At 54.8% G+C, this 70,546-nt stretch overlaps 1 protein-coding gene across 2 annotated transcripts; it reads right to left on the bottom strand.

Moving 5' to 3' along the window:
* Positions 1 to 15,022: 15,022 nt before the first annotated feature.
* tmem223 (transmembrane protein 223) lies at positions 15,023 to 68,674 on the bottom strand. Of its 2 annotated transcripts, XM_085976290.1 has the most exons (5): positions 67,278 to 68,674; positions 64,348 to 64,541; positions 32,236 to 32,443; positions 27,066 to 27,183; positions 15,023 to 15,229 (listed from the first exon to the last, which is right to left on the bottom strand). In XM_085976290.1, exons 1-5 carry the CDS (start codon positions 68,650 to 68,652, stop codon positions 15,181 to 15,183), a joined length of 1,944 nt encoding a protein of 647 aa, XP_085832416.1. In that variant the 5' UTR covers positions 68,653 to 68,674; the 3' UTR covers positions 15,023 to 15,180. The 2 variants fall into 2 exon arrangements, with proteins under 2 accessions (XP_085832416.1, XP_085832414.1); XM_085976288.1 differs by lacking the exons at positions 64,348 to 64,541; positions 67,278 to 68,674 and adding an exon at positions 44,043 to 44,213.
* Positions 68,675 to 70,546: the final 1,872 nt, after the last annotated feature.

Below are 70,546 nucleotides of genomic sequence, written 5' to 3'. Positions count from 1 at the left end.
CAGTCCCTGAGTTACCATCTCCCCCAGTGCCAGAGTTACTATCTCCCCCAGTCTCTGAGTTACCATCTCCCCCAGTCCCTGAGTTATCATCTCCCCAAGTCCCTGAGTTACCATCTCCCCCAATCTCTGAGTTACCATCTCCCCCAGTCCCTGAGTTACCATCTCCTCCAGTCCCTGAGTTACCATCTCCCCCAGTCCCTGAGTTACCATCTCTCCCAGTCCCTGAGCTACCATCTCCTCCAGTCCCTGAGTTACCATCTCCCCCAGTCCCTGAGTTACCATCTCCCCCAGTCCCTGAGTTACCATCTCCCCCAGTCCCTGAGTTACCATCTCACCCAGTCCCTGAGTTACCATCTCCCCCAGTCCCTGAGTTACCATCTCCTCCAGTCCCTGAGTTACCATCTCACCCAGTCCCTCAGTTACAATCTCCCACAGTCTCTGAGCGACCATCTCCCCCAGTCACTGAGTTACCATCTCCCCCAGTCTCTGAGCGACCATCTCCCCCAGTCCATGAGTGACCATCTCCCCCAGTCCCTGAGTTACCATCTCCCCCAGTCCATGAGTTACCATCTCCCCCAGTCCCTGAGTTACCATCTCCCCCAGTCCCTGAGTTACCATCTCCCCCAGTCCCTGAGTTACCATCTCCCCCAGTCCCCGAGTTACCATCTCCCCCAGTCCCTGAGTTACCATCTCCCACAAACCCTGAGTTACCATCTCCCCCAGTCCCTGAGTTACCATCTCCCCGAGTCTCTGAGTTACCATCTCCCCCAGTCCCGGAGTTACCATCTCACCCAGTCCCTGAGTGACCATCTCCCCCAGTCCCTGAGCGACCATCTCCCCCAGTCCCTGAGCGAACATCTCCCCCATTATCTGAGATATCATCTGCCCCAGTCCCGAAGCGACCATCTCACCCAGTCCCTGAGCGACCATCTCCCCCAGTCCCTGAGCGACCATCTCCCCCAGTCCCTGAGCGAACATCTCCCCCATTCTCTGAGATACCGGCTGCACCAGTCACTGTGTTACCATCTCCCCCAGTCCCTGAGCGACCATCTCCCCCAGTCCCTGAGCGACCATCTCACCCAGTCTCTGAGCGACCATCTCCCCCAGTCCCTGAGTTATCATCTCCCCCAGTCACTGAGTTACCACATCCCCCAGTCCCTGAGCGACCATCTCCCCCAGTCTCTGAGTTACCATCTCCCCCAGTCCCTGAGTTACCACCTCCCCCAGTCCCTGAGTTACCATCTACCCCAGTCCCTGAGTTACCATCTTCCCCAGTCCATGAGCGACCACCTCCCCTAGTCCTGAGTTACCATCTCCCTCAGTCTCTGAGTTACCATCGCCCCCAGTCGCTGAGTTACCATCTCCCCCAGTCCCTGAGTTACCATCTTCCCCAGTCCCTGAGCAACCACCTCCCCGAGTCTTGAGTTACCATCTCCCCCAGTCCCTGAGTTACCATCTCACCCAGTCCCTGAGTTACCATCTCCCCCAGTACCTGACTTACCATCTCCCCCAGTCACTGAGTTACCATCTCCCCCAGTCCCTGAGTTACCATCTCCCCCAGTACCTGAGTTACCATCTCCCCCAGTCCCTGAGTTACCATCTCCCCCAGTCCCTGATTTACCATCTCACCCAGTCCCTGAGTTACCATCTCCCCCAGTTCCTGAGTTACCATCTCCCCCAGTCACTGAGTTACCAGCTCCCCCAGACCCTGAGTTACCATCTCCCCCAGTCCCTGAGTTACCATCTCACCCAGTCCCTGAGTTACCATCTCCCCCAGTCTCTGAGTTACCATCTCCCACAATCCCTGAGTTACCATCTCCCCCAGTACCTGAGTTACCATCTCCCCCAGTCACTGAGTTACCAGCTCCCCCAGACCCTGAGTTACCATCTCCCCCAGTCCCTGAGTTACCATCTCCCCCAGTCCCTGAGTTACCATCTTCCCCAGTCCCTGAGTTACCATCTTCCCCAGTCCCTGAGTTACCATCTCCCCCAGTCCCTGAGTTACCATCTCCCCCAGTCCCTGAGTTACCATCTCCCCCAGTCTCTGAGTTATCATCTCCCCCAGTCCCTGAGTTACCATCTCCCCCAGTCCCTGAGTTACAATCTCCCCCAATCCCTGAGTTACCATCTCCCCCAGTCCCTGAGTTACCATCTCAGCCAATCCCTGAGTTACCATCTCCCCCAATCTCTGAGCTCCCATCTCCCCCAGTCCCTGAGTTACCATCTCCCCCAGTCCCTGAGTTACCATCTCCCCCAGTCTCTGAGTTACCATCTCCCCCAGTCCCTGAGTTAACATCTCCCATAGTCCCTGAGTTACCATCTCCCCCAGTCTCTGAGCGACCATCTCACCCAGTCACTGAGTACCATCTCCCCCAGTCTCTGAGTTACCATCTCCCCCAGTCCCTGAGTTACCATCTCCCCCAGTCCCTGAGTTACCATCTCCACCAGCCCCTGAGTTACCATTTCCCCAGTCCCTGAGTTACCGTCTCCCCCAGTCCCTGAGCTACGATCTCCCCCAGTCCCTGAGTGACCATCTCCTCCAGTCCCTGAGTTACCATCTCACCCAGTCCCTGAGTTACCATCTCACCCAGTCCCTGAGTTACAATCTCCCCCAGTCTCTGAGCGACCATCTCCCCCAGTCCCTGAGTTACCATCTCCCCCAGTCTCTGAGCGACCATCTCCCCCAGTCCCTGAGTGACCATCTCCCCCAGTCCCGGAGTTACCATCTCACCCAGTCCCTGAGTTATCATCTCACCCAGCCCCTGAGTTACCATCTCCCCCAGTCCCTGAGCGACCATCTCCCCCAGTCCCTGAGTTACCATCTCCCCCAGTCCCTGAGCGACCATCTCCCACAATCCCTGAGTTACCATCTCCCCCAGTCCCTGAGTTGCCATCTCCCCCAGTCCCTGAGTTACCATTTACCCCAGTCCCTGAGCGACCATCTCCCACAAACCCTGAGTTACCATCTCCCCCAGTCCCTGAGTTACCATCTCCCCCAGTCACTGAGTTACCATTTACCCCAGTCCATGAGCGACCAGCTCCCACAAACCCTGAGTTACCATCTCCCCCAGTACCTGAGCGACCATCTCCCCCAGTCCCTGAGTTACCAACTCCTCCAGTACCTGAGCGAACATCTCCCCCAGTCCCTGAGTTACCATCTCCCCAGTCCCTGAGTTACCATCTCCCCGAGTCCCAGAGTTACGACCTCCCCCAGTCTCTGAGTTACCAGCTCCCCCAGTCCCTGAGCTAACATCTCCCCCAGTCCTTGAGTTACCATCTCCCCAAGTCCCTGAGTTACCATCTCCCCAAGTCACTGGGTTACCATCTCCCTCAGTCCCTGAGTTACCATCTCCCCCAGTCCCTGAGTTACCATCTCCCCCAGTGCCAGAGTTACTATCTCCCCCAGTCTCTGAGTTACCATCTCCCCCAGTCCCTGAGTTATCATCTCCCCAATTCCCTGAGTTACCATCTCCCCCAATCTCTGAGTTACCATCTCCCCCAGTCCCTGAGTTACCATCTCCTCCAGTCCCTGAGTTACCATCTCCCCCAGCCCCTGAGTTACCATCTCCCCCAGTCCCTGAGTTAGCATCTCCCCCAGTCCCTGAGCTACCATCTCCTCCAGTCCCTGAGTTACCATCTCCCCCAGTCCCTGAGTTACCATCTCCCCCAGTCCCTGAGTTACCATCTCCCCCAGTCCCTGAGTTACCATCTCACCCAGTCCCTGAGTTACCATCTCCCCCAGTCCCTGAGTTACCATCTCCTCCAGTCCCTGAGTTACCATCTCACCCAGTCCCTGAGTTACAATCTCCCACAGTCTCTGAGCGACCATCTCCCCCAGTCACTGAGTTACCATCTCCCCCAGTCTCTGAGCGACCATCTCCCCCAGTCCATGAGTGACCATCTCCCCCAGTCCCTGAGTTACCATCTCCCCCAGTCCATGAGTTACCATCTCCCCCAGTCCCTGAGTTACCATCTCCCCCAGTCCCTGAGTTACCATCTCCCCCAGTCCCTGAGTTACCATCTCCCCCAGTCCCCGAGTTACCATCTCCCCCAGTCCCTGAGTTACCATCTCCCACAAACCCTGAGTTACCATCTCCCCCAGTCCCTGAGTTACCATCTCCCCGAGTCTCTGAGTTACCATCTCCCCCAGTCCCGGAGTTACCATCTCACCCAGTCCCTGAGTGACCATCTCCCCCAGTCCCTGAGCGACCATCTCCCCCAGTCCCTGAGCAAACATCTCCCCCATTATCTGAGATACCATCTGCCCCAGTCCCTAAGCGACCATCTCACCCAGTCCCTGAGCGACCATCTCCCCCAGTCCCTGAGCGACCATCTCCCCAGTCCCTGAGCGAACATCTCCCCCATTCTCTGAGATACCGGCTGCACCAGTCACTGTGTTACCATCTCCCCCAGTCCCTGAGCGACCATCTCCCCCAGTTCCTGAGTTACCATCTCCCCCAGTCCCTGAGTTACCATCTCACCCAGTCTCTGAGTTACCATCTCCCACAATCCCTGAGTTACCATCTCCCCCAGTACCTGAGTTACCATCTCCCCCAGTCACTGAGTTACCAGCTCCCCCAGACCCTGAGTTACCATCTCCCCCAGTCCCTGAGTTACCATCTCCCCCAGTCCCTGAGTTACCATCTTCCCCAGTCCCTGAGTTACCATCTTCCCCAGTCCCTGAGTTACCATCTCCCCCAGTCCCTGAGTTACCATCTCCCCCAGTCCCTGAGTTACCATCTCCCCCAGTCTCTGAGTTATCATCTCCCCCAGTCCCTGAGTTACCATCTCCCCCAGTCCCTGAGTTACAATCTCCCCCAATCCCTGAGTTACCATCTCCCCCAGTCCCTGAGTTACCATCTCAGCCAATCCCTGAGTTACCATCTCCCCCAGTCTCTGAGCTACCATCTCCCCCAGTCCCTGAGTTACCATCTCCCCCAGTCCCTGAGTTACCATCTCCCCCAGTCTCTGAGTTACCATCTCCCCCAGTCCCTGAGTTAACATCTCCCATAGTCCCTGAGTTACCATCTCCCCCAGTCTCTGAGCGACCATCTCACCCAGTCACTGAGTACCATCTCCCCCAGTCTCTGAGTTACCATCTCCCCCAGTCCCTGAGTTACCATCTCCCCCAGTCCCTGAGTTACCATCTCCACCAGCCCCTGAGTTACCATTTCCCCCAGTCCCTGAGTTACCATCTCCCCCAGTCCCTGAGCTACGATCTCCCCCAGTCCCTGAGTGACCATCTCCTCCAGTCCCTGAGTTACCATCTCACCCAGTCCCTGAGTTACCATCTCACCCAGTCCCTGAGTTACAATCTCCCCCAGTCTCTGAGCGACCATCTCCCCCAGTCCCTGAGTTACCATCTCCCCCAGTTCCGGAGTTACCATCTCACCCAGTCCCTGAGTTATCATCTCACCCAGCCCCTGAGTTACCATCTCCCCCAGTCCCTGAGCGACCATCTCCCCCAGTCCCTGAGTTACCATCTCCCCCAGTCCCTGAGCGATCATCTCCCACAATCCCTGAGTTACCATCTCCCCCAGTCCCTGAGTTGCCATCTCCCCCAGTCCCTGAGTTACCATTTACCCCAGTCCCTGAGCGACCATCTCCCACAAACCCTGAGTTACCATCTCCCCCAGTCCCTGAGTTACCATCTCCCCCAGTCACTGAGTTACCATTTACCCCAGTCCATGAGCGACCATCTCCCACAAACCCTGAGTTACCATCTCCCCCAGTACCTGAGCGACCATCTCCCCCAGTCCCTGAGTTACCAACTCCTCCAGTCCCTGAGCGAACATCTCCCCCAGTCCCTGAGTTACCATCTCCCCAGTCCCTGAGTTACCATCTCCCCGAGTCCCAGAGTTACGACCTCCCCCAGTCTCTGAGTTACCAGCTCCCCCAGTCCCTGAGCTAACATCTCCCCCAGTCCTTGAGTTACCATCTCCCCAAGTCCCTGAGTTACCATCTCCCCAAGTCACTGGGTTACCATCTCCCTCAGTCCCTGAGTTACCATCTCCCCCAGTCCCTGAGTTACCATCTCCCCCAGTGCCAGAGTTACTATCTCCCCCAGTCTCTGAGTTACCATCTCCCCCAGTCCGTGAGTTACCATCTCCCCCAGTCCCTGAGTTACCATCTCCCCCAGTCCCTGAGTTACCATCTCCCCCAGTCCCTGAGTTACCATCTTCGCCAGTCCCTGAGTTACCATCTCCCCCAGTTCCTGAGTTACCATCTCCCCCAGTCCCTGAGTTACCATCTCCCCCAGTCCCTGAGTTACCATCTTCGCCAGTCCCTGAGTTACCATCTCCCCCAGTTCCTGAGTTACCATCTCCCCCAGTCCCTGAGCTACCATCTTCCCCAGTCCCTGAGTTACCATCTCCCTCAGTCCCTGAGTTATCATCTCCCCCAGTCCCTGAGTTACCATCTCCCCCAGTCTCTGAGCGACCATCTCCCCCAGTCCCTGAGCGACCATCTCCCTCAGTCTCTGAGCTACCATCTCCCCCAGTCCCTGAGTTACCAACGCCCCCAGTCGCTGAGTTACCATCTCCCCCAGTCCCTGAGTTACCATCTCCCCCAGTCCCTAAGTTACCAGCTCCCCCTGTCCCTGAGTTACCATCTCCCCCAGTCCCTGAGTTACCATCTCCCCCAGTCCCTGAGCTACCATCTCCCCCAGTCCCTGAGTGACCATCTCCCCCAGTCCCTGAGTTACCATCTCACCCAGTCCCTGAGTTACCATCTCACCCAGTCCCTGAGTTACTATCTACCCCAGTCTCTGAGTTACCATCTCCCCCAGTCCCTGAGTTACCATCTCCCCCAGTCCCTGAGTTACCATCTCCCCCAGTCCCTGAGTTACCATCTACCCCAGTCTCTGATTTACCATCTCCCCCAGTCCCTGAATTACCATCTCCCCCAGTCCCTGAGTTACCAACTCCCCCAGTCCCTGAGTGACCATCTCCCGCATTCTCTGAGCTACCATCTCCCCCAGTCTCTGAGTTACCATCTTCCCCAGTCCCTGGGTTACCATCTCCCCCAGTCCCTGAGTTACCATCTTCCCCAGTCCCTGAGCGACCATCTCTCGCAGTCTCTGAGCTACCATCTCCCCCAGTCCCTGAGTTACCATCTCCCCCAGTCCCTGAGTTACCATCTTCCCCAGTCCCTGAGCGACCATCTCCCTCAGTCTCTGAGTTACCATCTCCCCCAGTCCCTGAGTTACTATCTCCCCCAGTACCTGAGTTACCATCTCCCCCAGTCACTGAGTTACCATCTCCCCCAGTCCCTGAGTTACCACCCCCCCAGCCCCTGAGTTACCATCTCCCCCAGTCCCTGAGTAACCATCTCCCCCAGTCACTGAGTTACCATCTCCCCCAGTCCCTGAGCGACCATCTCCCCCAGTCCCTGAGTTACCATCTCTCCCAGTCCCTGAGTTACCATCTCCCCCAGTCCCTGAGTTACCATCTCCCTCAGTCCCTGAGTTACCAACGCCCCCAGTTCCTGAGTTGCCAACGCCCCCAGTCCCTGAGTTACCAACGCCCCCAGTCCCTGAGTTACCATCTCCCCCAGTCCCTGAGTTACCAACGCCCCCAGTCCCTGAGTTACCATCTCCCCCAGTCCCTGAGTTACCAACGCCCCAGTCCCTGAGTTACCAACGCCCCCAGTCCCTGAGTTACCAACGCCCCCAGTCCCTGAGTTACCAACGCCCCCAGTCCCTGAGTTACCATCTCCCCCAGTCCCTGAGTTACCATCTCCCCCAGTCCCTGAGTTACCATCTCCCCCAGTCCCTGAGTTACCATCTCCCCCAGTACCTGAGTTACCATCTCCCCCAGTCCCTGAGTTACCATCTCCCCCAGTCCCTGAGCTACCATCTCCCCCAGTCCCTGAGTTACCAACGCCCCCAGTACCTGAGCTACTATCTCCCCCAGTCCCTGAGTTACCATCTCCCCCAGTACCTGAGTTACCATCTCCCCCAGTACCTGAGCTACCATCTCCCCCAGTCCCTGAGCTACCATCTCCCCCAGTCCCTGAGTTACCAACGCCCCCAGTCCCTGAGTTACCATCTCCCCCAGTCCCTGAGTTACCATCTCCCCCAGTCCCTGAGTTACCATCTCCCCCAGTCCCTGAGCTACCATCTCCCCCAGTCCCTGAGCTACGATCTCCCCCAGTCCCTGAGTGACCATCTCCTCCAGTCCCTGAGTTACCATCTCACCCAGTCCCTGAGTTACCATCTCACCCAGTCCCTGAGTTACAATCTCCCCCAGTCTCTGAGCGACCATCTCCCCCAGTCCCTGAGTTACCATCTCCCCCAGTTCCGGAGTTACCATCTCACCCAGTCCCTGAGTTACCATCTCCCCCAGTCCCTGAGTTACCATCTCCCCCAGTCCCTGAGTTACCATCTCACCCAGTCCCTGAGTTACCATCTCCCCCAGTCCCTGAGTTACCATCTCCCCCAGTACCTGAGTTACCATCTCCCCCAGTCCCTGAGCTCCCATCTCCCCCAGTCCCTGAGTTACCATCTCCCCCAGCCCCTGAGCTACCATCTCCCCCAGCCCCTGAGTTACCATCTCCCCCAGTCCCTGAGTTACCATCTCCCCCAGTCACTGAGTTACCATCTCCCCCAGTCCCTGAGTTACCATCTCCCCCAGTCCCTGAGTTACCATCTCCCCCAGTCCCTGAGTTACCATCTTCCCCAGTCCCTGAGCGACCATCTCCCTCAGTCTCTGAGTTACCATCTCCCCCAGTCCCTGAGTTACTATCTCCCCCAGTACCTGAGTTACCATCTCCCCCAGTCACTGAGTTACCATCTCCCCCAGTCCCTGAGTTACCACCCCCCCAGCCCCTGAGTTACCATCTCCCCCAGTCCCTGAGTAACCATCTCCCCCAGTCACTGAGTTACCATCTCCCCCAGTCCCTGAGCGACCATCTCCCCCAGTCCCTGAGTTACCATCTCTCCCAGTCCCTGAGTTACCATCTCCCCCAGTCCCTGAGTTACCATCTCCCTCAGTCCCTGAGTTACCAACGCCCCCAGTTCCTGAGTTGCCAACGCCCCCAGTCCCTGAGTTACCAACGCCCCCAGTCCCTGAGTTACCATCTCCCCCAGTCCCTGAGTTACCAACGCCCCCAGTCCCTGAGTTACCATCTCCCCCAGTCCCTGAGTTACCAACGCCCCAGTCCCTGAGTTACCAACGCCCCCAGTCCCTGAGTTACCAACGCCCCCAGTCCCTGAGTTACCAACGCCCCCAGTCCCTGAGTTACCATCTCCCCCAGTCCCTGAGTTACCATCTCCCCCAGTCCCTGAGTTACCATCTCCCCCAGTCCCTGAGTTACCATCTCCCCCAGTACCTGAGTTACCATCTCCCCCAGTCCCTGAGTTACCATCTCCCCCAGTCCCTGAGCTACCATCTCCCCCAGTCCCTGAGTTACCAACGCCCCCAGTACCTGAGCTACTATCTCCCCCAGTCCCTGAGTTACCATCTCCCCCAGTACCTGAGTTACCATCTCCCCCAGTACCTGAGCTACCATCTCCCCCAGTCCCTGAGCTACCATCTCCCCCAGTCCCTGAGTTACCAACGCCCCCAGTCCCTGAGTTACCATCTCCCCCAGTCCCTGAGTTACCATCTCCCCCAGTCCCTGAGTTACCATCTCCCCCAGTCCCTGAGCTACCATCTCCCCCAGTCCCTGAGCTACGATCTCCCCCAGTCCCTGAGTGACCATCTCCTCCAGTCCCTGAGTTACCATCTCACCCAGTCCCTGAGTTACCATCTCACCCAGTCCCTGAGTTACAATCTCCCCCAGTCTCTGAGCGACCATCTCCCCCAGTCCCTGAGTTACCATCTCCCCCAGTTCCGGAGTTACCATCTCACCCAGTCCCTGAGTTACCATCTCCCCCAGTCCCTGAGTTACCATCTCCCCCAGTCCCTGAGTTACCATCTCACCCAGTCCCTGAGTTACCATCTCCCCCAGTCCCTGAGTTACCATCTCCCCCAGTACCTGAGTTACCATCTCCCCCAGTCCCTGAGCTCCCATCTCCCCCAGTCCCTGAGTTACCATCTCCCCCAGCCCCTGAGCTACCATCTCCCCCAGCCCCTGAGTTACCATCTCCCCCAGTCCCTGAGTTACCATCTCCCCCAGTCACTGAGTTACCATCTCCCCCAGTCCCTGAGTTACCATCTCCCCCAGTCCCTGAGTTACCATCTCCCCCAGTCCCTGAGTTACCATCTCCCCCAGTCCCTGAGTTACCATCTCCCCCAGTCCCTGAGTTACCATCTCCCCCAGTCCCTGAGCTACCCTCTCCTCCAGTACCTGAGTTACCATCTCCCCCAGTACCTGAGTTACCCTCTCCCCCAGTCCCTGAGCTACCCTCTCCTCCAGTACCTGAGCTACCCTCTCCCCCAGTACCTGAGCGACCATCTCCCCTTATTTCTGCTCACCCATCACCCCGCTCCCACTGTGCTCGCTGACCTACATTGGCTCATGGTTCGGCAATACCTCAAATTTAAAATTCACATCCTTGTTTTCAATCCCTCCATGGCCTCCAGCCCCTAAAGCCCTCCAAGATCTCTGCTCTGGAATTCCCTCCCTAAATCTCTCCGCCTCTCTCTCCTCCTTTAAGACGCTCTTTAAAACCGACCTCTTTGACCAAGCTTCTGGTCGCCTGTCCCAATATCTCCTGATGTGGCTCGGGTCAGATTCTGTCTGGTTTACGCTCCTGTGAAGCGCCTTGGGACGTTTTACTACTTTGAAGGTGCGGGATAAATACATGCTCTCGTGGTAATACCAGGGTAATGTCAGTGTCAATCACAGCTCAGTTTAGCACCCCTCGCCTCTGAGTCAGAAGGTCGTCGGTTCAAGTCCCACTCCAGAGACTTGAGCCCATAATCCAGGCTGACACTCCAGTGCAGTGCTGAGGGAGCGCCGCACTGTCGGAGGGGCAGTACTGAGGGAGTGCCGCACTGTCGGAGGGGCGGTACTGAGGGAGCGCCGCACTGTCGGAGGGGCAGTACTGAGGGAGCGCCGCACTGTCGGAGGGGCGGTACTGAGGGAGCGCCGCACTGTCGGAGGGGCGGTACTGAGGGAGCGCCGCACTGTCGGAGGGGCAGTACTGAGGGAGCGCCGCACTGTCGGAGGGGCAGTACTGAGCGAGCACCGCACTGTTGGAGGGGCAGTACTGAGGGAGCGCCGCACTGTCGGAGGGGCAGTACTGAGGGAGCGCCGCACTGTCGGAGGGGCAGTACTGAGGGAGCGCCGCACTGTCGGAGGGGCAGTACTGAGGGAGCGCCGCACTGTCGGAGGGGCAGTACTGAGGGAGCGCCGCACTGTCGGAGGGGCAGTACGGAGGGAGCGCCGCACTGTCGGAGGGGCGGTACTGAGGGAGCGCCGCACTGTCGGAGGGGCAGTACTGAGGGAGCGCCGCACTGTCGCAGGGGCAGTGCTGAGGGAGTGCCGCACTGGCGGAGGGGCAGTACTGAGGGAGCACCGCACTGTCGGAGGGGCAGTACTGAGGGAGCGCCGCACTGTCGAAGGGGCAGTACTGAGGGAGCGTCGCACTGTCGGAGGGGCAGTACTGAGGGAGCGCCGCACTGTCGGAGGGGCAGTACTGAGGGAGCGCCGCACTGTCGGAGGGGCAGCACTGAGGGAGCGCCGCACTGTCGGAGGAGCGGTACTGAGGGAGCGCCGCACTGTCGGAGGGGCAGTACTGAGGGAGCGCCGCACTGTCGGAGGGGCAGTACTGAGGGAGCGCCGCACTGTCGGAGGGGCAGCACTGAGGGAGTGCTGCACTGTCGGAGGGACAGTACTGAGGGAGCGCCGCACTGTCGGAGGGGCAGTACTGAGGGAGCGCCGCACTGTCGGAGGGGCAGTACTGAGGGAGTGCTGCACTGTCGGAGGGACAGTACTGAGGGAGCGCCGCACTGTCAGAGGGGCAGTACTGAGGGAGCGCCGCACTGTCGGAGGGGCAGTACTGAGGGAGTGCCGCACTGTCGGAGGGGCAGTACTGAGGGAGCGCCGCACTGTCGGAGGGGCAGTACTGAGGGAGCGCCGCACTGTCGGAGGGGCAGTACTGAGGGAGTGCCGCACTGGCGGAGGGGCAGTACTGAGGGAGCACCGCACTGTCGGAGGGGCAGTGCTGAGGGAGTGCCGCACTGGCGGAGGGGCAGTACTGAGGGAGCACCGCACTGTCGGAGGGGCAGTACTGAGGGAGCGCCGCACTGTCGAAGGGGCAGTACTGAGGGAGCGTCGCACTGTCGGAGGGGCAGTACTGAGGGAGCGCCGCACTGTCGGAGGGGCAGTACTGAGGGAGCGCCGCACTGTCGGAGGGGCAGTACTGAGGGAGCGCCGCACTGTCGGAGGGGCAGTACTGAGGGAGCGCCGCACTGTCGGAGGGGCAGTACTGAGGGAGCGCCGCACTGTCGGAGGGGCAGTACTGAGGGAGCGCCGCACTGTCGGAGGGGCAGTACTGAGGGAGCGCCGCACTGTCGGAGGAGCGGTACTGAGGGAGCGCCGCACTGTCGGAGGGGCAGTACTGAGGGAGCGCCGCACTGTCGGAGGGGCAGTACTGAGGGAGTGCTGCACTGTCGGAGGGACAGTACTGAGGGAGCGCCGCACTGTCAGAGGGGCAGTACTGAGGGAGCGCCGCACTGTCGGAGGGGCAGTACTGAGGGAGCGCCGCACTGTCGGAGGGACAGTACTGAGGGAGTGCTGCACTGTCGGAGGGACAGTACTGAGGGAGCGCCGCACTGTCGGCGGGGCAGTACTGAGGGAGCGCCGCACTGTCGGAGGGGCAGTACTGAGGGAGCGCCGCACTGTCGGAGGGGCAGTACTGAGGGAGCGCCGCACTGTCGGAGGGTCAGTCCTGAGGGAGCGCCGCACTGTCGGAGGGGCAGTACTGAGGGAGCGCCGCACTGTCGGAGGGTCAGTCCTGAGGGAGCGCCGCACTGTGGGAGGGGCGGTACTGAGGGAGCGCCGCACTGTCGGAGGGGCAGTACTGAGGGAGCGCCGCACTGTCGGAGGGGCAGTACTGAGGGAGCGCCGCACTGTCGGAGGGGCAGTACTGAGGGAGCGCCGCACTGTCGGAGGGGCAGTACTGAGGGAGCGCCGCACTGTCGGAGGGGCAGTACTGAGGGAGTGCTGCACTGTCGGAGGGACAGTACTGAGGGAGCGCCGCACTGTCAGAGGGGCAGTACTGAGGGAGCGCCGCACTGTCGGAGGGGCAGTACTGAGGGAGCGCCGCACTGTCGGAGGGACAGTACTGAGGGAGTGCTGCACTGTCGGAGGGACAGTACTGAGGGAGCGCCGCACTGTCGGCGGGGCAGTACTGAGGGAGCGCCGCACTGTCGGAGGGGCAGTACTGAGGGAGCGCCGCACTGTCGGAGGGGCAGTACTGAGGGAGCGCCGCACTGTCGGAGGGGCAGTACTGAGGGAGCGCCGCACTGTCGGAGGGGCAGTACTGAGGGAGCGCCGCACTGTCGGAGGGGCAGTACTGAGGGAGCGCCGCACTGTCGGAGGGGCAGTACTGAGGGAGCGCCGCACTGTCGGAGGGGCAGTACTGAGGGAGCGCCGCACTGTCGGAGGGGCAGTGCTGAGGGAGCGCCGCACTGTCGGAGGGGCAGTGCTGAGGGAGCGCCGCACTGTCGGAGGGGCTGTACTGAGGGAGTGCCGCACCGTCGGAGGGGCAGTACTGAGGGAGCGCCGCACTGTCGGAGGGGCAGTACTGAGGGAGCGCCGCACTGTCGGAGGGGCAGTGCTGAGGGAGCGCCGCACTGTCGGAGTGGCAGTACTGAGGGAGCGCCGCACTGGCGGAGCGGCAGCACTGAGGGAGCGCCGCACTGTCGGAGGGGCAGCACTGAGGGAGCGCCGCACTGTCGGAGTGGCAGTACTGAGGGAGCGCCGCACTGGCGGAGCGGCAGCACTGAGGGAGCGCCGCACTGTCGGAGTGGCAGTACTGAGAGAGCGCCGCACTGTCGGAGGGGCTGTACTGAGGGAGCACCGCACTGTCGGAGGGGCAGTACTGAGGGAACGCCGCACTGTCGGAGGGGCTGTACTGAGGGAGCACCGCACTGTCGGAGGGGCAGTACTGAGGGAACGCCGCACTGTCGGAGGGGCTGTACTGAGGGAGTGCCGCACCGTCGGAGGGGCAGTACTGAGGGAGCGCCGCACTGTCGGAGGGGCAGTACTGAGGGAGCGCCGCACTGTCGGAGGGGCAGTACTGAACGAGCACCGCACTGTCGGAGGGGCAGTACTGAGGGAGCGCCGCACTGGCGGAGTGGCAGTACTGAGAGAGCGCCGCACTGTCGGAGGGGCTGTACTGAGGGAGCACCGCACTGTCGGAGGGGCAGTACTGAGGGAACGCCGCACTGTCGGAGGGGCAGTACTGAGGGAGCACCGCACTGTCGGAGGGGCAGTACTGAGGGAACGCCGCACTGTCGGAGGGGCTGTACTGAGGGAGCACCGCACTGTCGGAGGGGCAGTACTGAGGGAACGCCGCACTGTCGGAGGGGCTGTACTGAGGGAGCACCGCACTGTCGGAGGGGCAGTACTGAGGGAACGCCGCACTGTCGGAGGGGCAGTACTGAGGGAGCGCCGCACTGTCAGAGGGGCAGTACTGAGGGAGCACCCCACTGTCGGAGGGGCAGTATTGAGGGAGCACCGCACTGTCGGAGGTGCCATCTATCGGATGAGATGTTAAACCGAGGCCCCGTCTGCTCTCTCAGGTGGGTGTAAAAGATCCCACAGCCACTATTGGAAGAAGAGCAGGGGGAGTTCTCCCCGGTGTCCTGGGCCCAATATTAATCCCTCAACCAACATCACTAAAACAGATGATCTGGGTCATTATCACATTGCTGTTTGTGGGATCTTGCTGTGCGCAAATTGGCTGCCGTGTTTCCCACATTGCAACACTGGTCACCCTTCAAAAAAGCAATGAATTGGCTGTAAAGCACTTTGAGACGTCCTGAGGTGGTGAAAGGCGGGTGAGAAATGGGAGTCTGTTTTTTTTTAAACTGCAAACCGCAAAGATAGGACAGTGTAAGTCGGGAGGTGTTGAAGAATTATTCTTTTATTGAAATAGATTCTTGATTACAGAATTCAAGGTTCTTGACTGGTTTATTGATTATTGATTTCTCAGGTGCTGACCAATCGGCTGCCATCACGCTCCCTACTGTGACTGGAGGGAGTCCTGAGGCTCTCAGCTGACCGTTACACAGGACAGGGTGTGCTCCTACGGTGAAAGATGTCACTTCCGACCCTGGAATAGAAAAGATGGAGATTTTTTTCAGACTAGGTGAGGCCCAGTGATCTAGTGAGCTACCGAGGGGGAAGGGACAGGAGGGAAGGTGAGGGAAATCAGGATATGGGGCCTCGGAGTCAGAAGGTCGTGGGATCGAGACCCCACTCCAGAGACTCAAGCCCCATCATCCAGGCCGACACTCCCCGGTGTCAGTACTGAGGGAGTGCCACACTGTCAGAGGGGCAGTACTGAGGGAGCGCCGCACTGTCGGAGGGGCAGTACTGAGGGAGCGCCGCACGGTCGGAGTGTCTGTACTGAGGGAGCACCGCACTGTCGGAGGGGCAGTACTGAGGAAGCACCGCACTGTCGGAGGGGCAGTACTGAGGGAGCACCGCACTGTCGGAGGGGCAGTACTGAGGGAGCACCGCACTGTCGGAGGAGCGGTACTGAGGGAGCGCCGCACTGTTGGAGAGGCAGTACTGAGGGAGTGCCGCACTGTCGGAGGGGCAGTACTGAGGGAGCGCCACACTGTCGGAGGGGCAGTACTGAGGGAGTGCCGCACTGTCGGAGAGGCAGTACTGAGGGAGCGCCGCACTGTCGGAGGGGCAGTACTGAGGGAGCGCCGCACTGTCGGAGGGACAGTACTGAGGGAGCGCCGTACTGTCGGAGGGGCAGTACTGAGGGAGCGCCGCACTGTCGGAGGGGCAGTACTGAGGGAGCGCCGCACTGTCGGAGGGGCAGTACTGAGGGAGCGCCGCACTGTCGGAGGGGCGGTACTGAGGGAGCGCCACACTGTTGGAGGGGCGGTACTGAGGGAGCACCGCACAGTCGGAGTGTCTGTACTGAGGGAATGCTACACTGTCGGAGGGGCAGTAATGAGGGAGCGCCGCACTGTCGGAGCGGCAGTACTCAGGGAGCACCGCACTGTCGGAGGTGCCATATTTCGGATGAGACATTAAACCGAGGCCCCGTCTGCTCCCTCGGGTGGGCGTAAAAGATCCCATGGCCACTATTTCGAAGAAGAGCAGGGGGAGTTCTCCCCGGTGCCCTGGGCCCAATATTTATCCCTCAACCAAGATCACTAATGTCCTAGGCCTAGAAATTCAGTATAGCCACTTTTGGGGCGCTAAAGTCGGGCGGCCGCTAAAGTTTGCGCCCGGCGCAAAGTCGCGCCCCCTTCGCCGATATTCAGTCGCATCGCCCCAAGAGGTTGCTGCTGCGCTAAAACAGGCGATGCACGACTATCATTAAGCGCTAAGCCGGTGGTGCTGAGCAATACCCCCGAGGCCGGGCGCAGCGCCGGTGCGGCGAGTTCTTGATTGACGGCAGACACTCTGGCGCCGGTCAGCTCTTAAAGGGGGAGGGTGCATTTGTTTGCCTGCCACGCCCTGCACACTGCAGCCCTCAACCTAGGCCTGACCACTTCAGCTTCACCTGCACAACGCCCAGGGCTATGGAGAAGGCCAGGGAGAGAGTGCAGCGCTTCAGCGACGGTGACCTGAGGCTGCTGGTTGGCGGAGTGGAGCGCAGGCGCCATGTTCTGTTCCCAGAAGGTGGCAAGAGGCCGCTGCCCAGCGCCTACCGGAAAGCCTGGAGGGAGGTGTCCAACAGGGTGTCTTCCAACAGCGTGGTTGCCAGGACTCCTGTGCAATGCCGGAAGAAGTTCAACGACCTCACTCGGGTTGTCAGGGTGAGTACCCTTTCCAGTGTCCTCCTCATCCTTGCATGTGCACCTCACTTTATGGGCAAAGGGACCTGAAAGCCCTAATGGCCAGCCCTCATCCAGCAGCTATGGGCCTGGCATGAAAATCACTTGCACATTCAGCACTTTACACACTGTACTAGCTCTTCGACCATGGGAGGCATTGCAGACAAGATCAGGGCTACACACTGTACAAGCTCTTCGACCATGGGAGGCATTGCAGGCAAGATCAGGGCTACACACTGTACAAGCTATTCGACCATGGGAGGCATTGCAGACAAGATCAGGGCTACACACTGTACAAGCTATTCGACCATGGGAGGCAGTGCAGACAAGATCAGGGCTACACACTGTACAAGCTATTCGACCATGGGAGGCAGTGCAGACAAGATCAGGGCTTCACACTGTACTTAGAGGCCGTCCTTTCTCTTGCAGGCCAAGGTGGCGCACAACCGGCGCAAACGAATTGACACCGGGGGAGGCCCTCCTGACGTCAAAGAGCTCTCCGACCTCGACCAGCGTGTGGAGCGCATTATGGCAGGCCGGCTGATTGGACCCGTCGCCAGTGGAGATGCCGACCCTGTTCTGGGCACCAATGGTAAGGGCATCACCTTTTTGTCTTCGGTCGTTCCACTGGCACCTCAGATCAGCATCCTTTGCCACTGTCCGACCAATGCAGTGAATGGCACCACTCATGCCTCCCTCGCTGCCGCCCTGTCCTCACTCTAAAGCTACTCTTGTGCCTTCCTGCTTTCAGATGGTGAATCGCCAGGTGAGGAGGCGGGCCCTCAAGCTGCCACTGTCAGCGCTTCGGAATACGAGGAGGAGGAAGAGGAAGCCGGCCCATCAGTGCCACCCTCAGCCGCGCCAGCCCATGGCGATGTAGGGGACACGTCTTCCCTGGAGGGGAGCCGGGGGGAAGGGTCGGAGGAGAGTGAAGCTCCGGGGCCCAGCGGCCTGCAGCAACGCGGGAGGGGTGGGGAAGCTCGGCGGACTTCTCCCCAGAGGGTGAGTGCGGCCTCCAGTCCTGCGACGGTGAGCGCAGAGGAGGTGCGCCTCCTAGAGGAAATGGCCGTCCAGGCTGAGCGCAGGCACACTGAGCTCATGGCTGCAGTGGAAAGGATGCCTGACTCCATAGAGCCTCTGTCAAGGAGTGTGCAGCAATTCGGAGCAGCACAGGCCAGGTGTCTGCAACAATTCAGTGCAGCACAGGCCAGGAGTCTGCAACAATTCAGTGCAGCACAGGCCAGGAGTCTGGAACAATTCAGTGCAGCACAGGCCAGGAGTCTGCAGGACTTCACGGCAGCACAGGCCAGGAGTCTGCAGGACTTCACGGCAGCACAGTCGGCTTCTAGCCAAGTGCTCAGTCGTGCCGCCCATTCACTGGCTGGTGTCATGCGGACACAGACCAGGGCCACACGGGCACTAACTGCTGCCACCCTCGCTGGATCAGCCAGGCATCGCCAGGGCACTCGCCGCGCAGCAGCAGCCCAGCAGTCTGTTCTTCAGCTGTTTGCTGCGCATGCTGCAGTGCTGGCCCGTGCGAGTGCCAATGTCTCAGGTGACCAGCGAGCACCTGCGATCTGCCAGGTTGCCACCCTTCCTGCAGCCGACACTGCCACTCCGCCATTGCAGCTGCCACGAGCCGCTGGACAGACTGCTGCCGCCCAGCCAGAGTTGGAGCAGTCAGCAGCCGGCCACTCCAAGGCCAGAGCTGGTGCAGGCCGACCCCCAAGGGCATCTGCCATCTCGCCATCTGCCCCTCAGCAGCCTTCCCCCAGCCTTGCTGCAGCCACTGGGCTCCCATTGAGGAGGAGCAGCAGGGCGGGCAGGGGCCAGGCAAGGATGTAAAAGGCATCGCCCTCGCAGGGCAAAAAGTAGAGGTATGCACAAATGCCTGGTGCTTGTTGTAAGGCCGAGACTGGTGCAGTTGTGTTTGTGTAAGGCCGAGACTGGTGTCTTTCTTTCTTTTTGTAAGGCCGAGACTGATGTCTTTCTTTCTTTTTGTAAGGCCGAGACTGGTAGTTTTGTGTTTTTGGAGGGGGCTTCTCCACATGAGGATGTAATGTGGGAAGGGCAGAGGTTTGCAATAAATTATTGTTGTTAAATTGCAGTGTGCATGTTTTTTTTGTTAAGTCCTGGTTGCCCTGCTCGGCTGAGGGCTTGTGGAGCGGCTACATTCATCTGCTGACATTGGCACAAGCCATTCCCTGAGAGGGGTCCTAGAACCGACGTTCAATAAGCCGGCGACGGGCGGCCCTTGCACTTTGTGCCTTCCTCCTGTGCTGGTCCTCCTCCTCCTCCTCCTCCTCCTCCTCCTGAGGTGGTCCTCCAATCTCTGGTGGCAGTGCCTGAGTCCTGCGGATAGCCAGGTTGTGCAGCATGCAGCAAACGACCACGAAATGGGAGACTCGCTCCGGCGAATACTGTAGGGCTCCACCGGAACGATCCAGACAGCGGAACCGTTGCTTCAGGACGCCGATTGTTTGTTCGATGATGTTCCTGGTCGCTTGATGGCTCTCGTTGTATCCCTCTTCAGCAGGGGTGCTGGGTGCACGGAGCGGGTTCATCAGCCAGGTACACAAAGGATAGCCTTTGTCCCCGATAAGCCATCCTCGTGGGTGAGGCTGTGCCTGGAACATGTCTGCCGCAGAAGTCTGTCGCAGGATGAAGGCATCGTGGCTGCTGCCTGGAAAGCGAGCATTGACAGCTAGGATGAGCTGCCTGTGGTCACACACCAGCTGGACGTTCAGCGAATGGTAGCCCTTCCGGTTGCGGTAATCCTCGGCATTCTCCAGAGGTGCCCGCAAAGCCACATGCGTGCAGTCAATGGTGCCCTGCACCATGGGGAAGCCCGCGAATGCTGCAAAGCCCACTGCACGCTGTTGCTGCTTGGCAAGGGCCATGGAGAAGGAGATGAACTGACGTCTCCTTTTGAAAAGGGCATTGGTCACCTGGCGGATGCAGCAATGCACGGCGAACTGGGAGATGTTGGCAATGTCCCCAGTAGCGGATTGGAAGGAGCCGGTGGCATAGAAGTTGAGAGCCACCGTCACCTTCGCTTCCACCGACAGAGACGTCCTGCTCCTCAGCTGTGGCTGCAGATCACCGCCAAGCAGCTGGCAGATCTCTGTGACCACGTCCCTTCTGAATCGCAGCCTCCGAACACACTGCTCCTCAGACATGTTGAGATAGGAGAACTGCTGGCGGTATACCCTGGGCGGGTAAGGCCTCCTTTCCCGACGCCTGTTGCCCCCTCTCCGTCTAGCCAGGGCTGCCACTCTCTCACGGCGTCTGTGAGCCCTTTGGATGTAATTGAGAAAGCCAGCGTTGACACCCATTGCAGCCCCCATAATATGCTGGCAAACAATGAGATGTCAATGAAGGCAAAGACTAGTGGAAAGCTTTGGCCTGAAGCCAGAAGTACCTGTCCGAGTGTTGGGCCGAAGCAGAAAGCTATCTACCTTGGTCTCTCTCCAAAGATCCGTTTCTCAAGAAGGAGTGCTGCGAAATGGCAGCCTTTTATAGTGCAGGAGGAGTGCCCTTTAATTTGCGCCCCCCGCGCGCCGCATCGGCTGAGCACCGTTCCACTCTAACAGTCGCTAGGGGCGCCAGGCGCACAATGGGGCGTCGCCACTGAAGTTCCGGTTGGGGGCGCACAAAGGGCGTTGCACGAGGAAACGACGTCATGATCTGCGCGCGCAGCTGAGCGCGCGCAAAGACTTTGCGCCGCTGCTAAATCTCTAGTGAAGTTGGGGCGAGGCGCAGATCGCGCTGCGCCCGGGCGCTAGCCGCCTAGCGCCCGACATCTACTCCTCCTAAGGCGCTAACGGCTAGCGCAACCAACTGAATTTCTAGGCCCTAATATCTCCTTATGTGGCTTGGTGTCAATTTATGTTTGATTTACGCTGCTGTGAAGCGCCTTGGGACGGTTTACTACGCTAAAGGCGCTGTATAAATGCAAGGTGGTGTTGTTGTGTCTGTGCAGTATTTTGTTATGAGCTGAAGATTCTCTGACTGCAGTTTGTTTTACGGTAAATTGTCCTTCCAATAGAAACTTACTTTAACAGGCAACAGCTGAAAGTTAAGAATGAACGGTTTCCTTACACAATGGTTGGTTGAAATCTCGAAGCCAGAGGCTCACTGTCCGGCCCAGTATACAAGATGGCCGGGTAGCACAGAATCACACAGCACAGGAGGAGGCCATTCGGCCCACCGTGCCTGTGCCAGCTCTTTGAAAGAGCTCCCCAATTAGTTCCACTCCCCCCTGCCCTTTCCCCACAGCCCTGCACATTTCTCCTTTTCAAGTATTTATCCAATTCTCCTTATGAAAGTTACTATTGAATCTGCTCTCACCGCCCTTTCAGGCAGCGCATTCCAGATCACAACAACTCGCTGCGTAAAAACACTCTCCTCATCTCCCCTCTGGTTCTTTTACCGATTATCTTCAATCTGTGTCCTCTGGTTACCGACCCTCCTGCCACTGGAAACACTTTCTCCTTATTTACTCCATCGAAACTGGTGTATGTAACCTGTTCCACCTTAAGAGAACTACCTTAAGAGATGTACTACTTTCTCTTGGCTGCTGTATACTGTAATACCGGTGGTGACCACACCGGTATATAAACGTGGTGTAGGGATTTGCTGGGCAGTTCAGCCCTGACCTCCGAATAGTAACGACCTGTTAAAAGTTATTCTTGTTGTCTGTGTCCAGTGATTGATCCTAAGCATAACTGGGACACACAGACTCAACAGTGGCGACGAGTCCGATCTTACCCTGCGGCAGTTTTACATCCAAGGCAGCTTCGTCCTCAGAACGGGCGTCGAGAAGAGGCATCCGCCCTCATCATCCTGCTGAGCACCATCGCACGGGAGGCATCGAGAACCCGGGTTAAAAAGAAAAATTCTGACCACGAAGCCCTCCATCAGCGACAGGCAGTGATCATCCCTTCTACCACGGTGGTGGGTAAGCCGATCAGCGACACGAGCAGAAAGTCGGCCGCGTTGGCTGTGGAGTAGGGGAGGGAAAACGGAGGAATAAGGGCGGAGAACTCGACCACGGCCGGTAAAAAGGGCCGGGCTGCAATCGAGGCCGAGAGGCGCAGCGACTGGGGCAGCTTAAGGCACGAGAGCCGAGGAGAACTCAAACGCAGCCGGTGTAAAGGACCGGGCTGCAAGCGGGGCTGCGAGGCAAAGCAGCGTCGGGGAATTGAGAACCGCTGGGGAGGCGAGAACGGCAGCAGCAAGGCAATCGCCATTGCAGCCAGCGGGGGGGAAGAAGGCAATCGCAGGAATCCGCCATTGTAGTCAGCGGGGGGAAGAAGACGAGCGCGGGAAAGACCGCCAAGCGCGGGAAGCCGCCATTTTAGTAGGCGGGGGAAGAAGACAAGCGCGGGAAGCCGCCATTTTGAGAAAAAGAAAAATTTAAAAACTTGCAAGGATGCCTAAACATGGGAACATTAATACCTTTGATAGCGATATCGAAGATTGGACCACGTATGTAGAACGCATGGAAGTTTATTGTAAAGCAAATAAGGTACCAGATGATGAGAAAGCATTAACCTTATTAAGCTCAATGGGTGCGAAGACATACGGGCTATTGAAGCACCTTCTATCACCAAATAAACCGACGGATCAGACTTTCGCGAATATTGTTACTGTCCTGAAAAATCATTTAAACCCCACGCCGCTGATGATAGCGGAACGATTTAAATTTTACAGAAGAACGCAGCTGAAAGACGAAAGCAACGCTGAATTTTTAATTGAACTGCGTAAGCTATCGAAGTACTGTCAGTTTGGAACAGGACTAGCAGATGCGCTGAGAGATAAATTTGTGTGTGGATTGTTAAAAGAAGGAACACAAATGCGACTGCTTGAGGAGAATGATCTTACGCTTGATAAAGCTGTCACTATTGCAGCATCGCAAGAAGCCGCAGCGAGAGGCACGGCGGAAATGCAGCTACGGTCACCGGAACTCAGCACCAATCAAATGGTCTTGGGTACAGTAAAATGTTATCGTTGTGGAAAGACAACGCACGATCAGAACCAGTGCTGGTTCAAAAATCAGGAATGCATAAAATGTGGCAGGCTTGGTCACATAGCTAAAGTATGACGGTCAGGAAAGAAGACCAGCAACAAAAAGTCACCGCAGGAAAAGTACAGAAAGGTACACAAGGTGACAGAGAACAGTTCGAACGAACAGAAGTCAGATTCAGACTCCAGCAGTAATGAACTGGGTAGTCTAAGAGTACACAATGTTGGTAAGGAAGCAGACCTCCAAACAATTTGGGTCACACTTCAGATAGCAGGAGTCCAAGTGAAGATGGAATTGGACACTGGATCGGCATTGACGGTCATGAATAAGCAAGATTACAAAAGGTTATTCCCACATATTCCCCTACGGGATACGGAGATTGTATTGAAAACATACACGGGGCAAAGAGTATACCCCATCGGGAAGATAGAGGTAAAGGTGGTCCACAAGGGCAAAGAAAGCCGAGGAATGGACTTATATGTGCTACCTGAGGGAGGTCCACCACTACTGGGATGGGAGTGGATTAGGAAATTAAATATGGACTGGCATTCCTTAAAAGCACTAACGGTAGATTCCGGTAAAAAAGATGTCAAACCTAAGCGATTGTCCAGAATATTGGACGATGCTAAAGAGGTGTTCCAACAGGGACTGGGAACACTGAGAGGAATTACAGCAAACATCAAGGTTGAAGAACATGCAAACCCGAAATTTTTCAAAGCCAGACCGGTACCTTATGCGATACGACCTGCTGTGGAAGCTGAGCTGGAAGGGCTAGAACGTTCAGGAGTACTGTCTAAGGTAGACTGGAGTGAGTGGGCTACGCCCATTGTTCCCGTCATGAAGCGTTCATCGAGCAACAAGCCGGGGGAACCGGGGAAGGTTCGCATCTGTGGAGATTTCAAGATCACTGTTAATCCGGTGCTTCACACGGTGCAGTACCCGCTTCCGCGGATTGAGGATATCTTCGCTTCGTTGTCTGGCGGGAAACACTTCACCAAGATAGACCTGGCGCAGGCGTACTTACAGATGGAAGTTGAGGAAGAGTCACGCCAGTATCTCACGATCAACACGCATAGAGGCTTGTACCGGTATAATAGACTGGTTTTTGGAGTGGCATCGGCTCCAGCAATTTGGCAGAGGGCCATGGAGCAGGTATTACAGGGAATTCCAGGCACACAATGTTACCTGGACGATATTCTGATTACAGGAGATGATGACGAGGAACACCTTGCAAATTTGGAACTGGTGCTCACCAGATTGAAAGAATATGGACTTCGAGTTAATCGCCAGAAATGTGAGTTCTTTCAGAAGCGGATCTCGTACTGTGGTCATGTCATTGACCAGGAGGGGCTTCATAAGTCTCCTGACAAGATCGAAGCTGTTGTGAAGGCTCCCGCTCCGGATAATGTATCCCAGTTGAGGTCGTTCCTAGGGTTGATTAACTATTACCATAAGTTTCTGCCAAATTTATCCACGGTGCTGCACCCGCTGAACGCTCTTTTGCAGAAGGGAGTACCATGGAAGTGGAGCGAGGACTGTAAGAGGGCCTTTCGCAAAAGCAAGGCATTGATCACCTCAGAGGAAGTGTTGGCTCACTTCAACCCAACGCTGCCTATTCGTTTGGCTTGTGATGCTTCTCCATATGGTATTGGGGCAGTACTCTCACACAAGTTGCCAAATGGCCTGGAGAGGCCAGTCGCGTTCGCATCCAGATCATTGACCTCCGCGGAGCGCAACTATGCTCAGATAGATAGGGAGGCTCTCAGCCTTGTGTGGGGAGTAAAGAAGTTTAATCATTACCTGCAGGGCCAAAAGTTTACGCTTCTGACAGACCACCAGCCGTTGGTATCCATTTTGAACCCTAAGAAGGGTGTTTCGGTGATGACAGCACAGAGACTCCAGAGATGGTCCCTTTTCCTAGGGGCACATCAATATCAGATTGAATTCAAAGGTACAAAGCAGCATGGTAATGCTGATGGGCTGTCGCGCCTGCCACTACCTACAGAGGAAGAGGCACCGACGGTTGACCCTGTTGAGTTATTTCACTCGACCATCATCGAATGTTTACCAGTCACCAATGCAAGTATTGAAAGAGAAACCAGGAACGACCCGACACTGTCCCGGGTCTACGAAGTGACAGTGAAGGGATGGCCAGCCCATGGTGATCCACTGTTACCGGCATTCTCAGCAAGACGAGAACAGCTGTCCGTCTGTCAAGGAACATTGATGTATGGAACAAGGGTGATTATTCCTCCTAAGTTAAGAGAGAGAGTTCTAAAGGAACTGCATGAAGGTCATCTGGGGGGAGTCAAGATGAAAAGCCTTGCTAGGGCTTATGTGTGGTGGCCGGGTATCGACCAACAGATAGAGGATCTGACGAAAAGCTGCTCAGGGTGCCAAAAAGTGCAAAATGCACCTCCGATTGCACCGCTGCATCCATGGGAATGGCCTTCAACCCCATGGCAACGTGTACATATTGACTTTGCTGGTCCATTCATGGACTCCATGTTTTTAATTGCGGTGGACGCACATTCTAAATGGCCAGAAGTGATTAAGATGACTACCACTACCTCGGAAAAGACGATCGCGGTGCTAAGAACGATATTTGCAAGAAATGGATTGCCAGAACAAATATGTTCAGACAACGGACCGCAGTTCGTGTCAGAAGAATTCCAGAAATTCATGAAGAAGAATGGGGTGAAACATTATACCTCTGCCCCATATCATCCGGCTACAAACGGGTTGGCCGAGAGATTTGTACAAACGTTCAAAAAAGCAATAAAGGCCATGAGCGAAGATCAGATTCCACTACAACACAAGGTGGACAAATTCCTACTGGCATATCGAAACGCCACTCATGCAGTGACAAACCAAAGTCCTGCCATGATGTTCTATAACAGGAGGTTGCGGTCCAGGTTGGACTTGTTAAAACCAAATGTGCGGAGGGAAGTTGAAAACAAACAGTTCCAGCATATAAATAACAAGACCACTCGGCGTTTCGAAATAGGACAACCAGTGTTAGCCCGGGACTATAAAAACGAGAAATGGCAATCTGAAACAATTCGGGCCAGACAAGGACCCCTGATGTACACGGTAGATATTGGTGAAAATGTAATACGGCGTCATGCTGACCAACTGGTAGAATCGAGAACAAGGGTCGAACCCATGGTTACGGCAGAGACAACCGTGGAAGAAGTTAGTGAACCTGAAGCATCTACCTCAGAAGTGAATGTACCTGATGATGATGTCCTATCCATAAGAGAGCAACTAGATGAGTCACCCCAGCAACGAGAATCAGAGACCCCTGAAAGGCGTTATCCAACTCGAATCAGGAGGCCTCCTCAGAGACTGAATCTTTGAACTGTTTTGCATGAAGTTGTATATATATATATATGTTATTATGTTATGTTAAATGGGGATATAACTGTTAAGCTAAAAAGGGAGGATTGTGGTGTATGTAACCTGTTCCGCCTTAAGAGAACTACCTTGAGAGATGTACTACTTTCTCTTGGCTGCTGTATACTGTAATACCGGTGGTGACCACACCGGTATATAAGTGTTGTGTAGGGATTTGCTGGGCAGTTCAGCCCTGACCTCCGAATAGTGACGACCTGTTAAAGTTATTCTTGTTGTCTGTGTCCAGTGATTGATCCTAAGCATAACTGGGACACACAGACTCAACAGAAACCCTGCATGATTTTGAACACCTCTATTAAATCTCCCCTTAACCATCTCTGCTCTAAGGCGAACAACCCCAGCTTCTCCAGTCTCTCCACATTAACTGAAGCCCCTCATCCCCTGGGACCATTCTAGTAAATCTCCTCCGCACCCTCTCCAAGGCCTTGACATCCTTCCTAAAGTGCGGTGCCCAGAATTGGACACAATTCTCCAGTTGGGGCCTAACCAGTGATTTATAAAGGTTTAGCACTAACTTCCTTGCTCTTGTGCTCTCGGCCTCTGTTTATAAAGTCCAGGATCCCGTGTGTTTTTTAACAGCCTTTTCAACATGTCCTGCCACCTTCAAAGACTTGTGTACGTAACCCCCAGGTCGCTCTGTTTCCACTCCCTCTTTAAAACTCTACCGTTTAGTTTATATTGTCTCTCCTCATTACGATTACCTGGTAGCGTCCCAGTTCTTGCCTTCAGCGTCCACGCTGTTTCGCAATAACCACAATGTTTCCAAGACTTCTTTGTTATTTTCCTTGAAGTACTGTCCCGTCCAGACACTAATTGCATCTGCACAGAGAATAAACCAATAAACAACAGCAGATTCAGGAAGAGGACTTAGAACCAGAGGGGCGGTACTGAGGGAGCGCCGCACTGTCGGAGGGGCAGTACTGAGGGAGCGCCGCACTGTCGGAGGGGCGGTACTGAGGGAGCGCCGCACTGTCGGAGGGGCAGTACTGAGGGAGCACCGCACTGTCGGAGGGGCAGTACTGAGGGAGCGCCGCACTGTCGGAGGGGCGGTACTGAGGGAGCGCCGCACTGTCGGAGGGGCAGTACTGAGGGAGCACCGCACTGTCGGAGGGGCGGTACTGAGGGAGCGCCGCACTGTCGGAGGGGCAGTACTGAGGGAGCGCCGCACTGTCGGAGGGGCAGTACTGAGGGAGCGTCGCACTGTCGGAGGGGCGGTACTGAGGGAGCGCCGCACTGTCGGAGAGGCGGTACTGAGGGAGTGCCGCACTGTCGGAGGGGCGGTACTGAGGGAGCGCCGCACTGTCGGAGGGGCGGTACTGAGGGAGCGCTGCACTGTCGGAGAGGCGGTACTGAGGGAGTGCCGCACTGTCGGAGGGGCGGTACTGAGGGAGCGCCGCACTGTCGGAGGGGCGGTACTGAGGGAGCACTGCACTGTCGGAGAGGCGGTACTGAGGGAGCGCCGCACTGTCGGAGGGGCGGTACTGAGGGAGCACTGCACTGTCGGAGAGGCGGTACTGAGGGAGTGCCGCACTGTCGGAGGGGCGGTACTGAGGGAGCGCCGCACTGTCGGAGAGGCGGTACTGAGGGAGTGCCGCACTGTCGGAGAGGCGGGTACTGAGGGAGCGTCGCACTGTCGGAGGGGCGGTACTGAGGGAGCACTGCACTGTCGGAGAGGCGGTACTGAGGGAGTGCCGCACTGTCGGAGGGGCGGTACTGAGGGAGCGCCGCACTGTCGGAGGGGCGGTACTGAGGGAGCACTGCACTGTCGGAGAGGCGGTACTGAGGGAGTGCCGCACTGTCGGAGGGGCGGTACTGAGGGAGCGCCGCACTGTCGGAGAGGCGGTACTGAGGGAGCGCCGCACTGTCGGTGGGGCAGTACTGAGGGAGCACCGCACTGTCGGAGGGGCAGTACTGAGGGAGCGCCGCACTGTCGGAGGGGCAGTACTGAGGGAGCGCCGCACTGTCGGAGGGGCGGTACTGAGGGAGCGCCGCACTGTCGGAGGGGCAGTACTGAGGGAGCGCCGCACTGTCGGAGGGGCGGTACTGAGGGAGCGCCGCACTGTCGGAGGGGCAGTACTGAGGGAGCACTGCACTGTCGGAGGGGCGGTATTGAGGGAGCGCCGCACTGTCGGAGGGGCAGTACTGAGGGAGCGCCGCACTGTCGGAGGGGCGGTACTGAGGGAGCACTGCACTGTCGGAGGGGCGGTACTGAGGGAGCGCCGCACTGTCGGAGAGGCGGTACTGAGGGAGCGCCGCACTGTCGGAGGGGCAGTACTGAGGGAGCACCGCACTGTCGGAGGGGCAGTACTGAGGGAGCGCCGCACTGTCGGAGGGGCAGTACTGAGGGAGCGCCGCACTGTCGGAGGGGCGGTACTGAGGGAGCACTGCACTGTCGGAGGGGCGGTACTGAGGGAGCGCCGCACTGTCGGAGAGGCGGTACTGAGGGAGCGCCGCACTGTCGGAGGGGCAGTACTGAGGGAGCACCGCACTGTCGGAGGGGCAGTACTGAGGGAGCGCCGCACTGTCGGAGGGGCAGTACTGAGGGAGCGCCGCACTGTCGGAGGGGCGGTACTGAGGGAGCGCCGCACTGTCGGAGGGGCAGTACTGAGGGAGCGCCGCACTGTCGGAGGGGCGGTACTGAGGGAGCGCCGCACTGTCGGAGGGGCAGTACTGAGGGAGCACTGCACTGTCGGAGGGGCGGTATTGAGGGAGCGCCGCACTGTCGGAGGGGCAGTACTGAGGGAGCGCCGCACTGTCGGAGGGGCGGTACTGAGGGAGCACTGCACTGTCGGAGGGGCGGTACTGAGGGAGCGCCGCACTGTCGGAGGGGCAGTACTGAGGGAGCGCCGCACTGTCGGAGGGGCGGTACTGAGGGAGCGCCGCACTGTCGGAGGGGCAGTACTGAGGGAGCGCCGCACTGTCGGAGGGGCGGTACTGAGGGAGCGCCGCACTGTCGGAGGGGCAGTACTGAGGGAGCGCCGCACTGTCGGAGGGGCGGTACTGAGGGAGCGCCGCACTGTCGGAGGGGCGGTACTGAGGGAGCGCCGCACTGTCGGAGGGGCAGTACTGAGGGAGTGCCGCACTGTCGGAGGGGCAGTACTGAGGGAGCGCCACACTGTCAGAGGGGCAGTACTGAGGGAGCGCCGCACTGTCGGAGAGGCAGTACTGAGGGAGCGCCACACTGTCAGAGGGGCAGTACTGAGGGAGCGCCGCACTGTCGGAGAGGCGGTACTGAGGGAGCGCCGCACTGTCGGAGGGGCAGTACTGAGGGAGTGCCGCACTGTCGGAGAGGCGGGTACTGAGGGAGCGCCGCACTGTCGGAGAGGCGGTACTGAGGGAGCGCCGCACTGTCGGAGAGGCGGTACTGAGGGAGCGCCGCACTGTCGGAGGGGCAGTACTGAGGGAGTGCCGCACTGTCGGAGGGGCGGTATTGAGGGAGCGCCGCACTGTCAGAGGGGCGGTACTGAGGGAGCACTGCACTGTCGGAGGGGCAGTACTGAGGGAGCGCCGCACTGTCGGAGGGGCGGTACTGAGGGAGCGCCACACTGTCGGAGAGGCGGTACTGAGGGAGCGCCGCACTGTCGGAGGGGCGGTATTGAGGGAGCACCACACTGTCGGAGGGGCGGTACTGAGGGAGCGCCGCACTGTCAGAGGGGCGGTACTGAGGGAGCGCCGCACTGTCGGAGGGGCGGTATTGAGGGAGCGCCGCACTGTCAGAGGGGCGGTACTGAGGGAGCGCCGCACTGTCGGAGGGGCGGTATTGAGGGAGCGCCGCACTGTCGGAGGGGCGGTATTGAGGGAGCGCCGCACTGTCGGAGAGGCGGTACTGAGGGAGCGCCGCACTGTCGGAGAGGCGGTACTGAGGGAGCGCCGCACTGTCGGAGGGGCGGTATTGAGGGAGCGCCGCACTGTCGGAGGGGCAGTACTGAGGGAGCGCCGCACTGTCGGAGGGGCGGTACTGAGGGAGCGCCGCACTGTCGGAGAGGCGGTACTGAGGGAGCGCCGCACTGTCGGAGGGGCAGTACTGAGGGAGCGCCGCACTGTCGGAGAGGCGGTACTGAGGGAGCGCCCCACTGTCGGAGGGGCGGTATTGAGGGAGCGCCGCACTGTCGGAGGGGCGGTATTGAGGGAGCGCCGCACTGTCGGACGGTCGGTATTGAGGGAGCGCCGCACCGTCGGAGGGGCAGTACTGAGGGAGCGTTGCACTGCCTGAGGGGCTGTACTGAGGGAGCGCCGCACTGTCGGAGGGGCAGTACTGAGGGAGCGCTGCACTGCCTGAGGGGCTGTACTGAGGGAGCGCCGCACTGTCGGAGGGGCAGTACTGAGGGAGCGCCGCACTGTCGGAGGGGCGGTACTGAGGGAGCGCCGCACTGTCGGAGGGGCGGTACTGAGGGAGCGCCACACTGTCGGAGGGGCAGTACTGAGGGAGTGCAGCACTGTCGGAGGGGCAGTACTGAGGGAGCGCCGCACTGTCGGAGGGGGCAGTACTGAGGGAGCGCCGTACTGTCGGAGGGGCAGTACCGAGGGAGCGCCGCACTGTCGGAGGGGCAGTACCGAGGGAGCGCCGCACTGTCGGAGGGGCAGTACCGAGGGAGCGCCGCACTGTCGGAGGGGCAGTACCAAGGGAGCGCCGCACTGTCGGAGGGGAGGTACTGAGGGAGCGCTGCACTGTCGGAGGGCAGTGCTGAGGGAGCGCCGCACTGTCCAAGGGGCAGTACCGAGGGAGCGCCGCACTGTCGGAGGGGCAGTACCGAGGGAGCGCCGCACTGTCGGAGGGGCAGTACCGAGGGAGCGCCGCACTGTCAGAGGGGCAGTACTGAGGGTGCGCCGCACTGTCAGAGGGGCAGTACTGAGGGTGCGCCGCACTGTCGGAGGGGCAGTGCTGAGGGAGCGCCGCACTGTCGGAGGGTCAGTGCTGAGGGAGCGCCGCACTGTTGGAGGGGCAGTACTGAGGGAGCGGCGCTGTGGAGTGTCAGCCTAGCTTTATGTGCTCAAGTCTCTGGAGTGGGCCTTGAACCCACAACCTTCTGACGCAGAGGCGAGTGTGCTGCCCACTGAACGACAGCTGACACTCCTCCGTCCATTCCAGCAAAGCCCTATCAGGAAAGATTCACAAGGATGAAACCAAAACTACGAGGTTATAACTATCAGGAAAGATTGAACAGGCCCAGGCTCTTTTCTCTAGAACAGAGAAGACTGAGGGGTGACCTGATCGAGGTCTTTAAAATTATGAAGGGGTTCGATTGGGTAGATGTAGAGAAGATGTTTCCACTTGTGGGGGAGACCAGAACTAGGGGCCGTCAATATAAGATCGTCACTAATAAATCCAATCGGGAATTCAGGAGAAACTTCTTTACCCAGAGAGTGGAGAGAATGTGGAACTCGCTACCACAGGGAGTGGTTGAGGTGAATAGTATAGATGGATTTAAGGGGAAGCTGGATAAACACACGAGGGAGAAAGGAATAGAAGGAGATGGTGATGGGGTGAGATGAAGAGGGGTGGGAGGAGGCTCGAGTGGAGCAGAAACACCGCATGGAGCAGACGGGCCGAATGGCCTGTTTCTGTGCGGTACATTCTATGTAACGCCCCTTAAAAATAAAAGTTCTCTTCTTTTGAAGGCTCCTCTGCCCCTTTTGAAGATCTGGCACCACCCCTCTCGAACATTCGTAGCCCGGGACAACCCTCTTGGTAGCAGAGATCCCACGGGGAGCATTGCAAACGACCTGCGACCCTCGACCCAGGAGAGATGGGGGTCAGATACACTGCCAACATAGGGACGCTCGACCCTACAGTCACGGAGCGAAGAAGTCCAATCGTTCAGGAGTTTCCCTTCAGCCCTGATCGAGACAATGAAGCAGCGAGGGGTTTACCTGTGGTCTTCGGGCTGCACCACTTCACCACGAAGCCAAAGGTTGGATGCGTGCCACCCTGGAACATTCCAAGGAAGGTGCCGTCGGCCGTGCGCGCCACCTCTGACACGTTCGAATGGTAGCTGCCAGACAACTGGCCGGCTCTATTCACCTCCACCTCCAGAACAGAGCCGAGTTCATTTACCCAGCAACCAGAAATGGGGGTCACCTACAGAAGGAGGCCACATTATTAGAATAACAGTCTCTCTCTCTCGATCACCCTCTATCACCCTTTCCCCTTCGCCCGGCACCTTCCCGCGCAAGCACAGGAGATGCAACACCTGCCCTTATACCTCCCCACTTCCCACTGTCCAGAGCCCCAAACACCCTTCCAGGTGAAACAGCGATTTACTTGTACAGGTAGACTACCCTTTATCCGGACTTCCGAAAACCGAAACCCTCTAAAAACCGAAGGTTTTTTCGTTCAGCGTAAGTCGTGCGTACGACTTACGCTGAACGAAAAAACCTTCGGTTTTTAGAGGGTTCCGGTTGAGGAAGTTCGGATAAAGGGTAAGTCGTGCGCACAACCCCCCGCCGACCCCGCCAGCCCCGACAACCGCCGACCCCCCCGCGGACCCCACCGGCCCCGACAACCGCCGACCCCCCCCCGCGGACCCCGCCAGCCCCGACAACCGCCGACCCCGCCAGCCGCCGACCCCCCCGCGGACCCCGCCGGCCCCGACAACCGCCGACCCCCCCCGCGGACCCCGCCAGCCCCGACAACCGCCGACCCCGCCAGCCCCGACAACCGCCGACCCCCCCGCGGACCCCGCCAGCCCCGACAACCGCCGACCCCCCCCCGCGTACCCCGCCGGCCCCGACCCCCGCCGACCCCGACTGACTTACGCTGAGCGTCAGCGTAAGTCGTGCGCACGACCCCCCGCCGACCCCCCCGCGGACCCCCGCCGACCCACCTTCCGAAATCCGAAATTCTCCTTTATCCGAAACTCGGCTGGTCCCGAGGTTTTCGGATAAAGGATAGTCTACCTGTACTTCTCGCAATTTAATATACTGTATTCGCTGCTCACGATGCGGTCTCCTCTACATTGGGGAGACCAAACGCAGATTGGGCGACCGCTTTGCGGAACACCTCCGTTCAGTCCGTAAGGGTGGCCCCGAGCTTCCGGTCGCCTGTCACTTTAATTCACCGCTTCACTCCCACTCGGACCTCTCGGTCCTCGGCCTCTTGCACTGTCCCAATGAAGCTCAGCGTAAGCTCGAGGAACAGCACCTCATCTTCCGATTAGGCACTTTACAGCCTTCTGGACTCAATATCGAGTTCAACAATTTCAGACTATAACCTCGGCCCCTATCATGTATATATTTTTTATCCACACTTTTTGTCTGTTTTTTCTCTCTCTCTCCCACAGGGCAGCTGCCCTCCATTCTGCCAGCGCAATTCACACCTCATCTCGAGCCATCCTTTGTTTATTAACCTGTCCCATTACCATCTCCTCTCGCCTTGAATATCTCTTAATGTCTCTTAACCTCTCCGCCTTCCACCCTATCACAGACCTTCCCTTTTGTTCTTTCCTCCCCTCCCCCCTTTCCCTGCCCCTACACTTGCTTAAAAACCTGATCCATCTCCAGCTCTTTCCAGTTCTGACGAAAGGTCATCGACCTGAAACGTTAACTCTGTATCTCTCTCCACGGATGTTGCCCTGGCCTGCTGAGTGTCTCCAGCATTTTCTGTTTTTAGTTCAGATTTCCAGCATCTGCAGTATTGTCTTTTTTGTCTCTCTCTCTCTCTCTCTCTCTCTCAATTTTTCAATTCAATTCAATTCAAATCACTTGATTGGCATGATAAGGTACATCTTATGTTGCCAAAGCATCAAAATACATTTATGGATGGACACATAAACGCAGTTCTATTCATACAGTGTATAAACAGGTATATCCCTGAGTGTATAAATATACATTCGCATTATTTATATATACTCTTTTCTTAGGTTTACTGGTTGTCACTCTGTTCATGGCAAGCTGTAACATAGTTACACTCTCTCTCACTCTCTCGCTCTCTCTCTCTCTCTCTCTCTCGCTCTCTCTCTCTCAATACAGTACAATACAATACAAATCGCTTTATTGGCATGATAAGGTACATCTTATGTTGCCAAAGCATCAAAATACATTTATGGTTGAACACATAAACGCGGTTCCATTCATACAGTGTATAAACAGGTATATCCCTGAGTTTATAAATATACATTCGCCTTGTTTATATATACTCTTGTCTTAGTTTACTGGTTGTCCCTCTGTTCATGGCAAGCTGTAACATAGTGTGCCGCCAGTGTTACACAGCTTCTCTCCTCCCCCAGTAGGAATGGGAGTTTTTGGTTGTCAGTCAGATTTCTGAATTCAGGGCATATTTGTGAGAATTTTTGGTAGAAATTCTCTCTGATGCCCTGATATTTTCCACAGGCTGTGAGGAAGTGCATCTCTGTCTCAACTACTCCCTGACTGCAGTGAGAGCATATCCTGTCTTCTCTTGGCAGCCTGGTCTGCCTGTGTCTGCCTTTTTCGATCGCTAGGCTATGTTCGCTAAGTCTGTACCTTGTCAAGGTTCTTCTCAGTTTGTTATCCTTTACCATGGTCAGGTAATCAGCTATGTTGTATTGTCTGTTTAGGTCCAAGTAGCAATTGAGTTTGCTTTGGGTTTTTGTTGTTTCTGCCCAATATGACAGATATTTTTCCTTTTGCTTAGCGACGATTGTGTTGGGTCGAATTCTTTGTGTTACCCTGTCACTGTCCTGGGACTGGTTATTGTTAGTATTGTTATTAGTTACTTTATTGAGTCCCAGGACTAGTTGACTGAGGGTATTCTTCTTTATGGTCAACTCTTGGCATTTCAGGGCGTCGTAGTGATAGCATTGGGGGTTGCTCATTTGTAGGTGATTCCAAAATTTGGTGGCTCTTTTTTGGATCGTGATTATTAATGGGTATTGGCCTAGTTCCGCCCTGCATGCGTTGTTTACTGTTTTCCTTTGAGTCCGGAGGATACTTTTACAGAATTCCGCATGTAGGATCTCAATTGGGTGTTTGTCCCATTTTGCAAAATCTTGTTGTGTTAGTGGTCCCCAGACCTCACTGCCATAGAGTGCAATTGGTTCAATTACTGATTTGAAAATTTTGAGCCAAATGCTAATTGGGATTTCTATTTGGATTGATTTTTTGATGGCATAGAAAGCCCTTCTTGCTTTCTCTTTCAGTTCATTCACAGCCAGTTTGAAGTTTCCCGTAGAACTGATTTTTAAGCCCAAGTATGTGTAGTGAGTGGTTTGTTCAATTTTGGTTGTTCCTACTGTGAAATTTATTGTGGGTCCATGTTGTTTGGATCTTTGCTGGAACACAAGGACTTTGGTTTTTTGGGGATTTATTGTCAGGGCCCAAGTCTGGCAGTACGACTCCAGCAGGTCCAGGTTCTGCTGTAGACCCTCCTTAGTTGGTGACAGCAGAACCAGGTCGTCGGCATAGAGGAGGAATTTAACCTTGGATTCATATAGGGTGAGGCCGGGTGCTGTAGATTGTTCAAGTAGTTTTGCCAATCCATTAATGTAAATATTAAAGAGTGTCGGTGAGATTGGCGAGCCCTGCGTCACCCCCCGCCCCTGTGGGAAGTATTTTGTTTGTTTGTCTCCAATTTTAACTGCACATTTATTGTTTGTATACATTGATTTAATTACATCATATGTTTTACCTCCTACCCCGCTTTCGATAAGTTTCAGGAATAAACCGTCATGCCAGATGGAGTCGAAAGCCTTCTGGAAATCTACAAAGCATGCGTAGATTTTGCTTTTGTTATGGTGAACGTGTTTGTCAATTAGGGTCTGTAGGGTGAAGATATGATCGGATGTTCTATAGTTTGGCAGGAATCCAATTTGGCTTTTACTCAAGACATTGTGCTCTTCAAGGAAGTTTATAAGTCTTTTGTTTATGATGCTACAGAATACCTTCCCCAGGTTACTGTTTACACAGATGCCTCGATAGTTGTTTGGGTCGATTTTGTCCCCACTTTTGTATATGGGTGTTATGAGTCCTTTGTTCCAGATGTCAGGGAAATAACCGACACTCAGAACCAAGTTGAAGAGTTTTAGGATAGCCAGTTTCAGTTTGTCGTCTGCGTGTTTAATCATCTCGTTTAGTATGCCGTCTGTCCCGCAAGCTTTTCCTGGTCGCAGGTCCTTGAGTTTTTCAAGAAGTTCTTTTTCTGTTATTATGGCGTCTAGCGGGTTTTGGTTATCTTTTATGGCCATTTCAAGCTTTTCTAGTTTTTTGCGTATTTGGTGTTGCTCTGGTCTTAGTGTGTTTTTCTGGTATAATTTTTCAAAGTGGTTTACCCATGTGTCCCCATTTTGAATGGACAAATCGTCGTGTTGTTTTTTGTGTAGTGTTTTCAAGTTGTCCCAGAAACAATTCGACTCAATGGATTCCTCCATGGAGCTGAGTGTATTCTTAATAAATTGCTCTTTTTTGGTCCTGAGTGTGTTTCTGTATTGTGTTAGCGTCTGACAATAAGTAAGGCGTAATTCCTCGTTTTCTGGATGTCTGTGTTTTTGGTTTGATAGTTTTCTAAGTTTTTTCCTCATGTTATGGCAATCGTGGTCAAACCATTTTTCATAGTTTTTTGTTTTGGGTTTGTTCTTGCGAGCTTTCAAGTTTGCATTTGTTGCCAAATTATCAAAAATATTGTTTAGTTTACTAACTGCCCGGTTTATGCCTTCTTTATTGTGAGTGTATATGTTATCCAGAAAGGTGTCTAAGAGAGCTTGAGTTGATGCATTGCTAATTGTTTCCTGGTATTTTTCCGTGTCATTTTTGGCCCATCTGTACGATTTTTTGGTGTTGTACAGTTTACTGGGTTGTGTTTCTATGTTGTTTGTTTCTGTCTTTTTGAGAAACATAGTAATTTGGCTGTGATCTGACAGTGTTGTTTGTGGTTTGACTGTGAATGCTCTGAAAGAGGATGGGTCCAAGTCTGTAATCATATAGTCTACTGTGCTGCAGCCAAGAGGTGAGCAGTAGGTCGATCTTCCTAGGAGGTCTCCTATGAACCTACCATTGACAATGTACAGACCCAGGTTTCGACAGAGCTGTAGTAGCTGTTTACCGTTGGTATTTGACTGCTTGTCGCAGTTATGCCTGTATGGAAGGGAAGGGATGTCAAAGTGGTTATTCCCGAATACGTAATTGTTTCCCTGATTATTGGTGAAGTCTGGTTCTTCGCCCGTTCTTGAATTGAGGTCCCCACAGATCAACACGTTCCCCTGGGCCTGGTATTGGATAATTTCCCCCTCCATGTTGGAGAAGGTGTCCTCGTTGTAGTACGGGGAATCGATTGGAGGGATATAAAGTGCGCAAATGTAAACATCTTGGGTGTTTGAGATAATCTCCCTCTCAAGTTTGAGCCACATATGGCTTTCGCCCTTTTTTATAAATTTGATGTAATTCTTAAGTTCTGTTTTAAACCAGATCAGTATGCCTCCGGAGTCTCTGCCTTGGGTTACACTTGGTAATTTATTGGAGGGGACCACTAGCTCAGTGTACCCTTGGGGACAACCGGTGTGTCCTTTTCCTTTATACCAAGTTTCCTGTAAAATTATAATATCTAGATCTTTAGTTTCCTCTATGAACTCTGGGGTCCTACTCTTCACTTCTCGCACTGAAGAGCGTAGACCTTGGATATTCCAGGTCGAAATATATAAGGATTTCATGTTAAGTTTTATCTTTTTCTATGATAGGTTAAAGAGTGGTACGTGTTTGTCGTGTCTAAGTGTGGGGGGAAAAAAAGATCACCCCAGTTGTCTACAAAAGTTAATACAATTTGATTACAGTTCTTTTCTATTAATTAGTCCTTGATCCATAAGGCGGAAGTAGATGTTGCTGCACATCTGCTTATTGTCTCTTAATGGATTGTTTCTGTCTGAGGTATTGCGTACGTCCTGTGCATCTCTCCCTCTGTCTGGCTGGTAGCGGTCCTATTCCCCTGTGGGACAGGAGTGGTGCAGGTCTGATAATGTTGTTTTGCATGGGGATCCTCTCCGGTCTCGGTTGGTGTGGTGGTGGTCTTTGTAGTGTTCCTGATATGTACCCCGCTGATCTCTGGTTGTCGGGGGGGGGTCCTCTTGGAGTCTGGGTATGGACCCGGTTAAAAGCGACGTCCTTCAGGGCTTTAGCAAAGATCGATATTTTTTGCCTTTGGATGTGGACGTGGTCGTAAAGACATTCTTCATCGAGGGTGGGGTGTTGGGCCAGGTGTACGTTGTGGTTTGATTCGCATTCTGTTGCTATGCTGGCATTTATCTCATGAATTGTGTTGTTGTTGAAGTCTGTTCTCGGCAATATTGTGGAAACAGTGATTCTAGTGTTTGGAAATGTACTGCTTGCCTTCCTAATCATTGCTCTGAGCGATGTTGCTACCTCTTTCTGTTTGGCCTTTAGGTCATTTGTGCCCGTGTGTATTATTATGTGTTGGGGGGAGCCTAATCTGGCTTTGGTCAGCCATCCCATGGCTCTGTCTGTTGTTGGGCACCAAATCTTTTCTACTTTACTTCTAGGGAAGAGCTTTTTCTCCCATAGAAATTTCCCATTTGAGTCTATGAGTATTACGACGTCAGCCTTGTTTGTGTTTACTGTCTGGTGGCTTTCGCCTGGACTCATAGTGTGTGTGCTGGGCTGGGGTGTCTGGTGTGTGCGTACCTCTTGTGAGCGGCTCGCTTGTGGTTCCATGGTGGTGGGGGAAGATTGCGAATCAGTATGCTGGTCGGTCTGTGTGGCACCCCTTGTATTGTGTGTCTGTTGCTTTTGTTCCGTGTGGGAGTGCAGCCGTTCCGTCCGGCTCTGTCTTGTCTTATCTCTAGTCTCTGGTTGCTGGTCTAATGGTGTTTTCTCTCCTCTATGGCTCTCTTCTTTTTCCTGCAGCTCTTTCACCTGATTCTTAAGTAGATTCACCTGGTTATCAAGTCTATTCAGCTCTCTCTTGTGTCTCTCCCTCTCCTGCTTTTGTTTGTCATTCAATTTGAGGACCTCCTCTCTAAGTTTAACCATCTCTATCTCTAATTGATTAAATTTATCTTTTGGTTGTATCTGGCTGTGTGATCCCGGGGTATGTGTCTGGTCGGCCCTGGAAGGCTCACTCACTTCCTGGCTAAGCTGGTCGGCCCTGGAAGGCTCACTCACTTCCTGGCTATGCTGTTCTTCTCTTGGTGGGCTGGGAATGGTAGGGGAACTATGTGTGGCTTCCTCCGTGGTAGTTATGCTGGGGTTTGTCAGTTGTATCGTGTGGCTGTGGTTCCCCGGGGTTAGTGTCTGGTTTGAACTGTGTGGCTCGTTCATCCCTTGACCATGCAGATTTTCTCCTGGTAAGTTGTCAATGTTGGGGGGAGTGCGGGCCACTCTGGGGCTGTTCATTCCCCTCGTAGTTGATCTTTTCAGTGTCCTGAAGGCCGTTGCAAATTTGTCGAGGTTGCCTTGCACTAATATTGTTCCGGTATTGTACGCGTTGACAGTCGTGATTGAACTGTCTCCTGGTGTGTTAATTTTCATTATGGACCCATTTGCGGTATTTTTTAGCTTAACACTGGTATAGTGTGATTTTATTGCTCTGATCCAAGCCGCTGGCTGATCTACATAGATACATAGAAGATAGGAGCAGGAGTAGGCCATTCGGCCCTTCGTGCCTGCTCCGCCATTCGATGAGATCATGGCTGATCTTTTAATTCAGTATCCCGTCCCCGCCTTCTCTCCGTAACCCTTAACCCCTTTTGCCCGTAGAAATATATCTAATTCCCTCTTAAATATATTTAATGAGCTGGCGTACACTGCCCTCTGTGGCAATGAGTTCCACAGGTTCACCACTCTCTGAGTGAAGAAATTCCCCCTCATCTCTGTCCTAAATGGTTTAGCCCTTATCCTCAAATTATGTCCTCTAGTTCTGTTCTCACCCGCCAAGGGAAACATTCCTTCTGCATCCAGTCTGTCTAGACCTGTCAGAATTTTATACACTTCTATGAGGTCCCCTCTCAATCTTCTAAACTCCAGTGTGTACATCCCTAAACTACATAGTCTCTCCTCATAGGTCATTCCCGCCATTCCTGGTATCAGCCTGGTGAATCGCCGCTGCACCCCCTCCATGGCAAGAACATCCTTCCTCAGATGAGGCGACCAAAACTGTACACAGTACTCGAGGTGTGGTCTCACCAGTGCCCTGTACAGCTGCAGCAAGGTATCCCTGTTCCTGTATTCTAACCCTTTTGCTATGAAGGCCAGCATACCGTTTGCCTTCTTGACCGCCTGTTGCACCTGCATGCTCGCCTTCAGTGACTGGTGTACAAGAACACCCAGGTCTCTCTGTACTTCCCCCTCTCCCAATCTATTGCCATTTAAATAATAATTTGCCCTCCCGTTCCTGCACCCAAGGTGGATAACTTCGCACTTGTCCACATTATAGTGCATCTGCCATTTATCCGCCCAATCGCCCAGTCTGTCCAAATCGCTCTGGAGCTTCCTGGTCTCTTCCTCTGAGCCCACCCCCCCTCCTAGTTTAGTGTCGTCTGCAAATTTGGAAATGCTGCATCCGACTCCCTGATCCAGGTCATTAATGTAAATTGTGAACAGCTGGGGGCCCAGGACAGATCCCTGTGGTACCCCACTTGTTACTGCCTGCCATTCAGAAAATGAGCCGTTTATTCCAACTCTCTGTTTTCTATCTGACAGCCAGTTCCCTATCCACGCCAAAACTTTCCCCTTTATCCCATGAGCCTCAATTTTCCATGCTAATCTTTTATGTGGGACCTTATCGAAGGCCTTTTGGAAGTCCAGGTACACCACATCTACTGGCTCTCCCCCATCTATTCTACCAGTTACTCCCTCAAAAAATTCCAATAGATTAGTCAAGCACGATTTACCCTTTGTAAATCCATGTTGACTCTGTCCTATCCTGTCCCCATTTGCTAAGTGCTCCGCTATTTCATCCTTAATGATGGACTCCAGCATTTTGCCCACAACTGATGTAAGGCTTACAGGTCTGTAATTACCTGCTTTTTCCCTACCCCCCTTTTTGAATAGTGGGGTAACGTTAGCTACCCTCCAATCCATCGGCACTGTTCCCGAGTCTAATGAATTCTGAAAAATCATCCTTAGTGCATCCGCTATCTCTAGGGCCACCTCCTTCAGTACCCTAGGATGCATGTTATCAGGCCCTGGGGATTTGTCCACCTTCAATCCCTTTAGCTTCCTTAACACCATATCCTTAGAGATATTGATTTGCGTCAGTTCCTCCTTTGCCAATGTCCCTATTTTTCCCGATATCCCAGGGAGGTTTTTTGTGTCTTCCTTCGTAAAGACTGACCCAAAGTATGCATTTAGTTGATCTGCCATTTCCTTATTTCCCATTATATATTCCCCCGTATCTGACTGCAATGGACCAACTTTGGTTTTCACCAGTCTTTTCCTTTTGATATACTTATAAAAGCTTTTGGAGTTAGTTTTTATATTTTCCGCCAGCTTGTTTTCGTAAGCTATTTTGCCCCTCTTGATTATGCCCTTTGCCCTCCTTTGCTCTATCTTAAACTGTTCCCAATCTTCCGCTCTGGCGCTTTTTTTCTGAGTAGAATATGAGGTTACTTTTTGTCCCATTGTTGTAACAGTCAGTAAAGAGAGTTTCTGGTTTTTCTCTCATCTGAGCATGCTTGATCGTTTTTATAGCTTTTTTTGTGGTGTTGGGGGGAATCTGGAAGCGGGGCTGTTGTGGATCTTCTGATTCGCTCATTTTTGGTAAAGTATTGTTGATCTTAGAATAAGCTTTTCTGGGGCCCCGGGTTTGGTGTTACCCTCTCCCTGTTCGCGAACTTTCCCGGTCCCCCTCTCCGACCCCGTGGTCCCTGGGCCTCGGCTCCTGGGTTCACCCTTCTCAGGTCTGAGTCTGTGAGCCACTGTTTCCCGGTGCCTTCGGGCTGTTCCCCTCCCCCTCAGAGGTCTCTGGGCCTCTGTTTCGGCCTGGCTCCTCGGGCCTTTCCCTGGGCCTCCCTCCCTGGGCCCTGTACTCACGGTCTTGGTTGCGAGCCTTCTGGTTGCTCTCCTTCTCCTCAGAGGTCTCTGTGCCTGCTGGCCTGGCTCCTCGGGCCTTTCCCGTGCTGGATTGTTGGGCTGCTGCCCGAGTCCCCTCGGCTGTGCCGATTGCTGGATTTCCGGGCTGCGTTCCGAATCTCCTCGGCTGTGCCGATTTCTGGGATGCGGCCCGAGTCCTCTCCGCTGTGCCGATTGCCGGGCTGCGTTCCGGATCTCCTCGGCTGTGCCGATTTCTGGGATGCGGCCCGAGTCCTCTCCGCTGTGCCCGTTGCCGGGCTGCGTTCCGATTTCTGGGATGCGGCCCGAGTCCCCTCGGCTGTGCCGGTTGCTGGACCGCTGGGCTGCGGCCCGAGTCACCTCGCCTCCTCGAACTCGGTCCCGATGCCGCCGACTCAACCACCGCTGCTGAAGCCCCGTGTGGCTGCCGTTCACTGGTTTGTGTAGTTCTTCTCTTGTTTCTTTTTTTTTTTGCTTTGGCTTTTTTTTTCCTCTATTTTCCTCTGGGTTTTTTTTTCTTTGGTAGTCTTTCTGGCGGTCTTTTCCTTCTCTACTTTGTCTAGACTAATCTAAACTTATACTAAACTAAACTAAACTAACTTAACTAGAACTAAATTTAATTTTAAAACCTTTTAAAAATTGAAATGAAACTTTTTTTCCCCACTTTAGACACTAAAAACACTAAAATCTCAGCAGCCCATCTTCAGCGTGTGTATTCACTCCGTCTGCTGGAACTCACTCTCTCTCTCTCTGTCTCTGTCTCTGTCTCTCTCTCTGTCTCTCTCTGTCTCTCTCTCACTCTGTCTCTCTCTCTCTCTCTGTCTCTCTCTCACTCTCCCTCTGTCTCTCTCTCTCTGTCTCTCTCTCTGTGTCTCCCTCTCTCTCTCCTTCTCACTCTCTCTCTCTCTGTCTCTCTCTCTCTCTCTCACTGTCTCTCTCTCTCTCTCTCTCTGTCTCTCTCTCTGTCTCTCTCTCTCTCTCTGTCCCTCTCTCTCTCACTGTCCCTCTCCATCTGTCTCTCTCTGTCTCTCTCTCTCTCGGTCTCTCTCTCTGTCTCTCTCTCTCTCACTCACTGTCTCTCTGTCTCTCTCTCTCGCTCTCTGTCTCTCTCTCTCTGTCTCTCTCTCTCTCTGTCCCTCTCTCTCACTGTCCCTCTCTATCTGTCTCTCTCTCTCTCTCTCTCTGTCTCTCTCTCTCTCTCTGTCTCTCTCTCTGTCTCTCTCTCTCACTCTGTCTCTCTCTCTCGGTCTCTCTCTCTCTCACTCACTGTCTCTCTGTCTCTCTCTCTCGCTCTCTGTCTCTCTCTCTCTGTCTCTCTCTCTCTCTCTGTCCCTCTCTCTCTCACTGTCCCTCTCTATCTGTCTCTCTCTCTCTCTCTCTCTGTCTCTCTCTCTGTCTCTCTCTCTGTCTCTCTCTCTCACTCTGTCTCTCTCTGTCTGTCTCTCTCTCTCTCTGTCCCTCTCTCTCTCACTGTCCCTCTCTATCTGTCTCTCTCTCTGTCTCTCTCTCTGTCTCTCTCTCTGTCTCTCTCTCTCTGTGTCTCTCTCTCTCTCTCCCTACATTGCAACAGCGACTACACTTTTTTTTAAAAGGTACTTCACTCGGTGTGAATCGTTTTGGGACATCCTGTGGTGGTGTAAAGCGGGAGAGAAACAGGAGTTCACTCTTCCTTAGTAAACTGTGAATTGAGAGCACCTCAAATGACCTACCGATTCCTCATCGAGTGCATCGATGCTGAAGGTGGCCAGTGAGAGGACGAGCGCCAGGCACCAGACTTCAGGCTGCATGGCTGTGCTTCTGTCTGCTCACTGCTGCTGTTCGCCGTCGCCTCTCGACGTGGCTGCTGCTGGAGATGGTGGAGTTTCGTCGATACATAAAGCCTTTGGGAAGTGTTGTCACATCTCTTTCGGACAGAGTCCAGGATGACGCCAGCCAGGTAGAGTGGACATGCCAAGTGGCTTCTGAAGGACGAGGGGGTCGGGTCCCTTGATTGCTCAACTGAGTACACATCAACCACACTCGACAAGAAGAACGTTGATTTGACCCCCAACCACTGTTGACCTACGCTGCTATTGACAACCCCTCCCCCCACCCGCCAACGATTGGTCAAGTTGTCTTCAGTCCCCACCACGAACTCCGCTCCCTCACCGTCAAGTCAATACCCCCTTCTCTGGCCACCGTCCCAGACAGTCAACAACCTCTTCCGACCCCATCTCCCTCACCAAGACCGCCTCGTTCCACCTCCGTAACATCGCCCGCCTCCGCCCCTGCCTCAGCTCTTCCGCTGCTGAAAACCTCATCCCTGCTTTTGTTACCTCGAGACTCGAATATTCCAACCCACTCCTGGCCCGGCCTCCCACATTCCACCCTCCGTAAACTCCAGCCCATCCCAAACGCTGCCTCTGCCCCGTGTCTGAACTCGCACCCAGTCCCGTTCACCCATCACCCCCTGTGCTCGCTGACCTACATTGGCAAACGGTCCGATAACGCCTCGATTTTAAAATTATCAATCTGGTGTTCAAATCCCTCCGTGACCACCTCGCCCCCCTCCCTATCTCTGTAACCTCCTCCAGCCCTACAACACTCCCTATCTCTGTAACCTCCTCCAGCCCCTACAACCCTCCCTATCTCTGTAACCTCCTCCAGCCCCTACAACCCTCCCTATCTCTGTAACCTCCTCCAGCCCTACAACCCTCCCTATCTCTGTAACCTCCTCCAGCCCCTACAACCCTCCCTATCTCTGTAACCTCCTCCAGCCCCTACACCTCTCCCTATCACTGTAACCTCCTCCAGCCCCTACAACCCTCCCTATCTCTGTAACCTCCTCCAGCCCTACAACTCTCCCTATCTCTGTAACCTCCTCCAGCCCCTACAACCCTCCCTATCTCTGTAACCACCTCCAGCCCTACAACCCTCGCTATCTCTGTAACCTCCTCCAGCCCCTACAACCCTCCCTATCTCTGTAACTTCCTCCAGCCCCTACAACCCTCCCAATCTCTGTAACCTCCTCCAGCCCCTACACCCCTCCCTATCTCTGTAACCTCCTCCAGCCCTACAACCCTCCCTATCTCTGTAATCTCCTCCAGCCCCTACACCCCTCCCTATCTCTGTAACCTCCTCCAGCCCCTACAACCCTCCCTATCTCTGTAACCTCCTCCAGCCCCTACAACCCTCCCTATCTCTGTAACCTCTTCCAGCCCCTACAACCCTCCCTATCTCTGTAACCTCCTCCAGCCCTACAACCCACCCTATCTCTGTAACCTCCTCCAGCCCTACAACCCTCCCTATCTCTGTAACCTCCTCCAGCCCCTACAACCCTCCCTATCTCTGTAACCTCCTCCAGCCCTACAACCCACCCTATCTCTGTAACCTCCTCCAGCCCTACAACCCTCCCTATCTCTGTAACCTCCTCCAGCCCTACAACCCACCCTATCTCTGTAACCTCCTCCAGCCCTACAACCCTCCCTATCTCTGTAATCTCCTCCAGCCCTACAACCCTCCCTATCTCTGTAACCTCCTCCAGCCCTACAACCCTCCCTATCTCTGTAACCTCCTCCAGCCCTACAACCCTCCCTATCTCTGTAACCTCCTCCAGCCCCTACAACCCTCCCTATCTCTATAACCCCCTCCAGCCCAACAACCCTCCCTATCTCTGTAACCTCCTCCAGCCCCTACAACCCTCCCTATCTCTGTAACCTCCTCCAGCCCTACAACCCTCCCTATCTCTGTAATCTCCTCCAGCCCTACAACCCTCCCTATCTCTGTAACCTCCTCCAGCCCCTACAACCCTCCCTATCTCTGTAACCTCCTCCAGCCCCTACACCCCTCCCTATCTCTGTAACCTCCTCCAGCCCCTACACCCCTCCCTATTTCTGTAACCTCGTCCAGCCCAACAACCCTCTCTCTCTCTGTAACCTCCTCCAGCCCCTTCAACCCTCCCTATCGCTGTAACCTCCTCCAGCCCCTACAACCCTCCCTATCTCTGTAACCTCCTCCAGCCCCTACAACCCTCCCTATCTCTGTAACCTCCTCCAGCCCCTACAAGCCTCCCTATCTCTGTAACCTCCTCCAGCCCCTACAACCCTCCCTATCTCTGTAACCTCCTCCAGCCCCTACAACCCTCCCTATCTCTGTAACCTCCTCCAGCACCTACACCCCTCCCTATCTCTGTAACCTCCTCCAGCCCCTACAACCCTCCCTATCTCTGTAACCTCCTCCAGCCCTACAACCCTCCCTAGCTCTGTAACCTCCTCCAGCCCTACAACCCTCCCTATCTCTGTAACCTCCTCCAGCCCCTACAACCCTCCCTATCTCTGTAACCTCCTCCAGCCCTACAACCCTCCCTATCCCTGTAACCTCCTCCAGCCCCTACACCCCTCCCTATCACTGTAACCTCCTCCAGCCCCTACAACCCTCCCTATCTCTGTGACCTCTTCCAGCCCCTACAACCCTCCCTATCTCTGTAACCTCCTCCAGCCCTACAACCCACCCTATCTCTGTAACCTCCTCCAGCCCTACAACCCTCCCTGTCTCTGTAACCTCTTCCAGCCCCTACAACCCTCCCTATCTCTGTAACCTCCTCCAGCCCTACAACCCACCCTATCTCTGTAACCTCCTCCAGCCCTACAACCCTCCCTATCTCTGTAACCTCCTCCAGCCCTACAACCCACCCTATCTCTGTAACCTCCTCCAGCCCTACAACCCTCCCTATCTCTGTAATCTCCTCCAGCCCTACAACCCTCCCTATCTCTGTAACCTCCTCCAGCCCTACAACCCACCCTATCTCTGTAACCTCCTCCAGCCCTACAACCCTCCCTATCTCTGTAACCTCCTCCAGCCCCTACAACCCTCCCTATCTCTGTAACCTCCTCCAGCCCCTACACCTCTCCCTATCACTGTAACCTCCTCCAGCCCCTACAACCCTCCCTATCTCTGTAACCTCCTCCAGCCCTACAACTCTCCCTATCTCTGTAACCTCCTCCAGCCCCTACAACCCTCCCTATCTCTGTAACCACCTCCAGCCCTACAACCCTCGCTATCTCTGTAACCTCCTCCAGCCCCTACAACCCTCCCTATCTCTGTAACTTCCTCCAGCCCCTACAACCCTCCCAATCTCTGTAACCTCCTCCAGCCCCTACACCCCTCCCTATCTCTGTAACCTCCTCCAGCCCTACAACCCTCCCTATCTCTGTAATCTCCTCCAGCCCCTACACCCCTCCCTATCTCTGTAACCTCCTCCAGCCCCTACAACCCTCCCTATCTCTGTAACCTCCTCCAGCCCCTACAACCCTCCCTATCTCTGTAACCTCTTCCAGCCCCTACAACCCTCCCTATCTCTGTAACCTCCTCCAGCCCTACAACCCACCCTATCTCTGTAACCTCCTCCAGCCCTACAACCCTCCCTATCTCTGTAACCTCCTCCAGCCCCTACAACCCTCCCTATCTCTGTAACCTCCTCCAGCCCTACAACCCACCCTATCTCTGTAACCTCCTCCAGCCCTACAACCCTCCCTATCTCTGTAACCTCCTCCAGCCCTACAACCCACCCTATCTCTGTAACCTCCTCCAGCCCTACAACCCTCCCTATCTCTGTAATCTCCTCCAGCCCTACAACCCTCCCTATCTCTGTAACCTCCTCCAGCCCTACAACCCTCCCTATCTCTGTAACCTCCTCCAGCCCTACAACCCTCCCTATCTCTGTAACCTCCTCCAGCCCCTACAACCCTCCCTATCTCTATAACCCCCTCCAGCCCAACAACCCTCCCTATCTCTGTAACCTCCTCCAGCCCCTACAACCCTCCCTATCTCTGTAACCTCCTCCAGCCCTACAACCCTCCCTATCTCTGTAATCTCCTCCAGCCCTACAACCCTCCCTATCTCTGTAACCTCCTCCAGCCCCTACAACCCTCCCTATCTCTGTAACCTCCTCCAGCCCCTACACCCCTCCCTATCTCTGTAACCTCCTCCAGCCCCTACACCCCTCCCTATTTCTGTAACCTCGTCCAGCCCAACAACCCTCTCTCTCTCTGTAACCTCCTCCAGCCCCTTCAACCCTCCCTATCGCTGTAACCTCCTCCAGCCCCTACAACCCTCCCTATCTCTGTAACCTCCTCCAGCCCCTACAACCCTCCCTATCTCTGTAACCTCCTCCAGCCCCTACAAGCCTCCCTATCTCTGTAACCTCCTCCAGCCCCTACAACCCTCCCTATCTCTGTAACCTCCTCCAGCCCCTACAACCCTCCCTATCTCTGTAACCTCCTCCAGCACCTACACCCCTCCCTATCTCTGTAACCTCCTCCAGCCCCTACAACCCTCCCTATCTCTGTAACCTCCTCCAGCCCTACAACCCTCCCTAGCTCTGTAACCTCCTCCAGCCCTACAACCCTCCCTATCTCTGTAACCTCCTCCAGCCCCTACAACCCTCCCTATCTCTGTAACCTCCTCCAGCCCTACAACCCTCCCTATCCCTGTAACCTCCTCCAGCCCCTACACCCCTCCCTATCACTGTAACCTCCTCCAGCCCCTACAACCCTCCCTATCTCTGTGACCTCTTCCAGCCCCTACAACCCTCCCTATCTCTGTAACCTCCTCCAGCCCTACAACCCACCCTATCTCTGTAACCTCCTCCAGCCCTACAACCCTCCCTGTCTCTGTAACCTCTTCCAGCCCCTACAACCCTCCCTATCTCTGTAACCTCCTCCAGCCCTACAACCCACCCTATCTCTGTAACCTCCTCCAGCCCTACAACCCTCCCTATCTCTGTAACCTCCTCCAGCCCTACAACCCACCCTATCTCTGTAACCTCCTCCAGCCCTACAACCCTCCCTATCTCTGTAATCTCCTCCAGCCCTACAACCCTCCCTATCTCTGTAACCTCCTCCAGCCCTACAACCCACCCTATCTCTGTAACCTCCTCCAGCCCTACAACCCTCCCTATCTCTGTAACCTCCTCCAGCCCCTACACCCCTCCCTATCTCTGTAACCTCCTCCAGCCCTACAACCCTCCCTATCTCTGTAATCTCCTCCAGCCCCTACACCCCTCCCTATCTCTGTAACCTCCTCCAGCCCCTACAACCCTCCCTATCTCTGTAACCTCCTCCAGCCCCTACAACCCTCCCTATCTCTGTAACCTCTTCCAGCCCCTACAACCCTCCCTATCTCTGTAACCTCCTCCAGCCCTACAACCCACCCTATCTCTGTAACCTCCTCCAGCCCCACAACCCTCCCTATCTCTGTAACCTCCTCCAGCCCTACAACCCTCCCTATCTCTGTAACCTCCTCCAGCCCTACAACCCTCCCTATCTCTGTAATCTCCTCCAGCCCCTACACCCCTCCCTATCTCTGTAACCTCCTCCAGCCCCTACAACCCTCCCTATCTCTGTAACCTCTTCCAGCCCCTACAACCCTCCCTATCTCTGTAACCTCCTCCAGCCCTACAACCCACCCTATCTCTGTAACCTCCTCCAGCCCAACAACCCTCCCTATCTCTGTAACCTCCTCCAGCCCCTACAACCCTCCCTATCTCTGTAACCTCCTCCAGCCCTACAACCCACCCTATCTCTGTAACCTCCTCCAGCCCTACAACCCTCCCTATCTCTGTAACCTCCTCCAGCCCTACAACCCTCCCTATCTCTGTAGCCTCCTCCAGCCCTACAACCCTCCCTATCTCTGTAACCTCCTCCATCCCCTACACCCCTCCCTATCTCTGTAACCTCCTCCAGCCCTACAACCCTCCCTATCCCTGTAACCTCCTCCAGCCCTACAACCCTCCCTATCACTGTAACCTCCTCCAGCCCCTACACCCTCCCTATCACTGTAACCTCCTCCAGCCCCTACAACCCTCCCTATCACTGTAACCTCCTCCAGCCCTACAACCCTCCCTATCTCTGTAACCTCCTCCAGCCCCACAACCCTCCCTATCTCTGTAACCTCCTCCAGCCCTACAACCCTCCGAGATCTCGGCGTTCCTCTAATTCTGGCCTCTTGCTCATCCCCCGATTTCCATCGCTCCACCATTGGTGGCCGTGCCTTCAGCCGCCTGGGCCCCGAGCTCTGGAATTCCCTCCCTAAACCTCTCCGCCTCTCTCTCCTCCTGTAAGACGCTCCTTAAAACCGACCTCTTTGACCCAGTTTTTGGTCGCCTGTCCCAATATCTCCTCTTGTGGCTCGGGGTCGAATTGTGTCTGATTTATGCTCCTGTGAAGCACCTTGGGATGTTTCACTACGTTAAAGGCGCCGTGTAAATACAAGTTTTTGTTGTAGTAGTAGACGCAGTCCGTGTCCATATACAGCAAGACCTGGACAACATTCAGACTTGGGCTGACAAGTGGCAAGTTACATTCGCACCACACAAGTGCCAGGCAATGACCATCTCCAACAAGCGAGACTCTAACCATCTCCCCTTGACATTCAATGGCATTACCATCGCTGAATCCCCCACTATCAACATCCTGGGGGTTACCATTGATCAGAAACTGAACTGGACCAGCCACATAAATACTGTGGCTACAAGAGCAGGCCAGAGGCTGGGAATTCTGCGGCGAGTGTCTCACCTCCTGACTCCCCAAAGCCTTTCCACCATCTACAAGGCACAAGTCAGGAGTGTGATGGAATACTCTCCACTTGCCTGGATGAGTGCAGCTCCAACAACACTCAAGAAGCTCGACACCATTCAGGATAAAGCAGCCCGCTTGATTGGCACTCCATCCACCTTCAACATTCACTCCCTCCACCACCGGTGCACTGTGGCTGCAGTGTATACCATCTACAAGATGCACTGCAGCAACTCGCCAAAGCTCCTTCAACAGCACCTCCCAAACCCGCGACCTCTACCACTTAGAAGGACAAGGGCAGCAGGCGCATGGGAACATCACCACCTACAAGTTCCCCTCCAAGCCACACACCATCCTGACTTGGACCTGTATCGCCGTTCCTTCACTGTCGCTGGGCCAAAATCCTGGAACTCCCTTCCTAACAGCATTGTGGGTGTACCTACACCATATGGACTGCAGCGGTTCAAGAAGGCGGCTCACCACCATCTTCTCAAGGGCAATTAGGGATGGGCACTAAATGCAGGCCTAGCCAGCCAGCGACGCCCACATCCCATCAATGAATTAAAAAATAAAAAAATGCCCCTAGACACTTCACAGGAGCTTATTCAGCCAAAGGGACTACTCCTATCTTAGTGTCCGCCAGTGGCTCCGTTAATAACACATCTTACCTTTGAGTCAGAAAATCGTAGGTTCGAGTCCTACTCCAGAGACTTAAGCACAGACATTCCCATTGCCAGTACTGAGGGAGCGCCGCACTGTCGGAGGGGCAGTACTGAGGGAGCGCCACACTGTCGGAGGGGCAGTACTGAGGGAGCGCCACACTGTCGGAGGGGCGGTACTGAGGGAGTGCTGCACTGTCGGAGGGGCAGTACTGAGGGAGCGCCGCACTGTCGGAGGGGCGGTACTGAGGGAGCGCCGCACTGTCGGAGGGGCAGTACTGAGGGAGCGCCACACTGTCGGAGGGGCGGTACTGAGGGAGTGCTGCACTGTCGGAGGGGCAGTACTGAGGGAGCGCCGCACTGTCGGAGGGGCGGTACTGAGGGAGCGCCGCAGTACTGAGGGAGCGCCGCACTGTCGGAGGGGCGGTACTGAGGGAGCGCCGCACTGTCGGAGGGGCAGTACTGAGGGAGTGTCGCACTGTCGGAGGGGCAGTACTGAGGGAGCGCCGCACTGTCGGAGGGGCGGTACTGAGGGAGCACCGCACTGTCGGAGGGGCAGTACTGAGGGAGTGTCGCACTGTCGGAGGGGCAGTACTGAGGGAGCGCCGCACTGTCGGAGGGGCGGTACTGAGGGAGCACCGCACTGTCGGAGGGGTGGTACTGAGAGAGCGCCGCACTGTCGGAGGGGCAGTACTGAGGGAGCACCGCACTGTCGGAGGGGTTGTACTGAGGGAGCGCCGCACTGTCGGAGGGGTTGTACTGAGGGAGCGCCGCACTGTCGGAGGGGCAGTACTGAGGGAGCACCGCACTGTCGGAGGGGTTGTACTGAGGGAGCGCCGCACTGTCGGAGGGGCAGTACTGAGGGAGCACCGCACTGTCGGAGGGGTTGTGCTGAGGGAGCACCGCACTGTCGGAGGGGTTGTGCTGAGGGAGCACCGCACTGTCGGAGGGGTTGTACTGAGGGAGCGCCGCACTGTCGGAGGTGCTGTCTTTCAGATGAGACGTTAAACCGAGGTCCCCGTCTGCTCTCTCGGGTGGATGTAAAAGATTCCACGACCACTATTGGAAGAAGAGCAGGGGGAGTTCTCCCTGGTGTCCTGGGGCCAATATTTTCCCCTCAACCAACATCACTAAAAACAGCTGATCTGGTCATTATCACATTGCTGTTTGTGGGAGCTTGCTGTGCGCAAATTAGCTGCCACGTTTCCCACATTACAACAGTGACCACACTCCAAAAAAAGTACTTCATTGGCTGTGAAGCGCTGTGGGACGTCCTGAGGTGGGGAAAGGCGCGGGGGGAGAAAAGCGAGGCTCTTTCTTGTAGTGGGCTGGATTCCAAAACAACTCGAGTCTTGTAATCAATTTTCCAAGTACCTTTCGACCAAGGTCGTAATCGAAATAAATCTCTCAGCGACCCCTACGTCTGTATTGACTGAATTTATCAGATTGCCATGTGTAAAAGTCAATATTGTTTGACTCTTAAATGCCCTCTGAATGGGCCTGGCAAGGCAGTCAGTTAGAAGCAAACCGCCACCTCGTGGCCCAGACCGTGTAAAAAGAGCAGGTTTTCTTCGCTACAGAACGTTGGTGTTCTGGTTGTGTTTTTACGACAGTCCCACAGCTTCGCGCTCACTTTTACTGATCCCGGCTTTATTATTTCCAGCTTCATTTAAATTGATTGAATTTGAATGATCACGAATGGCGGTGGTTTGATTTGAACTCCCGGACTCAGGACCATTCAAGTCCAGGCCTGGGGATTGCTGGTCCAGTGACATCGCCACCACCCCACCATACCCACACACTGCCATCCAGCCTTAACCTTCTCTCCAATATCGAGAGCTTCAGCTCCGATCTTGCCACATAGCTCAGGCCTTTACGCAGTTAGGATCATCTTGGGTCACCTCAGTTGGAAGGGTGTCCACACCACATCATCGACTGGTCCAGAAACACCTGATTGGGTTTTTTAAAAATTCGTTCCTGGGATGTGGGTGTCGCTGGCGAGGCCCAGCAGTTATTGCCCATCCCTAATTGCCCTTGAGAAGGTGGTGGTGAGCCGCCTTCTTGAACCGCTGCAGTCCGTGTGGTGAAGGTGCTCCCACAGTGCTGTTAGGGAGGGAGTTCCAGGATTTTGACCCAGCGACGATGAAGGGACGGCCGATATATTTCTAAGTCAGGATGGTGTGTGACTTGGATGGGAACTTGAAGGTGGTGGTGTTCCCATGCACCTGCTGCCCTTGTCCTTCTAGGTGGAAGAGGTCGCGGGTTTGGGAGGTGCTGCCGAAGAAGCCTTGGCGAGTTGCTGCAGTGCATCTTGTAGATGGTCCACACTGCAGCCACGGTGCGCCGGTGGTGGAGGGAGTGAATGTTTGAGGTGGTGGATGGGGTGCCGATTAAAGCGGGTTGCTTCATCCAGTATGGTGTTGAGCTTCTTGCGTGTTGTTGGAGCTGCACTCACCTAGGCAAGTGGAGAGTATTCCATCACACTCCTGACTTGTGCCTTGTAGATGGTGGAAAGGCTTTGGGGAGTCAGGAGGTGAGACACTCACCGCAGAATACCCAGCCTCTGACCTGCTCTTGTTGCCACAGTATTTATGTGGCTGGTCCAGTTAAGTTTCTGGTCAATGGTGACCCCCAGGATGTTGATGGTGGGGGATTCGGTGATGGTAATGCCATTGTATGTCAAGGGCAGGTGGTTAGACTCTCGCTTGTTGGAGATAGTCATTGCCTGGCACTTCTGTGGCGCGAATGTTACCTGCCACTTATCAACCTAAGTCTGAACGTAGTCCGGGTCTTGTTGCATGCGGGCATGGACGGCCGCACTGTCGGAGGGGCAGTACAGAGGGAGCACGGCACTGTCAGAGGGGCGGTACTGAGGGAGCGCCACACTGTCGGAGGGGCAGTACTGAGGGAGCACCGCACTGTTGGAGGGGCAGTACTGAGGGAGCACGGCACTGTCAGAGGGGCAGTACTGAGGGAGCGCCGCACTGTCGGAGGGGCGGTACTGAGGGAGCGCCGCACTGTCAGAGGGGCAGTACTGAGGGAACACCGCACTGTCAGAGGGGTGGTACTGAGGGAGCGCCGCACTGTTGGAGGGGCAGGACTGAGGGAGCGCCGCACTGTCGGAGGGACAGTACTGAGAGAGCGCCGCACTGTCGGAGGGGCAGTACTGAGGGAGTGCCGCACTGTCGGAGGGACAGTGATGAGGGAGAGCCGCACTGTCAGAGGGGCAGTACTGAGGGAGTGCCGCACTGTCGGAGGGACAGTACTGAGGGAGAGCCGCACTGTCGGAGGGGCAGTACTGAGGGAGAGCCGCACTGTCGGAGGGGCAGTACTGAGGGAGCGCCGCACTGTCGGAGGGGCAGTACTGAGAGAGCACCGCACTGTCGGAGGGGCAGTACTGAGGGAGCGCTGCACTGTCGGAGGGGCAGTACTGAGGGAGAGCCGCACTGTCGGAGGGTCAGTACTGAGAGAGTGCCGCACTGTCGGAGGGACAGTACTGAGGGAGCGCCGCACTGTCGGAGGGGCGGTACTGAGGGAGAGCCGCACTGTCGGAGGGGCGGTACTGAGGGAGAGCCGCACTGTCGGAGGGGCAGTACTGAGGGAGAGCCGCACTGTCAGAGGGTCAGTACTGAGAGAGCACCGCACTGTCGGAGGGGCAGTACTGAGGGAGCGCTGCACTGTCGGAGGGGCAGTACTGAGGGAGAGCCGCACTGTCGGAGGGTCAGTACTGAGAGAGTGCCGCACTGTCGGAGGGACAGTACTGAGGGAGCGCCGCACTGTCGGAGGGGCGGTACTGAGGGAGAGCCGCACTGTCGGAGGGGCGGTACTGAGGGAGAGCCGCACTGTCGGAGGGGCAGTACTGAGGGAGAGCCGCACTGTCAGAGGGTCAGTACTGAGGGAGCGCCGCACTGTCGGAGGGGCAGTACTGAGGGAGCGCCGCACTGTCGGAGGGGCGGTACTGAGGGAGCGCCGCACTGTCGGAGGGGCAGTACTGAGGGAGAGCCGCACTGTCAGAGGGTCAGTACTGAGGGAGAGCCACACTGTTGGAGGGGCAGTACTGAGGGAGCGCCGCACTGTCGGAGGGGCAGTACTGAGGGAGCGCCGCACTGTCGGAGGGGCGGTACTGAGGGAGAGCCGCACTGTCGGAGGGTCAGTACTGAGGGAGTGCCGCACTGTCGGAGGGACAGTACTGAGGGAGAGCCGCACTGTCGGAGGGGCAGTACTGAGGGAGCGCCGCACTGTCGGAGGGGCAGTACTGAGGGAGAGCCGCACTGTCGGAGGGTCAGTACTGAGAGAGTGCCGCACTGTCGGAGGGACAGTACTGAGGGAGAGCCGCACTGTCGGAGGGGCAGTACTGAGGGAGCGCCACACTGTCGGAGGGACAGTACTGAGGGAGAGCCGCACTGTCGGAGGGTCAGTACTGAGGGAGAGCTGCACTGTTGGAGGGGCAGTACTGAGGGAGAGCCGCACTATCAGAGGGGCAGTACTGAGGGAGCGCCGCATTGTCGGAGGGGCGGTACTGAGGGAGCACTGCAATGTCGGAGGTGCCATCTTTCGGATGAGAAGTTAAACTGAGGCCCCATCTTGTGGGCATAAAAGGTCCCACGGCCACTATTGGAAGAAGAGCAGGGGGAGTTCTCCCCGGTGTCCTGGGGCCAATATTTATCCCTCAACCAACATCACGAAAACAGACGATCTGGTCATTATCACACTGCTGTTTGTGGGAGCTTGCTGTGCGCAAATTGGCTGCCGCGTTTCCCACATTACAACAGTGACTAAACTTCAAAAAAAGCACTTCATTGGCTGTAAAGCGCTTTGGGACGTCCTGAGGTGGTGAAAGGCGGGGGAGAAAAGCGAGTCTCTTTCTTTCAGTGGGATGGATTCCAAAACAACACGAGTCTCATAATCAATTTTCCAAGAACCTTTCCACCGAGATCATAATCGAAATAAACCTCTCAGCAACCCCTACGTCTGTGTTGACTGAATTGATCAAATTTCCATGTGTAAAATTCAACGCCATCAGCTTTTCACACTTTGATTCTGTGAATAATGAGAGCTTGTTCCATATACACACACACACACACACACACACACACTCTCTCATGCAATGGTTTTACACAACGTTATTGCAAATCACTCGTTTCGTAGTGAAGGCTATTAACCCTTGCCACCTTGTGCCGACTGTCAATGGAGCCTTGCTTTTCCGGTCAGAGGTTGCAGTCCAGGGAGGTTTAAATCATTAATGTAAATTGTGACCGGCAGTGGTCCCAGCGCTGATCCTTGTGGAACACCACTACCCACCTTCTGCCACTGTGAATAGCTACCCTTTACTCCTACTCTCTGCTTTCTGTCCTGAAGCCAGCCAGCAATCCATTCTGCTACTTGTCCCCTGACTCCGCACTCTCTGACCTTGTTCATCAGTCTATTATGGGGTACCTTATCGAAGGCCTTTTGAAAATCTAGATAAATTACATCTACTGCATTACCCTTGTCTACTCTCTCTGTTACCTATTCAAAAATTCAATAAGGTTAGTCGAGCAAGACTTTCCCGTTTTGAAATCCATGTTGACTATTCATTATTTATATTGGAGCCTTGCTTTGCCAGTGTCAGAGGTTGTTGCCCAGGGAGGTGTTATCTTAGTTTAAGCGTCGGCTCTGCTGCACAGACAGGCTCCGCTTGCACGCTTGTGTTCTAATGGGGAGCTTTTCCAAAACCTGCTTCACCTTGCGAACTCAAGGGGGGCGGACAAAGGTACACAGGAATCGCGAGACCCAAATAGACCCAGGTCCATCGAGTTCACCGTCTCCCATCCCGGTCTTCGCAGGATACCACAATAATGGTGTTGTTGACTCGTCATAGCAATCAGTCTCTATCGATTAGATACAGAGGGCTGGATTTTCATTGAGGAGGCGGGTAGGAGGCGGGACTACAACTTTTGGGGTTGTAGTCCCGCCTCCATCAAGTTCTAGCCAACCCACGCGAATTTGACTTGATTGACCTTGTTGAGCCCTCCCAGCGGGCTCAGCAGGCCAATTAAGGGCCACCCGGCAACAGGTGACGTCACAGATTGACATTTCATCTGTCAAGAGCTTTTGACAGATGAAATATCAGCGTTTGACAGCTGTTTGAAGCTGTCAAACACTGACAATCTGTACTCCAAGTTAATTCCTTCCTCTCAGGATGATTTAGAGATCTCCCCGGAACAGAAAGCTGAACGCTGCAATTTTTGACAGCTTGCAGCCATTCTGCTTTCTGTGCCGGTGAGATGAGGGACTCCCGAGACCTGAAGGAAGGCTGTAAAGGTAAGTACATGTAAGTAAAACTTCTTTACACACACCAAACACACTTATCTCTGCACTCATGCACCCATCACTCACCTGAACACCGGACATCTCGAACACTCCAAGCCCTTCATCCCAATGGCCCGCCTCGCTAACTTGGCAGTTAATTGGCAGTAATCCCTTCCTGCCTCGGGGAGGCGGCTCCCAGTGCGGGTCGGGTACCCGCCTCCTTTGAAACTGGCATGGAGGCGGGTTGGGGGCGGGATGGGTTCGTGCCCCCCCTGATTTCGGGATTTTAACCCCCCCACATGCCTCCAATCCCGCCTCCATGTCCGAATGAAAATCCTGCCCATAGAGTTACAAGCTTTGACCACTCTCGATCAGCTCTGATGGACGGGCCAGATCGTCCGCATGCCCGATACGAGACTCCCAAAACAAGCGCTCTACTTGGAGCTCCGGCACGGCAAGAGAGCCCCAGGTGGGCAGAGGAAATCTTTCAAGGACACCCTCAAAGCCTCCTTGGAAAAAGTGCAACATCCCCACTGACACCTGGGAATCCCTGGCCCAAGACCGCACAAAGTGAAGGAAGGCGCCGAACACCTTGAGTCTCTTTGTCGGGAGCAAGCGGAAGCCAAGCGCAGGCAGCACAAGGAGCGCACGTCAACCCAAGCACCCCACCCACCCACCCCTTCAAACACAGTCTGCCCCACCTGTGACAGAGACTGTAGGTCCCGCATTGGACTCATCAGTCACCTGAGAACTCATTTTTAATGTGGAAGCAAGTCATCCTCGGTTCCGAGGGACTGCCTAAGAGAAAAGAAGTTACACAGAATCTACAGCACAGAAACAGGCCATTCGGCCCATCTGCTTCGTGCCGGTGTTCCTGCTCCACTCGAGCCTCCTCCCACCCCTCTTCATCTCACCCCATCACCATATCCTTCTATTCCTTTCTCCCGCATGTACTTATCTACATTTTATACACTGGTCTACTAATATTAGGAACACATTACGCCCCTGTGAAGAGCGTTGGGACGTTTTATTACATTTTAGGTGCTGTATAACTGCAAGTTGCTGTAGACATTGAAGATAGCAGAGCTTCGGTTTAACGTCTCATCCAAAAGACGGCAGCTCCGACAGTGCGGCGCTCCCTCAGTACTGCCCCTCCGACAGTGCGGCGCTCCCTCAGTACTGCCCCTCCGACAGTGTGGCGCTCCCTCAGTACTGCCCCTCCGACAATGCGGCGCTCCCTCAGTACTGCCCCTCCGACAGTGCGGTGCTCCCTCAGTACTGCCCCTCCGACAGTGCGGCGCTCCCTCAGTAGGAACCAACTAGAGATCAGGCCATCTTAGACTGGGTATTATGTAATGAGAAAGGATTAATTAGCAATCTTGTTGTGCGAGGCCCCTTGGGTCGGAGCGATCATAATATGATAGAATTCTTCATTAAGATGGAGAGTGAAATAGTTGACTCAGAGACTAGGGTAATGAATTTAAATAAAGGAGGCTACGATGGTATGAGGTGCGAGTTGGGTAGGGTTGATTGGGGAATGTCACTCAAAGGGTTGACGGTGGATGGGCAATGGCAAACATTCAAAGATCGCATGGATGAACTACAGAATTTGTTCATCCCAGTTTGGCATAAAATAAAACAAAAAAGGGGACTCAATCGTGGCTAGCAAGGGAAATTAGGGATAGCATAAGATCCAAGGAGAGGACATATAAATTGGCCAGAAAAAGCAGTAAACCTGAGGATTGGGAGCTGCTGAGGATCCAACAAAGGAGGACAAAGGGATTAATTAAGAGGGGGGAAATAGAGTATGAGAGTAAGCTTGCAGGGAACATAAAAACTGACTGTAAAAGAGAAAAAGATTGGTGAAGTCAAACGTAGGTCCCTTGCAGTCAGAATCAGGGGAATTTATAATGGGGAACAAAGAAATGGCTGACCAATTAACTACATACTTTGGTTCTGTCTTCGCAACGGAGGACACAAATAACCTCCCAAAGATGTCGGGGAACATTGGGTCCAATGAAAGGGAAGAACTGATAGAAATCAGTATTTGTAGGGAAATGGTGTTAGGGAAATTGATGGGATTGAGGGCCGATAAATCCCCAGGGCCTGATAATCTACATCCTAGGGTACTTAAGGAAGTGGCCCTAGAAATAGTAGATGCATTGCTGATCATCTTCCAAAAGTCGATAGACTCTGGAACGGTACCCATGGATTGGAGGGTAGCTAATGTTACCCCACTGTTCAAAAAAGGTGGCAGAGAGAAAACGGGGAATTACAGACCGGTAAGCCTGACATCGGTAGTGGGGAAAATGCTAGAGTCCATTATAAAGGATGTAATAGCAGAGCACTTGGAAAAAAGTGATCGGATCGGACAAAGTCAACATGGATTTACAAAAGGTAAATCATGCTTGACTGATCTACTGGAATTTTTTGAGGATGTAACTGGTAAAATAGATAAGAGAGAACCAGTGGATGTGGTGTATTTGGATTTTCAAAAGGCTTTCGATAAGGTCCCGCATAAGATTAGCGTGTAAAATTAAGGCACATGGGATTGGGGGCAAGGTATTGACTTGGATAGAGAACTGGTTGGCAGACAGAAAGCAAAGAGTTGGAATAAACGGCTCTTTTTCCGAGTGGCAGGCAGTGACTAGTGGGGTACCGCAGGGATCAGTCCTTGGACCCCAGCTATTCAAAATATATATTAATGATCTGGACGAGGGAATTAGATGTAATATCTCCAAGTTTGCAGACGACACAAAGCTGGGTGGGCGTGTGTGCTGTGAGGAGGATGCCGAGAAACTCCAGTATGATTTGGACAGGTTGGGTGATTGGGCAGAAGCATGGCAGATGCAATATAACATGGATAAATGCGAGGTTATCCACTTTGGTGTCAAAAACAGGAAGGCAGATTATTATCTGAATGGCAATAGATTGGGAGAAGAGGAAGTGCAACGAGACCTGGGCGTCCTTGTGCACCAGTCGCTGAAAGTAAGCATGCAGGTGCAGCAGGCGGTTAAGAAGGCAAATGGTATGTTGGCCTTCGTAGCGAGAGGGTTCGAGTACAGGAACAAGGATGTCTTGCTGCAGTTGTACAGGGCCTTGGTGAGACCACATCTTGAGTATTGTGTGCAGTTTTGGTCGCCTTATCTGAGGAAGGATGTTCTTGCCATGGAGGGAGTGCAGCGAAGATTCACCAGACTGATACCTGGGATGGCAGGAATGACGTATGAGGAGAGATTGAGTCGATTGGGCTTGTACTCGCTGGAGTTTAGAAGAATGAGAGGGGATCTCATCGAAACTTATAAAATTCTAACAGGACTAGACAGACTAGATGCTGGAAGGATGTTCCCGATGGCGGGGGAGTCCAGAACCAGGGGTCACAGTCTAAGGATAAGGGGTAAGCCATTTAGGACAGAGATGAGGAGGAATTTCTTCACCCAGAGAGTGGTGAACCTGTGGAATTCTCTACCACAGAAGGCAGTAGAGGCCAATTCATTAAATATATTCAAGAAGGAGTTGGATATATTTCTTAAGGCTAAAGGGATCAAGGGATATGGGGAGAAAGCAGGGACAGGGTACTGAATTTGGATGATCAGTCATGATCGCATTGAACGGCGGAGCAGTCTCGAGGGGACGAATGGCCGACTCCTGCTCCTATCTTCCATGTTTCTAGAAGAGAAGGCTGAGGGGTGACCTGATCGAGGTCTTTAAGATTATGAAGGGGGTTCGATAGGGTAGACGTAGAGAAGATGTTTCCACTTGTGGGGGAGACCAGAACTAGGGGCCATCAATATAAGATCGTCGCTAATAAATCCAATCGGTAATTCAGGAGAAACTTCTTTACCCAGAGAGTGGTGAGAATGTGGAACTCGCTACCACAGGGAGTGGTTGAGGTGAATATTATAGATGCATTTAAGGGGAGGCTGGATAAACACACGAGGGAGAAAGGAATAGAAGGATTTTTTTAAATTCATTCACGGGATGTGGGCGTCGCCGGCAAGGCCCAGCATTTATTGCCCATCCCTAGTCGCCCTTGAGAAGGTGGTAGTGAGCCGCCTTCTTGAACCGCTGCAGTCCGTGAGGTGAAGGTGCTCCCACAGTGCTGTTAGGGAGGGAGTTCCAGGATTTTGACCCAGCGACGATGAAGGAACGGCTGATATATTTCCAACAACTAAGTGGCTTGCTCAGCCATTTCAGAGGGCAGTTAAGAGTCAACCACATCACTGTGGGTCTGGAGTCACATATCGGCCAGACCGAGTCAGGGTGATAGATTTCCTTCGCTGAAGAACATGAATGAACCAGATGGGGTTTTTAACGACAATCCAATAATTTTCATGGTCTCGGTCACCATTACTGATGCTAGTTTTTTTTATTCTAGATTTATTTAATTAACTGAATTTAAATTCCCCAGCTGCCGTGGTGGGATTTGAACTCACGTCTCCGGATCAGTTAGATCCAGGCCTCTGGATTACTAGCCCAGTAACATAACCACTATGCTACCGCACCCCTATGTGGAGAGGCTGACGGGGTGAGATGAAGAGGGGTGGGAGGAGGCTCGTGAGGAGCACAAACACCGGCACGGACCAGATGGGCCGAATGGCCTCTTTTTGCGCTGTAGACTCGATGGAACGCTATGATTGGATTGGCTGAGGTTTGAGGCGTTCAGGAAGCGTTCCCTGATTCGCTGGAGGAATGAAAGGCGTGGAGAATTGGACCAGCCATTCACAAGGAACAGGATGAGGTTGCCAGGCAACAGTCTACATCCCCAATCTCCAGTTGAGTCAATGGCGGGCAGGTGCAGTCACGTGAAAGATATTCTTTGATCTTCCCTTCAATGCCTTAAGAACTTCAAAGCCCAGAGAGGCACGCAACACACAGACTGGGCTTGTATTCCCTCGAGTTTAGAAGATTAAGGGGTGATCTAATCGATGTGTTTGAGATGATTAAAGGATTCGATCGGGTCGAGAGAGAGAAACTATTTCCTCTGGTGGGGGGAGTCCAGAACAAGGGGGCAGAACCTTCAAATTAGAGCCAGGCCGTTCAGGGGTGATGTCAGGAAGCACTTCTTCACACAAAGGGTAGTGGAGATCTGGAACTCTCTCCCCCAAAAAGCTGTTGAGGCTGGGGCTCAACTGGAGATTTCAAAACTGAGATTGATAGATTTTTGTTGGGTCAGGGTATTGAGGGATACGGAACCAAGGCGGGTCGATGGAGTTAAGATACAGATCAGCCGTGAGCTGATTGAATGGCGGAACAGGCTCGAGGGGCTGAATGGCCTCCTCCTTTTCCTGTGTAACAGGCTCGGGGAGCTGAATGGGCCTCCTCCTGTTCCTGTGTAACAGGCTCGAGGGGGCTGAATGGGCTTCTCCTGTTCCTGTGTAACAGGCTCGAGGGGGCTGAATGGCCTCCTCCTGTTCCTGTGTAACAGGCTCGAGGGGCTGAATGGCCTCCTCCTTTTCCTGTGTAACAGGCTCGAGGAGGCCGAATGGCCTCCTCCTGTTCCTGTGATCCAGTGTAGAAGCCACTTATTTTCCGTTGGGTTGGGCGGAGGTAAATGCAGAACTTGCGTTTATCTGTCTCACATCAAAGAATTTCACTGAGGTTGAAAACCAGTTAAAGTACTGCAGAAAACTGCCAGTTGTTTATTATTTTGAATGAGACATCGTAAGTTAATCATAAAAGTAACCCGGGAAAACAAGATCCAGGGTGAACAGTAAACTATTGTTCACCAGCTGGCCAATCTACTGTCGCCCCCCAACCATATTCCTTTCGTATAATTTTACTCCTTAATAAATGTGATTTGCAGTTCTTAGCCTGAAACACCCGGTCTGTCAGTGTTACTTATCCAACAGTCGGAGAGATCAATGGCCTAAAGTACAAATCAGTGCTATTTACAGTGTGTCCCTCGTAAGTACAACGGTTACCCTGGGGCTTGTTCTCCTGGGTTCCTTGGTGCGGATCATTGGGGGGGGGGGGGGGGGCAGTGTGTGGGTGGGGGGCACACAAGTCGGCCTGTGGAAGAGAGCTTCCTGCTCAAGATAATGATTCCAGAACATGCCCGAAACATAATAAGCACAGAAAGAAAAAGGGGAAGACAAAAAAAATAGGCGTTGGCAGCAGAATTCCTTGCCCGTGTTTCGCCGATCAGGGCCTGCAGAGGACTAGAGACCCCCAGCATCACCATATACTCAAGAGATTCATCCCCCCCAGTCCGTGCACTGTATCTCTGCAAAGTCCTCAGAGCTCCTCGCCCTCTCAGCTCCGCAATTTGCCCCAGGCGGGTGTCGGGGGTTTGAGAGTCTCTGAACATTGGCGGTTCACTTCAGTTCCTGGCGGGATCCCCTCTGAGCGGGCGATCGAGTGGGCAGCGCCCCCCTCCCCCCGACAATGGGGAGGTGGGCGGCCTCATCCAGTCACAGCCTCCTGTAGGCGCCGACGGTGACGTCGAAGAGCTTGACGTTGTAGAATTGCCCCTGCCTGTCCAGCAGGTAGTAGAAGCGGTGGCCTCTGACCTTGACGGGGATGACCGAGGCCGCCTGGCTGCGGTGGGCCACACAGGACAGGTCGCGGAGTGGCACGCTGAAGGATCGGGCGCCTCCGAAGAGCTGGTAGCTGGAGATCGTGGCCTGTTGGCCTCCTCGGTGGAGCAGGACGCTACACACGGATCGATGAGAAAATATGCAGCCAGCCGCAAGGATCAAGGACCCTAAATGACAAAGCACACGGGGAGGTAGTTAGATATTTACTTCCCTATCCCTTATTAGTAACACTTTGGTAGAAAAAAAACAGAAAGGCAGAGTATTTCCTAAATGGTGAAAGATTGGGGAATGCAGATGCTCAAAGGGACCTGGGTGTCCTTGTACATGAGTCGCTGAAAGTGAATGTGCAGGTGCAGCAAGCCATTAGGACGGCAAATGGTATGCTGGCCTTCATTAAAGAGGATTTGAGTACAGGAGTAAAGAAGTCTTACTCCAATTATATAGGGCCTTGGTGAGACCACACCTGGAGTACTGTGTACAATTTTGGTCTCCTTACCTAAGGAAGGATATATTTGCCATAAAGGGAGTGTAGCGAAGGTTCACGAGATTGATTCCTGGGGTGGCGGGACTGTCGTACGAGAAGAGATTGAGTAAACTAGGCCTATATTCTCTTGAATTCAGAAGAATGAGAGGGGATCTCATTGAAGCATACAAAATTATTACAGGGCTTGATAGGGTGGATGCTGGGAGAATGTTTCCCTGGGCTGGGGAGTCTAGAACCAGGGGCCACAGCCTCAGGATAAAGGGTCGGCCATTCAGGACTGAGATGAGAAGAAACTTCTTCACACAGAGGGTGGTGAATCTTTGGAATTCTCTACCCCAGAGGGCTGTGGAGGCTCAGTCATTGGGTATATTCAAAACAGAAGTCGATAGATTTCTGACTAGTAAGGGCATCAAGGGATATGGCGATAGGGCCGGTGAATGGAGTTGAGGGTCGATGATCAGCCATGATCTCATTGAATGGCGGAGCAGGCTCGAGGGGCCGAATGGCCGACTCCTGCTCCTATTTCTTATGTTCTTAACAGATTCAAAGCTAGAGACAATAATATATCCGGCAATTAACTTCATTTATCATTGTTTCGGAACATTCACCTTAAGACTACACACAGAGCAGTACCCGCAGTCCTACGTCTATTTGCTATTTGTTCCTGGGATGTGGGTGTCGCTGGCAAGGCCGGCATTTATTGCCCATCCCGAATCGCCCTTGAGAAGGTGGTGGTGAGCTGTCATTTCAGAGGGCAGTTAAGAGTCAACCACATTGCTGTGGGTCTGGAGTCACCTAGAGGCCAGACCGGGTCAGGGCGGCAGATTTCCTTCCCTGAAGGACAGCAGTGAACCAGATGGGTTTATACGACAATCCGGTAGTTTCATGGTCACCATTGCCGACACGAGCATTTTTTTCTTATTCCAGGTTTATTTAATTAATTACATTAAAATTCCCCAGCTGCCGTGGCGGGATTTGAACTCACGTCTCCAGATCGTTAGTCCAGGCCTCGGGATTACTGGTCCAGTAACAGAACCACTATGCCACCGTACCCTGAAGCTCGAACTCACAACCTCGGCAAAGCTCGCTAGCGGCACTGCTGTCTAAGTACCGCACGCCATTATGGCCAGTGACACTGAGCCTCGTTAGGAGATATTAGGACAGGTGACCAAAAGCTCGTTCAAGAGGTAGGTTTTAAGGAGGAGAGCGAGGCGGAGAGGTTTAGACAGGGAATTCCAGAGCTTAGGGCCCAGGCGGCTGAAGGCACGGCCGCCGATGGTGGAGCGATGGAAATCGGGGGATGCGCAAGAGGCCAGAATCGGAGGAGCGCAGAGATCTCGGAGGGTTGTAGGGCTGGAGGAGGTTACAGAGATAGGGAGGGTTGTAGGGGCTGGAGGAGGTTACAGAGATAGGGAGGGTTGTAGGGCTGGAGGAGGTTACAGAGATAGGGAGGGTTGTAGGGCTGGAGGAGGTTACAGAGATAGGGAGGATTGTAGGGGCTGGAGGAGGTTACAGTGATAGGGAGGGTTGTAGGGGCTGGAGGAGGTTACAGAGATAGGGAGGGGGGGCGAGAAGGCCGTGGAGAGATTTGAACACCAGGATGAGAATTTTAAAATCGAGGCGTTGCCGGACCAGGAGCCAATGTAGGTCCGCGAGCACAGGGGGTGATGGGTGAACGGGACTGGGTGTGAGTTAGGACACGGGGCAGTGAGCACAGGGGGTGATGGGTGAACGGGACTGGGTGCGAGTTAGGACACGGGGCAGTGAGCACAGGGGGTGATGGGTGAACGGGACTGGGTGTGAGTTAGGACACGGGGCAGTGAGCACAGGGGTGCTGGGTGAACGGGACTGGGTGTGAGTTAGGACACGGGGCAGTGAGCACAGGGGGTGATGGGTGAACGGGACTGGGTGCGAGTTAGGACACGGGGCAGTGAGCACAGGGGGTGCTGGGTGAACGGGACTGGGTGTGAGTTAGGACACGGGGCAGTGAGCACAGGGGGTGATGGGTGAACGGGACTGGGTGTGAGTTAGGACACGGGGCAGTGAGCACAGGGGGTGATGGGTGAACGGGACTGGGTGTGAGTTAGGACACAGGGCAGTGAGCACAGGGGGTGATGGGTGAACGGGACTGGGTGTGAGTTAGGACACGGGGCAGTGAGCACAGGGGGTGATGGGTGAACGGGACTGGGTGCGAGTTAGGACACGGGGCAGAGGCAGAGTTTGGGATGAGCTGGAGTTTACGGAGGGTGGGAGGTGGGTGGCCGGTCAGGAGAGTAAAAGAATCAAGGACTCTACCTAACAAAGCACACGGTGAGGTTATCCCCCCGAGGAGACATTCCCCTACACACCCCTTGGGTGAGTTACAGAGAGGCGCCTCGAACCCGCACCCCATCAGAAGACCGGTCAAAATGATTCTTACCGACAGTCAAACAGGAGGTAGTGAAGCCGTATCGCCACTTATTGGAGCCCAGATTCAAGGAGAGCCCTCCTATCTTCGGCAGACTCCTTGCTCGGTCTCCCACGAGAACCGTCTCCTCGTAGCCCGTGTCCTTGAGGGAGGTGAAGGCGAAGTGGGCTAGGTAGATCCAGAAGAGGAACTGGGCTGTGCAGAAGAGGCCCAGGAGGCGGAAGAACCTTGCCCGCTGGTGGAGGAAGAGCAGCACATCCTGAGGCACGTTGGTGCTCACCGGTCTGGTGCCCAGGGTGGGGCGGAGAGGCCCTGGGGTGGCGTTCGACCAGGGGTGGTGCTTCCTCGACGACAGGGTCATCCAGACCTGACCAACGCCGGGAATAACACCGAGCCAAGTCAAGCTCCCAACCCGGCCCAACTCCCACAGGCTGGTGGCAGTGCCCGAGCCCCATTGCCCGGCATTCCTGCCCTGTCCAGCCATACCATTAAACGTGCGCTTCCTGCCAGTGCCGCTCTGACTTAACTGACAAACTGGATGGATAGCAGCACCGACCCGCGTGTGTGCCAGGCCCCGGGCGTTTGTAGCCAGGCTCCTTATCCACATTGCCAGTCTCCCTGGCCCCAGGCTCTTGTATCCCGGGACAGACACTTTGTATCCAGGGCCAGACAGTGTGTGACCAGGGCCAGACACATTGTGACCAGAGCCAGACACGCTGTGACCAGGGCCAGACACGCTGTGACCAGGGCCAGACACGTTGTGACCAGGGCCAGACACACTGTGACCAGGGCCAGACACGCTGTGACCAGGGCCAGACACGCTGTGACCAGGGCCAGACACGTTGTGACCAGGGCCAGACACACTGTGACCAGGGCCAGACACGCTGTGACCAGGGCCAGACAAAGTGTGACCAGGGCCAGACACGCTGTGACCAGGGACAGACACGTTGTGACCAGGGACAGACACGTTGTGACCAGGGCCAGACACGCTGTGACTGTGACCAGAGCCAGGGCCAGACACACTGTGACTGTATCCAGGGCCAGACATATTGTATCCAGGGCCAGACATATTGTATCCCAGGCCAGACACACTGTGACTGTGACCAGGGCCAGACACACTGTATCCCGGGCCAGACACACTGTGACTGTGAGCAGGGCCAGACACACTGTGACTGTGACCAGGGCCAGACACACTGTGACTGTATCCCGGGCCAGACACGTTGTATCCGCGGCCTCCTTTGCTACACTCGGCCGCGGTGCCGGGGACTCTGTCCGAGGAGGGAGCCGCCTCCCAGCCCCATCCCCGGGCTCCTACCCTCCAGCCGGCCCCCATCCTCACCCAGCCCCAGCCCCGGGCTCCCGGCCGGCTCGGCCCCGCACTGGCCATGGGTCCTGGAGGTGGGACCCACTCCTCCTCTTAAAAGGGGCGCGACACCTTGTGCTTTTCCTGCCTGGGGATTCTCTCCGCCCACCTTCTACTGCCCAATGGCTGCACAGGGCGATCCCACGGGGCAAGCCTGGGGACTGGGTCAATCTGCCCCTGCCGGAGCTCAGCAAACCTGCCCCAGTGAAAGAGGTAGAAAGTCGTTTTGTCTTTTGCCTGCTTCCCCTGATCAAAACTTACACAAAAGTTAAAATGAAAGAAAAAGCCTTGCATTTATTTATACATCGCACCATTCACCACCTCAGGACGTCCCAAACCGCTTTCCAGCCAATGAAGTACTTTTATTTTCCAACCGTAGTCGCTGTTGTCTTAGGCAGTCCCTCGGATGTAATGTAGGAAACGCGGTGGCCTATTTGCGCACAGCAAGCTCCCACAAACAGCAATGTAATAATGACCAGTTCATCTGTTTTTTAGTGATGTTGGTTGATGTTCGGTCTCCTGAGGAAGAGAGTGTTTGGAGACCAGGACCTCAAACCCGGCACCAAGCTCATGGTCTACAGAGCAGTAGTGATACCCGCCCTGCTGTATGCTTCAGAGACATGGACCATGTACAGCAGGCACCTGAAAGCACTGGAGAGGTACCACCAACGCTGCCTCCGCAAGATCCTGCAAATCCATTGGCAGGATAGGCGCACCAACGTCGAGTGTTCTCGCTCAGGCCAACATCCCCAGCATCGAAGCTTTGACCGCGCTCGATCAGCTCCGATGGACGGGTCACATTGTCCGCATGCCCGATACGAGGCTCCCAAAACAAGCGCTCTACTCGGAGCTCCGACATGGCAAGAGAGCCCCAGGTGGGCAGAGGAAACGCTTCAAGGACACCCTCAAAGCTTCCTTGAAAAAGTGCAACATCCCCACCGACACCTGGGAATCCCTGGCCCAAGACCGCACAAAGTGGAGGAGAAGCATCCGGGAAGGCGCCGAACATCTCGAGTCTCTGGGAAAATCTGAAATAGATTCAGTCGAAGGAATTTTTACTCCAAATACTACCTTTCCCTCCGAGCCTCTCCCCCTCTCTCCCGCCGGACCGCACGTTGCCACACGTAACAACTTGTATTTACACAGCGCCTTTAACATAGTAAAACATCCCAAGGCGCTTCACAGGAGCGTAAATCGGACAACATTTGACACCGAGCCACATGAGGAGATATTAGGGACAGGTGACCAAAAGCTGGGTCAAAGAACATAATAAATAGGAGCAGGAGTCGGCCCTTCGGCCCCTCGAGCCTGCTCCGCCATTTAATAAGATCATGGCTGATCTTCTACCTCATCTCCACTTTCCTGCACTATCCCCATATCCCTCGATTCCCTTAATATCCAAAAACCTATCGATCTCGGCCTTGAATATACTCAACGACTGAGCCTCCACAGCCCTCTGGGGTAGAGAATTCCAAAGATTCACCGCCCTCTGAGTGAAGAAATTCCTCCTCATCTCAGTCCGAAATGGCCGACCCCTTATTCTGAGACTGTGACCCCTGGTTCTAGACTCCCCAGCCAGGGGAAACATCCTCCCTGCATCTACCCTGTCAATCCCTGTAAGAAGTTTGTATGTTTCAATGAGATCACCTCTCATTCTTCTAAACTCTAGAGAATATAGGCCCAGTCTACTCAATCTCTCCTCATAGGGCAATCCCCCCATCCCAGGAACCAGTCTGGTGAACCTTTGTTGCACTCCATCTATGGCAAGTATATCCTTCCTTAGGTAAGGAGACCAAAACTGTGCACAGTACTCCAGGTGTGGTCTCACCTCACCAGGGCCCTATATAATTGCAGTAAGACGTCTTTACTCTTATACTCAAATCCTCTTGTAATAAAGGCCAACATACCATTTGCTTTC

This window comes from Somniosus microcephalus, unplaced genomic scaffold, assembly GCF_052327205.1.
Source record: "Somniosus microcephalus isolate GS21.2 unplaced genomic scaffold, FLI_Smic_1.0 unresolved_chr2, whole genome shotgun sequence".
NCBI classification, from domain to species: Eukaryota; Metazoa; Chordata; class Chondrichthyes; order Squaliformes; family Somniosidae; genus Somniosus; species Somniosus microcephalus.
This window is presented reverse-complemented; position numbering and strand designations above follow the sequence as displayed.

Excerpts from the sequence above, each read along its gene's own strand:
- tmem223 (XM_085976290.1), bottom strand. The coding sequence starts at position 68,652 with ATGGCCAGTGCGGGGCCGAGCCGGCCGGGAGCCCGGGGCTGGGGCTGG. Across the intron at positions 64,542-67,277 it reads TACCTCCTGTTTGACTGTCG|GGTCCTTGATCCTTGCGGCT; the intron begins GTAAGAATCATT and ends TTTGTCATTTAG. Across the intron at positions 15,230-27,065 it reads AAGAACTGGGACGCTACCAG|GGTCGGAAGTGACATCTTTC; the intron begins GTAATCGTAATG and ends TTTCTATTCCAG.